The 72,089-nt window shown below is 39.7% G+C and overlaps 2 protein-coding genes and 1 long non-coding RNA gene across 3 annotated transcripts; 2 read left to right on the forward strand and 1 right to left on the reverse strand.

The window, feature by feature from the left end:
• The first annotated feature begins 35,760 nt into the window (after positions 1-35,760).
• On the forward strand, positions 35,761-37,420 carry LOC104098837 (peroxidase 3-like). Its single transcript, XM_009605667.4, has 4 exons — positions 35,761-36,188; positions 36,289-36,486; positions 36,575-36,737; positions 36,850-37,420. Exons 1-4 carry the CDS (start codon positions 35,973-35,975, stop codon positions 37,266-37,268), a joined length of 996 nt encoding a protein of 331 aa, XP_009603962.1. The 5' UTR covers positions 35,761-35,972; the 3' UTR covers positions 37,269-37,420.
• Positions 37,421-43,909: 6,489 nt separating this feature from the next.
• LOC138895293 (uncharacterized) lies at positions 43,910-45,647 on the forward strand. The gene is made up of 3 exons (XM_070179970.1): positions 43,910-43,976; positions 44,506-44,730; positions 44,812-45,647. The coding sequence occupies exons 1-3, from the start codon at positions 43,910-43,912 to the stop codon at positions 45,645-45,647; spliced, it is 1,128 nt and encodes a 375-aa protein (XP_070036071.1).
• A 3,141-nt stretch (positions 45,648-48,788) lies between these two features.
• On the reverse strand, positions 48,789-49,338 carry LOC117279897 (uncharacterized). The gene is made up of 3 exons (XR_011409301.1): positions 49,192-49,338; positions 48,935-49,023; positions 48,789-48,865 (listed from the first exon to the last, which is right to left on the reverse strand). It is a non-coding gene; the product is annotated as an uncharacterized lncRNA (long non-coding RNA).
• Positions 49,339-72,089: the final 22,751 nt, after the last annotated feature.

A 72,089-nucleotide genomic window follows, 5' to 3' on the forward strand; every position in this document is an offset into this window, starting at 1 on the left:
CGCAAACCAAGAGGCCAAATAGTAGTCACTGATACCGGCCACGACCCAACCGGATAAGCAGAGGACTTATGAAGATGATGATTACGGGGTTCCCCTATCTTTTATAATCCCCGACGACTCCGACGCAACCAAATCGAAGGTCGAAGAGCTAGAACATGTTATATTGATCGAACATCTTCTCGATCGGAAGGTATACCTGGGCACGGGATTAACTCCCGATCTGAGGAAAAAGTTTATTCAATTTCTTGTCGCTAATATAAATTGTTTCGCTTTGTCCCATATTGATATGACAGGGATCCCACCGGAGATAACCACTCACAAGCTAAGCATGAACCCAAAAATCAATCCGGTCAAGCAGAAGAGGAGGCCCCAGCCCGAGGTCAAACATGCTTTCATCAAGGACGATGTATCTAAACTCCTTTAAATAGGGTCCATTCGGGAGGTTAAATACCCGGATTGGTTAGCAAATATAGTGGTAGTCCCTAAAAGGGGGGAAAATTAAGAATGTGGGTAGATTATAAGGATCTGAACAAAGCATTTCCCAAGGACTCTTTCCCTCTGCCCAACATTGATCGCATGATCGATGTCACGATCGGCCACGAGACCCTTAGTTTTCTCGATGCTTATTCAGGATACAACCAGATACGGATGGACCCGGTTGATCAGGAAAAAACCTCCTTCATCATTAAGTACGACACACACTGCTATAACGTGATGCCATTCAGATTAAAAAAATGCCGGTGCCACTTATCAACGACTAGTAAACCGGATGTTTGAGGAACAAATAGGAAAATCGATAGAGGTTTACATTGATAATATGTTGGTTAAGTCCCTGCGAGCAGATGACCATTTAAAACATTTGCAGAAAACCTTCAGCATATTGAAGAAGTACAATATGAAGCTGAACCCGGAAAAATCTGAGTTCGGAGTCGGATCACGTAAATTCCTCGGGTTCATGGTATCCAACCGAGGAATCGATATCAATGCCGACAAGATCAAAGTCATCGAAAATATCACGTTCGTGGACAACATAAAGGTCGTGCAAAGGCTAACCGGGCGCATAGCCGCCCTAAGGCGATTTATTTCGAGGTCGTCCGATAAAAGCCGCTGATTCTTCGCACTATTGAAAAAGAAGAATAACTTTTTATGGACTTCAGAATGCCAACGATCTTTGGAGGAGCTAAAGAGGTACTTATCAAGCCCGCCGCTGCTTTACACACCAAAGACAGACGAACAGCTGTACTTGTATTTGGCGATCTCGGAGATAGCGGTAAGTGGAGTCCTGGTTTGGAAAGAAAGAGTGTGAGCACCTAATTTTTGACTATGTGTAAATTGTTTTCCACTCATCTCACCAATTTCTAACTTTTCGCTTCCCCCACTCTTACTCTTTAACATTTCACACTCCCACTCTCTCTTACTAATATAAACACATACAACAAAAAGTCAAAAAGGGGAGGAGAAAAATCAAAAAGGGAGGAGGAAAGTCAAAAAGGGGAGGAGGAAAGTCAGAAAAGAGGGGAAAATCAGCTCAAACTCCAGCTGAAAATCAGCAGCAAACCCAACAGCAAAAATACGCCAAAACTCATCCAAAACACCCCCAAATGCAGCTGAAAAGCACAGCCATTAAAACCCCATTGAAGCCAGTTCTTCTCCTCCAAAAAGAAAAATTCAGTGAAAAAATTCCATTAAAATGCTTCAAAATACCCCCAAACTTTATCTTTGAATCACCCCAAAATCACCTTTTACACAGCTGAAACGTCACCTTTGTAACATTATTTTTTCAGCTGTAAAAACCAGCTTTGAAGCACTGCTTTCTTAAACATTTTTAGCCATCGAAGTAGCCAAAAAAAATGACCCCAAAAGCTACAAAAATGCAGCATCTCCACCAACAAAAAAGCAGCTCTGACCCTACTGAGACGAGGCTCTTTTCGAGGCCGCTAGTGAGGTTTTCTGGTTAAGTCGAGATCGCCGGCGAGTTGCTTTTCCCTATTCGCGGTCCATGTTTCAGATTTTGTTCCTGCTCTTGGTCAACCATGGCTTGTGCATATATGCGATACTCGAAATTTCTTCTTAAATTGGAAGACGATTTGCTTTGCTTAAGGTTATACTCCAACTTTGTTCATTTTTATTTCAGATCTTATTTCTTATTGGTGTGTGAATAATATCTGTCTAGTTTAATTTACTCCATGCTAAAACGAGAATTTTTCTTTGTTTGGTATTATGAATATTAGCCCATGACCATTTTAATTTATTTATAACTTTTATGACTGTACGTGTTTGGTAGTACACATTGTTTGAGTTGCTTTATTTAAACTAGAATGATAGAATTTAGTTTGAGCATATTTGAAATGTTAAGGAAGTGTGGCAGTTTTATCTTTGCTAATTTTGGTGAGTGGTGGGGTTAATCACAATTGAAAGAAATTGGGCTTTACATGATGTCAGACTGAATTCTATTTTTTTTTTATTAGGCCTGAGCCAAATAATTTAACGTCGCCCAAGGTTTTAAGTAATATACATGTTGCTAGCCCATTTTCACGTCTTCCATACTTATCAATTCATACCATTTCTCCCACAATAATTTTATAATTCGTGATCTTACAATAATCTCAAAAGTAGTTTAGGGAAATAACTCACGAAACTTTTAATTAGTTTATCGCGATTATGTATACGTTCGCGTGACATAATTGTGATTTACAAAATTAAAATCGAAGTATGTGTTCGTGCAACTTTGGCCAAAACAATCTTAATATAATAAAATGCTTTTAATTGTGTACACGCATGCGTGACATAATTTTGGAACAATAAACAAAACGAATTCACACACGTGATTCGTTTCAAAGATAATTCCATATTTTAATAATTAAAAGCAGATAGATAAAACATGAAAACTAATAAATCACAGTTTATCCAAAATTAATTCAAGCCAAGTTGTAGTCAATAAAACGACCGTGCTAGAACCACAGGACTCGGGGAATGCCTTACACCTTCTCCCCAGTCAACAGAATTCCTTACCCGAACTTCATTTTTGCATACCAATAATAAAAGAGTCAAATCTTCTTTTGAATAGGGGCTCAAATAATAGGTGACTTGGAACACCAAAAATCAATTCCAAGTGACAACTCTGTAAATAAAGTAATCCCTACTCAAGTTTGTCACTTTAATTGGAAAAATATTTTAACCCACAATCCACAACGATACATAACATACATATCTTTTCGGGGTAAAAATGGGTGTGACTGCTCTGGAATTTATTTGGGCCTAATGTGCTATTTGCCCGTTTTTTACCGCTTTGATATTGTTGAACTGTACATATAAACGGTCTTCTCTCGCACCCCTCTGAGCCTTCTTGAATTTAAATTGGGCATTTGCTTGACATAGCCCGCTTTCTTTGAGATAGCCGAGGTGCTTGTCATCAGGTGAAGGATTTTAGTCATACATATTTTAGGCGAGGAGCACCACCAGCTAAACCGAAAAGTAATGCTACCGGTATGCTGACCCTCCTCGGCTTGGATTGTCTGCTCGAGTAAGCCAGTCTAAATACCTTCTCCACCAAGATTTAAACCTAGAATAACAAACCTCATGTCGGATCCCTAGTAGGTACGTTTATTTGCATCACGTGCATTTGACTTTGGGGGACTCAACACAGGGGTTGGGTCCGTCTATGATAGGTGTACCTAATTTAAAAGACCATGCTGATGCATTTAACGTGCTACTTGTGCACTTATTTGTTTCGGCTTGCATGTTGACCATATTCTAGAATAGGAAAAGAAAATCAACAAAAACAAAGAGTGGGGAGAGAGAAACTTACCCGGTTTTGAAAAATCCAAGTATTTAAAAAATCCTGAAACTCTGCCGAAATTTTGAAAAAAGAAGAAGAAGAAGAGTCATTTCAAAAATAAGCCAAATATCTTTTTAAAAAAATCATGTTTTTCTGTTATGTCAACACCGACTGAACTACGCGGGTCTGATTCTCACCGGATGTGAGATACGTAGGCAAACCTCATCGGTTTCGGCCCCCAATTTTCAAAAAATCCAAAAAGATATTTTTCTTTAATTCCTTCTTTAGAAGTTTTTCTTTGAGACGTCAAATCCAACAATCCAAAAATATTTTCTTTCTTTTTAAAAAAAAAAGTCTTTCTTCCAAAATTCAAAAAAAAATCAAAATACAAAAATATATTTTCTTTCTTGTGAAATTTACCAAAAAAAAATTCAAAATTCAAAAATATGTTCTTTCTTCTTTAGAAGTCTTTCTTTCACCAATTCCAAAAAAAAAAAATTTCTTCTTTAGAAGTTTTTGTGGGATTATTTGTATATAAGTAAAAAAAAGATTTAGTTTACTTTCTTTATTCCTGATCTTCCCGAACTATGCAAGATATAATTCATGTTCCCACATGATACGTAGGCAACCCATATCAGGTTCGATCGAATGGTTAAAAAAAACAAGAAAAAAAAAAGAGAAAAGAAAGAGAAAAAAGTGTTGTTTTGAAATAAAAGCTTGTCAAAGGTAGTCGACTTGTTGGTTTGCAATGGCGAGTCACAAAAACAATCCAAGATCCCTCGGAAATAAAAGCATCTTCTCAACCAATGGGACAAACACCACTGTTGTTGATCCAAAGTCACGAAAAAGCAAGTAGGCAAGTTGGCGATGAAAAATCAAAAGTGGAGGCAAATGTTGGTTGACTTTACCAGGTTTAAGCAATAGGACATGCGCTGCTCGGGATGGTTTGATGATGGGGAGACATGAAAATTCTTTCAAGTCCTTTGGGAAGTTAGTTGCTATGAAATTTCCCATGTCGTCAGTCCTGAAATCTGACAGCCAATATTGGGAATGTTTTGATCAAAAAGTCAAAATTTGAGTGTTGAATTAGAAGGAATAAAAGGGTTGAATGTTGTAGTAGTGTTGATTTGCAAATTTGTGGCTAAGATGTCGCTTAGTAACTGGAAAGCCACTGCTCTTTTAGCCATTAAGGAGACATGGTAGCTTATTTTATCGTCTTTTCTTCCTGTTTTTGTGTTATCGGACCCTGCTATCTTTTATTCAATAAAAAACAGTCAGTCATTTTGTGTCCATTTTGTGCATAGTTATTTTCATGCTAGTTCTAGTGACATGACATGCATGCAAAAGTTTTGGCAAGATCTTAGAAAACTGATTTAGTCTTGAATTGGATAAGTGAGAAAGAGACATTTTTGAAGTTGAATAAAGACATGAAACATTTGGAAAATAAGTATAAGCCAAGTATACGTGGAACCAAAGCAGTTATACCCATGGAGGTTAAGGATCTCTACCTATGAACTGTTGTGAAGATCGGGCTTAAGGATGATCAGATGGGTTGAAGTCTGTTTAGCACTAAAAGATAGAAAGTGTTTTTCAAAATAAGGTGCAATACATATAATTTGAAACGAATCAATCAGTATCGAAATGCACACTTCCATATCAAGAAAGAAAGATCACCCAAATTGACAAGGGTCATTCCTTACGAGGAAATTATTGCTCATACAGCTTTACGCTGGACAAGACCCAGAAGACAACATATTTATCAATGTCATGATCGTGAAGAGATAATATGTTTGGCGTTCTTGAGGCTAGGAGACCCTTTTTTCTGCTACCCAAATACTTTATACCATTTTGTTACCCCTTTTGAACTTTGTTATAATCTTTGACCCCCCCTCCCCTCTTGGAATCAAGTCTAGAGTCAAAAGTCCAAAAACAAAATAGTCTAAGTTCTATGCCCCTAGAACATAAGAGTTGGGGCATTTTGCAACCAAAAGAAAAAAGAAAAAAAAAGAAAAAAAAGAAAGAAAGATGAAAACAGAAATAGTTAGGTCGAATGTTTGAACTACGTTTGACCTGATTCCCTAAAGAAAGGATACGTAGGCAACCTTACACTGTTCGGTCCAACCAAATAAGTATTCCAAATATATATAAAAAAAAAATCCAGTATCTAAAACTAGGGCATTAGTTTGTTTTAGTTTTTTTTTTGAAAGAGTCGATTCCAAGAGTTGTAAGTGTAAAACCCATAATATTGAGTCTACTTTAAGACTTCTTGCCGTCCTTTCTTTCTAACCATATCCAAAAGCCTTTCAAACAAGACCTCCTGATCAGTTTTGAGAATGCCAAGAGAAATCCGCAATGAGCAATGGTTGTCATATGGAGGACATGGCCATGGTCCTCACTCAAGGGATCAAGAAAACAAAACAAAAAAAATATAAAAATGAGAGAGTCTTACTAGTGAAAACCCTCACAGGCACTGTAAGACGACGGTAAGTAGAGATAAATAAATGAGAGAGTCTTACTAGTGAAGACCCTCACAGGCACTGTAAGATGACGGTAAGTAGAGATAAATAAATGAGAGAGACTTGTTGGCGAAAATATCTCGGGGCACCACTAGTCGAAAGTAAGTCATGAAACTGATGCAAAGAATTAACACAAACCAACCCGACTTCAAGGCCCGAAGGAATAACAAAAGGAATGATTAGATCAGTTTGATAGATCAGGTCGTTGAGTCCAAAATGCATGTCATGATCATTATGGCTAGTTACCTCATTCAAAAAAAAAACAGAGCCTCTTCCTTCTTTATATATATATAATTAAAAAAAAAACCTTCCTTCTTTCCTTCCTGATGAAGGGATCTCTTGTAAATTTTGTTTCTTCGCATCATTATATCCTTTGCTTTGAGTCAGTCCTTGTCAAAACAAGTAAGAAAGGATTTCAAAATCTGCTACCAGCTTTTCAGTTGCACAAAACAAATACTGGCTAGAACATTCAAGATAACATTATCGGAGAATTAACATGCACACACAGTTGTTACAGTCGACAAGTCTTGAGGATTCGTACAATACAAAGGATCTCCCAAAAGATATTTTTGTCTGCCTACTTGTCAAAAACAAGCAAAGAAAAGATCGCAAGATTGATTACGGATTCCCTATAGTACTGAACAGAAACTATGAAGTGTGCACATCATCCAAAAGGTGCATACCCTGTTGCAATTCTACGTGACAAACAAATTGCTCGAAAAGCAAGAAGCCATTCAAGATATCAGAAAAGGTCACCTAAGCAAAGATCTCCAGTTGGGATAAGGCTGATTGAGCCACACACACAACCAGGGATGGTACAGAGAGCAAAAACCTCTTGAAAGCAACAACAGAGTCTACCAGCAGTGTAGCCAACTACCAATACAGTCGGTCTTCCTGAAGCGAATGCGCACAAAGCCAAGCTGCCAAAGACATCAAGGCCACAAACGGACCACCACTTTGAAAACTCACAATTTTTCTTTATTTGAAGCAGGAATAAAGCAGTGCAGAGTGGCGATTCTCAAAGGACGAATGTCACCAAAGGTAAGTTCCTCAAAATATCCATTTTTCTTTTATTTTCAGCATACGTCACTACTATTCATGCCTCTCATTTCTGTAGCTTAACCTAGGTAGAACCTTGTCGCCTAAGGGGATCCAACTCATATTTTCGGGTAGAAGTACTCTTCGCTCAGGCTATTTTACGTAGCTTAACTCAGGTAGAACCTTTTCGCCTAGGGGGATCCAGCTCATAGTTCCGGGTAGAAGTACTCTTCGCTCAGGTTATTTTACGTAGCTTAACCCAGGTAGAACCTTTTCGCCTAGGGGGATCCAGCTCATAGTTCCGGGTAGAAGTACTCTTTGCTCAGGATGTTTTACGTAGCTTAACCCAGGTAGAACTTTTTTGCCTAGGGGGATCCAGCTCATAGTTCCGGGTAGAAGTACTCTTCGCTCAGGATGTTTTACCTAGCTTAACTCGGGTAGAACCTTTTCGCCTAGGGGGATCCAGCTCATAGTTCCGGGTTGAAGTACTCTTTACTCAGGGTATTTTTATGAAGCTTAACTCAGGTAGAACCATTTCGTATAGGGGGATCCAGCTCATAGTTCCGAGGTGTAAGTACTCTTCGCTCATGATGTTTTACGTAGCTTAACCTAGGTAGAACCTTTTCGCCTAGGGGGATCCAACTCATAGTTCCGGGTAGAAGTACTCTTCGCTCAGGATGTTTTACGTAGCTTAACCCAGGTAGAACCTTTTTGCCTAGGGGGATCCAGCTCATATTTTCGAGGTAGAAATACTCTCTGCTCAGGATGTTTTACGTAGCTTAACCCAGGTAGAACCTGCTCATATTTTTGGGTAGAAGTACTTTTTGCTCAGGCTATTTTACGTAGCTTAACACAGGTAGAACCTTTTCGCCTAGGGGGATCCAGCTCTTATTTCCGGGTAGAAGTACTCTTCGCTCAGGATGTTTTACGTAGCTTAACCCAGGTAGAACCTTTTCGCCTAGGGGGATCCAACTCATAGTTCCGGGTAGAAGTACTCTTCGCTCAGGATGTTTTACGTAGCTTAACTCCGGTAGAACCTTTTCGCCTAGGGGGATCCAGCTCATAGTTCCGGGTAGAAGTACTTTTCGCTCAGGGTGCTTTACGTAGCTTAACCCAGGTAGAACCTTTTTGCCTACGGGGATCCAACTCATAGTTCCGGGTATAAGTACTCTTCGCTCAGGATGTTTTATTTAACTTAACCCAGATAGAACCTTTTCGCCTAGGGGATCCATCTCATATTTTCGGGTAGAAGTACTCTTCGCTCAGGCTATTTTACGTAGCTTAACTCAGGTAGAACCTTTTCGCCTAGGGGGATCCAGCTCATATTTTCGGGTAGAAATACTCTTTGCTTAGGATGTTTCACATAGCTTAACCTAGGTAGAACCTTTTCGTCTAGGGGATCCAGCTCATAGTTCTGTGTAGAAGTACTCTTCGCTCAGGATGTTTTACGTAGCTTAACTCGGGTAAAACCTTTTCGCCTAGGGGGATCCAGCTCATAGTTCCGGGTAGAAGTACTCTTTGCTCAGGATGTTTTACGTAGCTTTACCCAGGTAGAACCTTTTCGCCTAGGGGATCCAGCTCATAATTACGGGTAGAAGTACTCTTCGCTCAGGTTGTTTTACGTAGCCAAGTAGAACTTTTCTGCCTAGGGGGATCCAGCTCACAGTTCCGGGTAGAAGTACTCTTCGCTTGGGATGTTTTACGTAGCTTAACTCAGGTAGAATCTTTTCACATAGGAGGATCCAGCTCATAGTTCCGGGTAGAAGTACTCTTCGCTCAGGATGTTTTACGTAGCTTAACTCGGGTAGAACCTTTTCGCCTAGGGGGATCCAGCTCATAGTTCCAGGTAGAAGTACTCTTCGCTCATGATGTTTTACGTAGCTTAACTCGGGTAGAACCTTTTCGCCTAGGGGGGATCCAGCTCATAGTTCCAGGTAGAAGTACTCTTTGCTCAGGTTGTTTTACGTAACTTAACTCGGGTAGAACCTTTTCTCCTAGGGGGATCCAGCTCATTGTTCCGGGTAGAAGTACTCTTCACTCAGGATGTTTTATATAGCTTAACTCGGGTAGAACCTTTTCGCCTAGGGGGATCCAGCTCATAGTTCCGGGTAGAAGTATTCTTCGCTCAGGCTGTTTTACGTAGCTTAACCTAGGTATAACCTTTTCGCCTAAGGGGATCCAGCTCATAGTTCCGGGTAGAAGTACTCTTCACTTAGGATGTTTTACGTAGCTTAACCCAGCTAGAACCTTTTCGCTTAGGGGGATCCAGCTCATAGTTCCGGGTAGAAGTACTCTTTCTCAGGATGTTTTACGTAGCTTAACCCAGGTAGAACCTTTTCACCTAGGGGGATCCAGCTCATTGTTCCTGGTTGAAGTACTCTTCGCTCAGGATGTTTTACGTAGCTTAACCCAGTTAGAACCTTTTTGCCTAGGGAGATCCAGCTCATATTTTCGGGTAGAAGTACTTTTTGCTCAGGCTGTTTTACGTAGCTTAATACAGGTAGAACCTTTTCGCCTAGGGGGATCCAGCTCTTATTTTCGGGTAGAAGTAATTTTTTCCCAGGCTTGCTTTTGGTAGTTTACCCCAGGTAAAACCTTTTTGCCCAAGGGATCCGGCATTTTATCAGTGATAAAAGGTACCAACCCCTGGTTACATTTTCTTTTAGTAATACAGTGTACCAACCCCTAGTTACATTTTCCTTTTGAGTAATAGAGGGTACCAACCCCTTGTTACATTTCCCCTTCAATAATACAGGGCGCCAACCCCTGGTTATATTTTATTTCAATAATACATGGTACCAATCCCTGGTTACATTTCATTTCAGTAATACAGGGTACCAATCCCTGATTACATTCTTTTTCCGTAATACAGGGTACCAACCCCTGGTTACTTTTCCTCACCAGTATCAGGGTACACCAATCCCTAGCTGTATTTTATGACATAGGGTCTCCACTCCTTAGTTGGTTTTTATTTTTTAGACATAGGGTCTTCACTCCTTAGTCTCCTTACTAGTATCAGGGTACACTATTCCCATCGCATTTCCCCAACATAAGGTACACCAATCTTTAGTTGAGACACCATTTAGACAATCATGGTACACCATTCCCAAAGATTCATATTTTCCCATTGTACACCAATCCCGACCTTTTAATGCTTTCAATAATGAAGTAGTATAGAGTTTTATTACAAATAACTCACGAAATTTTCCTAGTAAAAACTGGGGCAGGAAAATTTTGTTCGTTTGTTTGTTTTGGTATCTGAGCAGGTTTTACCTCGAGGCACGGGTTCGAGATGAAAAATAGAAGAATTCTTAATGCAGAATAAAGAAAAGAAAAGAAAAAAAGTGAATCCAGAATGCAGAAGCGAATGAAAAGATGTGAACTGCTCAAGACATGACTAAAGTCACGAGAATTGTATTTCCCATCTTCATCAGAAGAGGCCATAGAAGAATGAACTGGCACCTGCAGCTAGCAAGCATCAAGGTTCGGATCAGAGTCTGCATGAAGAACCGGTCAAGATTCAAGATCAAGTTTTAGAAGACTTATAAATAGGAATCTTGTAACTCATAGCTGATATGCTTGTTTAGTTTCTTTTGATTTTGATGTAATAACATGACCACAGACCGAAGCCTCGACGAAATCTCACTCGACTCTCCAACTCAGAATTCCATCCTTTTCATTGAACTACACGCGACTTGATTCCCTTATAACCTGGGATATGTAGGCTGTCCAAAATCAGGACTCGGTTGCACTCTTTTCTCTTATCTTTTCCCTTTTGAATAATGGTATAGCCAATGATTAGTCATATCGCTCATCTTTTCTTTGCCTGAAAACTCTTCATGTTTTCAAGCAAAGAGGGGCATGCTGTGAGCACCTATTTTTTGACTATGTGTGAATTATTTTTCACTCATCTCACCAATACCTAACTTTCCACTTCCCTCACTCTTACTCTTTATCAATTCACACTCCCACCCTCTCTTACTAATATAAACACATACAACAAAAAGTCAAAAAGGGGAGGAGAAAAATCAAAAAGGGGGGAGGAAAGTCAAAAAGGGGAAGAGGAAAGTCAAAAAGGGAGGAGAAAAATTAAAAAGGGGAGGAGAAAAGTCAAAAAAGAGAGGAGATTCTTTGCAAAACAGAGAGAAATGGGGGAATATAGATAGAGAGAGACATTGAGAGGGGAGGGAGGACGAAGAAAAGAAGGCACAGATCTGCGGAAAAAAAAACGCAGCAACACCTCCTCTCTTCTATTTCATCTTTTTCCTACCACCTAACCACAAACCAGCCATTTTCTTTGATCCATTTTTAGCCATGTGAGATAATCTTTAGCCACTCAAACTCTAAACTGAAAATTAGCAGCAAACCCAACAGCAAAAACACACCAAAACCCATCCAAAACACCCCCAAAACAGCCCCAAATGCAGCTGAAAAAGCCATTAAAACCCCATTGAAGCCAGTTCTTCTCCTCAAAAAAAGAAATCCAGTGAAAAATCTCCATTAAAATGCTTCAAAACACCCCCAAACTTCAGCTTTGAATCACCCCAAAACCACCTTTCACACAGCTGAAACGTCACCTTTGTAACATCATTTTTTCAGATGTAAAAACTAGCTTTGAAGCACTGGTTTCTTAACCATTTTTAGCCATCGAAGTAGCCAAAAAAAAATGACCCCAAAAGCTGCAAAAACGCAGCATCTCCACCAACAAAAAAGCAGCTCCGACCCTACTGAGACGAGGCTTTTTTCGAGGCCGCTAATGAGATTTTCCGGTTAAGTCGAGATCGCCGGCGAGTTGCTTTTCCCGGTTCGCGGTCCATGTTTCAGATTTTGTTCCTGCTCTTGGTCAACCATGGCTTGTGCACATATGCGATACTCGAAATTTCTTCTTCAATTGAAAGACGATTTGCTTTGCTTAAGGTTATACTCCAACTTTGTTCATTTTTATTTCAGATCTTATTTCTTATTGGTATGTGAATAATATCTGTCTAGTTTAATTTACTCCATGCTAAATCAAGAATTTGTCTTTGTCTGGTATTATGAAGATTAGCTCATGACCATTTTAATTTATTTATAACTTTTACGACCGTACGTGTTTGGTAGTACACATTGTTTGAGTTGCTTTATTTAAACTAGAATGAGAGAATTTAATTTGAGCATATTTGAATGTTAAGGAAGTGTGGCAGTGTTATCTTTACTAATTTTGGTAAGTGGTGGGGTTAATCACAATTGAAAGAAATTGGGCTTTACATGATGTCGGACTGAATTCTAATTTTTTTTATTAGACCTGAGCCAAATAATGTAACGTCGCCCAAGTTTTTAAGTAATATACATGTTGCTAGCCCATTTTCATGTCTTCCATACTTATCAATTCATAGCATTTCTCCCACAATAATTTCATAATTCGTGACCTTACAATAATCTCAAAAGTAGTTTAGGAAAATAACTCACGAAACCTTTAATTAGTTTATCGCGATTATGTATACGTTCGCGTGACATAATTGTGATTTTCAAAATTAAAACCATAGTATGTGTTCGCGCAACTTTGGCCAAAATAATCTTAATATAATAAAATGCTATTAATTGTGTACACGTATGCGTGACATAATTTTGGCACAACAAACAAAACGGATTCACACACGTGATTCGTTTCAAAGATAATTCCATATTTTAATAATTAAAAGCAGATAGATAAAACATGGAAACTAATAAATCACAGTTTATTCAAAATTAATTCAAGCCAAGTTGTAGTCAATAAAGCGACCGTGCTAGAACCACGGGACTCGGGGGAATGCCTTACACCTTCTCCCCGGTCAACAGAATTTCTTACCCGGACTTTATTTTTGCATACCAATAATAAAAGAGTCAAATCTTCCTTTGAATAGGGGTTCAAATAATAGGTGACTTGGAACACCAAAAATCAATTCCAAGTGGCGACTCTGTAAATAAAGTAATCCCTACTCAAGTTTGTCACTTTAATTGGAAATACTCTTTAACCCACAATCCACAACGATACATAACATACATATCGTTTCGGGGTAAAACGGGGTGTGACAACGAGGTACGCAATTTTTGATTTATTATATTAGTAGGACCTTAGGTAAGGCCGAAACTAGGTACCCTCACATAGAAAAACTGATGCTCGCCTTGCTAAACGGCTCCAGGAAGCTAAAACCATACTTCCAATGTAACCCCATATGTGTTGTAATAACTTACCCATTAAGGAACATTATGCATAAGCCCGAACTCTCGGGCCGATTGGTCAAATGGGTCGTGGAAGTAAGTGGTTACGATATTGAGTACCGACCTCGGACCGCCATTAAGTCCCAAATTTTGGCAGACTTCGTGTCCGACTTTACCCCAACCCTAATATCCGAGGTCGAAAGAGAGTTATTGATTAACTCGGGGAATTCCTCGGGAATCAGGACCCTCTTTACGAATGACGCCTCAAACGCAAAAGGGTCCAGACTTGGCATCGTACTAAAGCCACCAACAGGTAATATAATTAGGCAATCTATTAAGACTGTGAAATTGACTAATAACGAGGCCGAATATGGGGCCATGATTGCAGGCCTTGAATTAGCCAAAAGCTTGGGGGCAGAGGTGATCGAAGCCAAGTGTGACTCACTCCTTGTGGTAAACCTAGTTAATGGGACATTCGAGGTCATGGAAGAACGAATGCAGAGATACTTGGAAAAGTTACAAGTGACATTATATCAGTTCAAAGAATGGACTTTCCAACATGTACCTCGGGATCAAAACAGCGAGGCCGATGCCCTTGCTAACTTGGGATCGTCGGTCGAAGACAACGAGATCAACTCGGGAGAAGTCATACAACTTATGAGATTGGTGGAAGAAGGCCATGCCGTGATCAACTCAACGAGCCTAACTTGGGAGTGAAGGAATAAGTATGTGGAATATCTCAGGACCGAAAAACTGTCCTCGGAACCGAAAAAATCGAGGGCCCTACGTACAAAGGCAGCCCGATTTTGCCTGTCCGAAGACGGAACCGTATTTAGAAGGACATTCGATAGCCCACTTGCAATATGTCTAGGGCCGGGGGATACTGAGTACGTTTTGAGGGAAATCCACAAAGGTACCTGTGGAAATCATTCGGGCGCCGAATCACTGGTTCGAAAAATAATCAGAGTCGGTTACTACTTGATAGACATGGAAAAAGACGCAAAGGGGTTCGTTCGAAAATGTGATGAATGCCAAAGACACGCTCAGATGATTCATTAACCTGGAGAGCTACTGTATTCAGTTTTGTCACCATGGTCGTTCATGAGGTGAGGAATGGACATCGTCGGCCACCTTCTATGGGCACCCGGTAAGGCTCGATTTATATTATTTCTGACTGACTACTTTTCTAAATGGGTGGAAGCCCAGGCATATGAAAAGGTCAGAGAGAAGGAAGTTATCGATTTCATTTGAGACCACATCATATGCCAATTCGGGATGCCGACCGAGATTGTATGCGATAATGGGAAACAAATCATCAGAAGCAAAGTAACCAAATTCCTCGAAGACCATAAGATCAAAAGGATTCTATCGACACCCTATCACTCTAGCGGGAATGGACAAGCTGAATCTACCAACAAAACCATACTCCAAAGCCTTAAAAAAGGTTAACCGACACCAAAGGAAAATGGAAGGAAATGCTACCTGAGGTCCTATGGGTGTACCGCACAACCTCGAAGTCCAGTACTGGAGCCATCCCATTTTATTTGGTTTATGGCACCAAAGCTTTAATATCAGTCAAGGTCGGAGAACCAAGCATCAGATTCTGATATGCAACAAAGGAATCGAACGATGATGCTATGAGTACGGGCCTGGAGCTATTAGATGAAAGGCACGAAGCCGCCCTCGTCCGGCTGGCCGCCCAAAAACAGAGGATTGAAAGATATTACAATTAAAGGGCCAACCTTCGACACTTCAATACAGGAGACTTGGTACTAAGAAAAGTTACACTGAGTACCTGAAACCCAAACGAATGGAAATTAGGGCCGAACTAGGAAGGACCATACCAAATTATCGAGATCATTGGAAAAGGGTCCTACAAGATCGGAACAATGAACGGCGAGCAATTACCGAACAAATGGAATATAACTCACTTAAAGCGATATTACTGCTAAGGTACGGCCCCGATTCTTTCTTTTATTTTTACATTTCAAATTAACACTAGCAGGTAACAAACAAGGGATGATACGAGATCCTAGGTCTGAAAGCACGCGTTGCACTATTTTTCCCTTGAACCGGCTTTGTCCCAAATGGGTTTTCCGGCAAGGTTTTAAACGAGGCAACAAGTAAATCATGCTAACTTAGAATTGAAGGCTGGCTACGAACCAGTGACAATGATCACAACATCATTCAAGGCCTCTCTTCGGTTAGCCCCGAACACTGGGGCCAATACCCTCGGATATCGACTTTAACAAGGAAAGAAAACTTCGTGATTGAAGGGTCTCGATCAACAAGATTTATTGTAAGGGCCAAATAGTCAAATGAACCGTACCCACATACACTGCTCGAGCCCTGGCACAAAATATGTATATATATACAACTATTGTGCACAAGAATAAAAAAGAAGACTCTTCCTTGCACATAAGCATCTTTTCCTTTAAAATGTTTCTTTCATTTTTCAAGGAATTTCCTAAAGCTATCGAGCCCAAGGGCCACCTTAATCCGAGTTCGAACATTCACTCTCACTCGGGGACTGCCAACCAAAAATAATCTCGGGCGGTCCGAGCTATCAGATCTCGGGGGCACAAGACCATTAGGCAATGCCCGAATTTCAAAGGCCACGACCACCCCCACTCGGGGATAGTTATATTAGGTATTCCCGGATAACTCGGAATAGCAAGCCCACTGGGCAACGCCTGAACTAAAAAGGATACGACCATATTAACACAGCTCGGAGACGTCCAAGACTCGTAACAAAAAAAAAGGCCTTCAAAAAATTCTTTTTTTATAACCGGGTCTAAAGGCTACCATCGGCAAACCATCAACCTAAACTATTTTGGGGAAAAGTTTTCGGTAACACCGAATCCCTCTGATGCCTAAACACAAAATAATGTTAAAGGCAAGGTTTGTTCGAACCTTAGAACACAACCTAATTATTTCATGCTAAGGCATTTTGACCTTTACGAATACAAATAAAAAAGCGAAGGAAAAATTCAAAAGCTGTGAAAGGGAAAAGCCTTAGATATATATCAAAATTTCTTTTTACAAGAGCTGAATAGCCCCGATACAAATTTTTACAAAGGCTGAACGACCTCAACAAAAAGATAGTACAAAAAACAAAAGGCAAAAATACCTAAAATGATCCTAAACGGCCTAATCTTCATCGGGGGCCACGTCATCACCTACGGGGTCTTCGCCACCATCGGACTCACCCGACTCTTTAGACCCCTCGGAATCTTCCTCGGGATAAGCCATCTTCCTGATCTTGGCTTCGTATATCTTGGCTATCTCGATTTCAGCCAATAAGTCAAAATTCTGAGCATGGACTCCCTCGAGGGCCTCCCTTCGGGATTGCCACTTCGCATGCTTCACCATGTTTCTCGCTTGGTTCTGAATCGCCTCGGTATCGGCCTTGTGCTAGGCCAACTTATCATCGGCCCCGGTCCTGACCATGGCAACCTCTGACATGGTTACCTCAAGCTCTTTGGCAAGATTCTGTTGACTGGAGACAACCGAGTTCAGCTGAGACTGAAGCCCCTTGATCGTTTTGGCCGGCACCAAGTTTTCCTCCTTTGCAGCCTGAAACTGAACCTCAGCCGAAGTCAACTGAGCTCGGCCAGTATCCTTCTTCGAGGCCATGCGATCCATGTTTTTCCTCCATTCTTTGGCCTCGGCTTTGACCGTATCCACCTTCCCTCAGAGCTGCTCGATCTGGTCAAGCTTATTTTGAACTTGCGGGTTTGGATCGTTAGCCACTGTGTCTGACTCATCATGACTAACTTCAAAAACTTTTCTCACCTGCTCGAGCAAGTCGGTATGCTCATTCCGAGCCGCTTCTAGATCAGCCTGGGATTTCTCACGAAGAAGATTGTAAGCATCCTTCTTCTCAGTAAGCTCCCAAGTCTTGACCTCGTGACATTTGAACTCTTCCCGGTATCAAAGAAATGCCTTGTGCTGAAGTACCGAGACCTGCAAGCACAAAGGAAAATGTTACAATTATTTACGACTAAATCTAAGTATATAATAAAGGGACATTCAAAGTTACCCGATTCAATGCATGTTGAGCTTCGTTGAACATGCAAGGCGCTTTTACCTCGTTCATTTTGGCCTGATCCTCTTCGGTCACCAATCACCGAAGGTAACTGGGAATACTCACGGGGGCAGAGAGAACCCGGACAAACTCCGGAATTGACATAAATATTGCTCGCTTCCGGGTAGGATCAACACTCGGAGATGGGAACCGATTCACTAATTTTGGGCTTGAAGAAGACCCGCCAACTCCCAGAGACGGTATCTTATTTGGTACCAGTAAGTCACCCAACCCGGTGATATCCTCCAAGGTGGTAGAATCCAAGCCATCGAAGAAGTTGTGAAAAGAATCTGTTGCTCCTTGGGGTCCCTCACTGAGGTGACATTTCAACGTCTGAGCCTCGTTTATCTTAAAATCAGTAAACGAAGGCGACCCGGAGAGATCTAACACCTTGAGTGCGTCATTCAGAACATTATCTTCCTACCGAGAAGTATCGTCCACGGTTTATTTGTCGGCCTCCCCATCTCGGGGCAAAACGACCTCAACCCTCCCTAGTTCGGGGGCCTCGGCCATTGCTTCTTCATCGACCTCCCTGGTTTGAGACAGTTCAGAACCGCTTCTCACGCGGGCCACCAATTCGGATTATTCTTCTTCGGACTCATCCCTCAACCGATGGACTGACTCCGATGGGAGTTCTCGGGCACTGGTATTTTCTTTAGGTTTGCGTGCAAGTCGCTTCCTCGGTTTCTTATTTTCGGGGCTCGAGGAGCTCGGAACTTTTCTTCTTTTCTTCTCTTTATCCTGCTTCGGACCAGGGGGATCGGTGAATATGTCATCATCGCCGGACGGAGGCCTCATTTCGACATCTTTTGGTAAACCTGCAACAGAGAAGTAAACAATTCAGAAATCGAGGGCGTAAAAGTAAGGTCGAATGTAACTTAAATAAACAAATCTCACCATGAGAATGGGCCTCCCATCGGCCCTTCGAAAGCTCATGCCATGAGCACTCGGAATAAGATCTCTGTGTTGCGATACCCTCGACCCACTCCTTGAGTCGAGGAACTGCATCCGGTATCTGAGCAACAACTGTACCATCACAAAATATCAATGAAAAGGCAGGAAAAATAAAACCAATAAAAAAAATCTTAAAGGCAAAGTTATACTTACGTTTCATGTTCCATTTCTCAGGAAATGGCATATCCTCGGCCGAGATTAAATCCTAGGTCTTCACTCGAAAAAATGGCCCAACCAGCCTCGGTCCCGATCCTCATCGATGCTCGAGAATTGGGCCTTATCGGCCTGACGTGCAAGCTTGATTAATCCCCTTCAATAGAGTCGGGGGCTATACAGGCGCATAAGGTGGTCGATGGTAAAGGGACACCCCTTGAGTTTGTTCACGAAGAATCGAAGAAGAATTACTATCCTCCAAAACGAAGGATGAATCTACCCAAGAGTCACCTCATACATTTTGCAAAAGGCTATGATAACTGGATCTAAAGGACCCAAGGTGAAAGGGTAAATGAAAACATTTTAAAAAAACCCTCCACGTGGGTGGTCATCGATTCCTCGGGGGCAGGGACCACTACAAGCTTATCGGCCCAGTTGCAGTCCTCCTTAACCTTCTCAAGGACACTGTCGGTGACCGAACATATGTACCTCGAGACCGGCTCGCACCGACCCGGTACCAAGGAGATTTTCTCGACTTGGAAATCAGCTCTGGTTGGACACCCCGCAGCGACGAACATCTTTAGAGGGGGTTCTGGTGTCGGTTCTTCAGTGACAGCAGGCGAAACGTTCTCAGACGATCTCGAGGAAGAAAGGTTTTCTTTTTGAGAAACGAATTTTGATGTACCATTGCTTCTAAATAGAGAAGAAAAGAAGGAGGCGTAATTAGAAGATAACTTATGAAAGCTTTCAGAAAACCAGAAGGGAAGAAGTTTTAAACTTAAGTTTTCAGAAAACCAGAAGATGAGAGTGATCAAGTTTTCTTAAAACACAAGAGCAAATGTTTGAATGTAAAAGTTCTAATGAATGGATGGAAAGGGTATTTATAGTTTTCTCAAACGGATGTTCGCATCCTGTAGCGCCGACTGTTAACTGACACACATTTAATGTCTTGAAGACCGGACCAACGAGACGTTTCAACTATTCTTATCACTTATGTCATGAGTTCATCATCGTGATTTATCGGAGTGAGAATCGGAAGCTCGTATCGTTTCTCGTCATTTACTCTTCAAAAAACAAGGGGATTTGACGTCATGTTTTTGTCACTTACATCATGATATATCCAAGTGATAATCTGAGGCTCATGTCGTTCCTCGTCATCTACTCTCCGAAAAATGAGGGGACTATCTGTAAACGGGTAAAACTGAGCTCGATATTCGATCGAGCTTCCGAACTCCCTGATTAGGCCAGGGTCGGAATATTTGTGATCGGGTGGAGTCGAGCTCGAAGATCGATTTGGCGTCTAACACCATCAACCAAGATCGGCACATGGTGGTTATGATCGAACCCAAAGCATTGTCAAAGTTAGCCATCGAAACCATCAGATTTGCCCTCGAGTTTACCGAAGGCGTAACCGGTCCTGTTTCTAACGGTCTCGAAGAAAGTTTTGCCAACTCATCCGACAGGGGTCCATAATTCTCGCCATTAACCAACTATTATGGAAGAAATCACGGAACGAGTCAAAAAGGGACCAACGGTCAGCAAATCATCGACTTTTGCCTTTTATAGAATAATAAGATAATATCTTAAAAGGTAGGTCTCTCCTAATATATTTATAAAGGGGATTTAAAAATTCATGAGACATATTGTAACATACACGGATAAGCAATACATTCTCTGAGTTCTTACTCTTTGGTATCTTTGTGTTAACAAAAGTGCATTCATTTCAAGGGTGGTTTGCTTACCTGTATACCCGAAAAAGGGATAGAGTTGAATTTATAGTAGTTCTAAGGATACGTGGTATAACTCGGCACAAATTGGAAAAATAAGTAGATATATATTGAATATTGACTGTAAAAAAGAATGAATACAAACCCTAATTGAGTAGAGAATGATTGATAAATGAACAAGATGAATCAATATCAAAAGCCCAAAAAAGGATAATATTTGCTAGATGTTATGTAAATCTCAATAATCTTTGAATGTAAGAATGTGTGAATGTATATCAATCTGCCCTTTACAAATGTTAGCCACTCCTAATATAGTGGAGGAATCCTACTTTGGATATAATTTAAAATATATAGTGGGGATCCCATGATAGATTAATTGGCTTTTCCTTGATTCAAGCCATGATTTCAGCCGAGATTCTCTCCCCAAATGCGGCTATAACGGCTTTGTTATTCCTTGGCTTGGTCTCGATCTTGGTCGGTCTCTGGATCTCGAGTTCGACCTTGACTCGATCTCGGTATTTTATCGGTTTCTGGGTCTCGAGCTCGACCTTGACTCGATCTAGGTACTGATCGGTCTATGGGTCTCGAGCTCAACCTTCCAATTTCACATCACAACTCGATATTATAATGACAAACCTCGGTCCATCATGCTCCAATCTTGATTAGTTGCAGAAAGGGCAAACTCGGTTTTGACCGTATACAGATAGTCCCCTCGTTTCTCGGAAAGAAGGTGGCAAGAAACGATATGATTTTTTAACCTCTGACTAGATACATACTGACGTCTGTGACGAGCCCGATTGTGACGTATGTGACAAATGTCCCGTCGGTCCAGTTGCCAAGGCATTAAATGTGCGTCAGTCGATGGTCGGCCACTGCCAATTTTGAACCATCACTATGAAATCTATAAATAGCCCCCTTCTTCATTATTTCAAACTTTTACCTTCAAATCTCTTTTCATTCTAATCTTCATAGTTCTTCGCCTTCCCCAAAGCTCTCTATTTTCAGGATTTGGAATTTCTTTGCTTGTTCTTCTCAAAACACCAAATACTTCACTCTCCCTTCTTTTTTGTTCATAAAATTTTAGATGGCAAAAATATCTAAAACTGTTCCGCAGAAAGAGGCTGCTTCCTCATCTTGGCCGGCCGGCGAGAAAACAGTGGTGGAGCCACGCCTTGAAGAGCTTGTTCCCGGGGGGATACGTTATTGATTCCGATTTTAAGGTCGAGAAATCCTCCTCAGTTGCTGGTCGATGCGAGCCAGTATAGAGATATATATGCTCGATACCAAAAGGTCTTTTTGACCTGGTGAAAAAGACTGCCATTGGGAAAATAAAGAGGTTGTGATACCAACACCGGAGGAGGCAATCACTACCCAAGTAGAAGGGTACCTGAGTGTTTACACTTATCCTTTCATGCTGGGTCCCCTCGATTCAGTCATCGTTAATTTTTGCAAGAAATACCAGGTGACCCTCGGTCAAATTCACCCTTCTTTCTGGAGGATTGTGATACTGCTTCATTTTTTTGTGAGCAAAATCGATGGGCTTCCCTTCACCCTCGACCACCTCGTAAGATTATATAGCCATCGACTTTAACAAGGTGGGCTGATAAAGCTTTAACGCCGGGCCACCAAGGCGTTCGCCTCGAGCATAGCTGAAGACAAAGATCGAGGTTGGATGGGCCGGTTCGTTTGAGTGAAGACCTCGGACCTAATCCCGACTGAGAGTATGCCATTTCATGAGAAATAGAATATGAACCGTAAGTGTGATCCCGTTTTTAGTTTTTATTGTTTTTACTTCTTCATCCTTTCTTATCAGTGTTTTTCTTAACGTAGTCATTTCTTGGATGTCGGGTGCGGTTCCCCATCTCGAGAACTGGGTCAGGAGCCTGGGTTCGATGTCAACATACGCCGAGCGCGCATGGCACGATTTGTCAAAGGGCCGGTGGGAGGCTCGTACTCATGGTAAACCTTCTTCTTGGCTCACCGATTTGCTTACCGTTCAAGCATTTTTTCAGGCATAAGTTTTACTTCTATGAGACCCCCATCAGGTGATGAAGAAGCTTTACCGCCTATCTCAAAATCGGAGAAGGTGATTAATAGAAAAAGGGCCTCGAACTCCGAGGGTCAAAAACCAAAGAAGAGAGTGGCTCATAAACCCAAGGTGAACATAATCCCTTTGACTATGGAGTCGGTCCTGAGTCTAAGGGATGAAGAAGAAGTAGAAGAAAGTGATTCTGGGCTGGTGGCCCGTGTACGGGCTGGCCCCGATACTCAAAATACTTCGATATCGGTGGGAGTTGATACTGCTCCGTCCAGGCTTGATGAGGTCGAGGAGGAGACTTTGACAAAAGTTCCCGAGCTGAGAGGGACCGAGGATGTTTTTATCTTGGGGAAAAGAGACCGTCGAAGAAGCTGTGGATGCTGGTGTGCAAACCGAGCTTGAGGCTCCCCAAGACGGAGGCGGTGTCCAAAAATACCTACTCGGGGCAATAGAGATCGGGGATTCCCCCTCTTTCCCTTAATTTTCCCAATCGATGATACGTGGCGCTCAAGCTGTGGAGACTTGTCACGGGGAGGGAGCCCATGGAGAGGAGGACCCTTTCCGTGGTTATTTTATTGGGGTAGAAGATGTCACCGGTCCGAGTGACTTGGAGACTCTGAAGAAGAGCTCGAGCGAGGTGGGAGCGCCTTGACTTTTCAACGAAGCCCAACATGCCCTGAATCGGGTAAGTTCATACTTTCTTTGCCAATTTTCATACTTGTGTTTTTCTTTCCTTGTATAATCCCTTCTTTTTATTTTTTTAGGCTTTTGTGCTTCATTACGAAGCATTTTTCCAATCCCGAGGGGAACTGAGCTCGTATGAAGCTGAAGTTCGAAGGCTTACTGAGGAGAGAGATGCCTTAAAGCTTCTCAATGAGCAGAGAGAAGGAGAAGTAAAAGGAATTCGGCCTGAGCTAGAAGCATCTCGAAAAGAACAAGCTAAGCTTGCCGAGCAGGTAAAAAGAATCTTTGAATTTAATGATATTGACTTGGGAGTGATGGCTAATAGTTCGGTCCCGCAGGTCGAGCAAAAGTTCGATGTGATCAGGTAGCTTCGTGTTGAAGTGTATGTAGTGAAATCCGAGGCCGAGGAATGGAAGAAGAACATGGACCGCCTCGCCTCAGAAAAGGAGACTGCCCAAACTCAACTGGCTTCGGCTGAGGCCCAATTCCGAAGCTTGAAAGAGAAAGCCTTGGTGCAAGCCAAGAAAATAGTGGAGTTCCAGTCTCGGTTAAGCTCAGCAAATTCTGATCGAGAGAGACTGGCCACAGAACTTCCAGTGGCCAAATCGGAGGTCGAGAAAGCCATGGCCAATGTTGATGCAATGGTGGCCGTTTATCGATCTGATGCCGAAGCTGCTCAGGTTCGAGCAAAGGAGGTTGCCGAGGTTGCTCAGGCTCAAGAAAACTAGGTTGCCGAGCATGCTAAATGCTAGTCTCGAAGGGAGACTCTCGAAGAGATCCATGCTCGTGGCTTCGATCTTATAGCCGAGATCGAGAAAGCTAAGGAGCTTGAAGCCAAAACCAGAATGTTGGTCTTTCCTGATGATGATGATACCGGTAGTACGAGCGGATCTGAAAGTGAAGGGGGCCTCGAGGTCGAAGATGCTGCTCCCGGAGAGGACTAAGTCCTTTAGTATTTTTTGTGTTTCTTATAAGATCGTTTTGGTCTTTTGTAGAGAAATTTGATCGGGCCATGCTGCCCTTGTAAATGATTTTTGACATGTATAAAAAAACTTTCTTCCTTTATGCTTTATAGAATTGTGAAGTTGTATTCTAAGGTCGGGGTTCAGATAATTTGATCAAAACCGAACTAGTGTAGCCCTAAGCCTTTTGATCGAGTGAGTGCTTGCTCGAACTCGGAGTAAAGTAACCCTTGGTTTTTTAGTTGAGTGAGGACGGTCTCTCACACTCAAAGAAGAAAACAGCCCTTAGGTTTTATGGTCGAGTGAGTGTTTGCTTGAACTCGAAGTAAAAAATAGCCCTTAGGCTTTATGGTCGAGTGAGTGTTTGCTCGAACTTAGGGCTTTATGGTCGAGTGAGTGTTTGCTCGAACTCGAAGTAAAAAATAACACTTAGGCCTTATGGTCGAGTGAGTGCTTGCACGAATTCGAAGTAAAGTAACCCTTAGGTTTTTGTAAAAAGGATTGTTTATGGCCTTGTCCCCTTTCCGATTTGAAAGAGTTTCTTATCATTCGTATTTGTGAAACTTGTAATGCCTTAGCATGAAATAGGGACTTGTTCGAGAGTTCGATCAATTTTGTACTCATTAGAGTTTTCGAGGCTTGATATTATCGAAGCCTTTTATGATTTTGTCGAGGGGTAGCCTTGATGACCCTGTTTTGTTACGGAATTCGGATGTCTCCAATTCATGTTAATTTGGCCGTAGCCTCTTTAGTCTGGGATTTGAGTCTTGGGATTATTTTCTCGTTTTACTTCGAGCTTGCCCGAAGTATCAGTCCCCGAGTGGGGTGGCCTTGGACGATAAAAATCCTTCTTTACTTTGGGATTTACTTCTTGGGCTTATGATCTTCGGAGTTTATATAATTTGATCTCGTCGATTTTTCGGATGGCAGTCCCCGATTTATGGGGGTAATCATTCGAACTCCGGTCATGGTCGACCCTTAAGCCTGTTTGCATAACACAAATAGAAGAACCTTTCTGAGGTATGAGATATCAGTAAAGAAGGAATTTCTCTTTATAAGTCATTATACATGCGTACATGTTTTGAGCCAAGGCTCGAGCAAACTATGCGGGCATGGTTCGTTTTGACCATTTGGCCCTTACAAACTTTTCCTATCGAGACCCTGTTGCCATGAAGTAATTTCCGTGCATCGAACTTGATATATTCTAAGGCAATGCCCTCGAGTATTCGAGGTTGATTGTAAAGAGGCCTCAGATACTGTTGAATTATTCTAAGTTAGCACGATTAATGGTTGCCTCATTAAAAACCTCGCCGGAAAACCCATTTGGGACAAAATCGGTCCAAGGGAAAAAGAGTGCAACGCGTGCTTTCAGATCTAAAGGCTTCGTGTTGAAGAATCCATCCTTGTTTCTGATCGAACACCTACAAGGGTTAGTTTCAAAATACAAATGAACATGGGAGGGTCGTACCTTAGCAGTAGTATCATTTTAGGTGCGATACATTCCAATTGCTCAGTAGTCGTTTGCCGTTTATCATACCGAGCTTGTAGGATCCTTTTCTGATGATTCCGAGAACCTGATATGGTCCTTCCCAGTTCGGACCCAGTTTCCCTTCATTTAGATTTCAGGTGTTGAGGGTGACTTTTCTTAGCACCAAGTCCCCGATTTTAAAATGTCGAAGATTGGTTCTTCGATTGTAGTACCTCTCGATTCGCTATTTTTGGGCGGCTAATCGGACAAGAGTGGCTTCTCGTCTTTCGTCCAATAATTCTAGGATCGTATTCATTGTCTCGTTATTCGACTCCTCTATTGCATATCGAAACCTGATACTAGGTTCTCCGACCTCGGCCAGGATCAGGGCTTCGGTGCCATAAATCAACGAGAATGGTGTTGCTCCGGTACTGGATTTTGATGTTGTGCGGTATGCCCATAGGACCTCGGGTAGTATTTCTCTCCATTTTCCTTTGGCGTTGGTCAATATCTTCTTAAGATTTTGGATGATGGTTTTGTTGGTCGATTCGGCTTGTCCGTTCCCGCTGGGCTGATACGGTGTTGATAGGATCCTTTTGATTTTGTAATCCTCGAGAAATTTAGTTATTTTGCTGCCGATGAATTGTTTTCCCTTATCACATACAATCTCGGATGGCATCCCGAATCGACATATGATGTGGTCCCAAATGAAGTCTATCACTTCTTTTTCTCTGACTTTCTCGAAAGCCTGTGCTTCAACCCATTTAGAGAAATAATCAGTCATAAACAAAATAAACTGAGCCTTACCTGGGGCCGATGGGAGGGGGCCGACGATGTCCATTCCCCATTTCATGAAAGGCCATGGAGATAGGACTGAGTGTAGTAGCTCCCCGGGATGGTGAATCATGGGTGCATGTCTTTGGCATTTGTCGCATTTTCGAACGAACTCCCTTGCATCCTTGCCCATATCGGTCCAATAATACCCTGATCTGATTACTTTGTGGACTAGCGAATCGGCAACGGAATGGTTTCCACAAGTGCCCTCGTGAATTTCCTGTAGAATGTAATCGGTATCTCCTGGTCCCAAACATATTGCCAATGGTCTATCGAACTTCCTTCTAAACAGCGTTCTGTCTTCGGACAAGGTGAACTGTGATGCCTTCATGCGCAGAGCTCTCGATTCCTTTGGATCTGATGGAAGCTTCCCATTCTTGAAGTACTCTATATATTTGTTTCTCCAATCCCAGGTTAAACTTGTGGAGTTTATCTCTGCGTGACCTTCTTCGATTATTGTTCTCATGAGTTGTACGACAGTCCCCGAGTTGAGTTTGTCATCTTCGACCGACGAACCTAAGTTTGCAAGAGCATCAGCCTCGCTGTTCTATTCTCGGGGTACATGTTGCAAAGTCCATTCCTTAAATTGATGTAGAGTCACCTGTAGTTTATCCAAGTACCTCTGCATTTGATTTTCTCGGACTTCGAAAGTCCCGTTAACTTGGTTTACCACGAGGAGGGAATCACACTTAGCCTCTACGACTTCCGCTCCCAAGCTCCTAGCTAGTTCGAGACCTGCAATCATGACCTCATACTCGGCCTCATTGTTATTCAATTTTGTAGTTCTGATAGACTATCTAACTACATTAACCTGTGGGTGATTTTAGTACGATGCCTAGTCCGGACCCCTTCGTATTCGAGGCACCGTCCGTAGAGAGGGTCCAGACTCCCGAAGAGGTACCCGATTTTATCATTAGTTCTTTTTCAATCTCGGGTACGAAGGCCGGCGTGAAGTCAACCACGAAGTCCGCAAAGATTTGAGATTTGATAGCGGTTCGGGGTCGATACTCAATATCGTACCCGCCGATTTCTATGGCCTATTTGCCCAGTCGACCCGAAACCTCGGGTTTGTGCAAAATATTTCAAAGAGGATAAGTTGTTACAACATGCATCGGATGACACTGAAAATATGGTTTTAGTTTCCTAGAGGCGCTTATTAAAGCAAGCACTAATTTTTCTAAGTGTGGATATCTAGTTTCGGCCTCGCCTAAGGTCCGACTGACATAATAAATAGGGAATTGCGTACCTCGTTCTTCTCGAACCAGAACTCTACTTACCGCTATCTCCGAGACAGCTAAGTACAGGTAAAGCTGTCCGTCCACTTTCGGGGTATGAAGCAGCGGCGGGCTCGATAAATACCGCTTTAGTTCTTCTGGAGTCCATGCAAAGTTGCTTTTCTTCTTAAGTAGTGAGAAATATCGGTGGCTCCTATCTGAGGATCTCGAAATGAATCATCCTAGGGCGGCTATCCATCCCGTTAGCCTTTGCACGACCTTTACATTATCTACTACCATGATGTCCTCGATAGCTTTGATTTTATCGGGGTTGATCTCGATTCCTCGATTGGACACCATGAAACCAAGAAACTTGCCTGAGCCAACCCCAAATGCATATTTTTTGGGGTTGAGCTTCATATTGTACTCCCTCAGTATGTCGAAAATTTCCTGCAAATGCTTTAAATGGTCCTCTACTCGCAGGGACTTAACTAACATGTCATCAATATAAACTTCCATTGATTTTCCTATTTGTTTTTTGAACATTCGATTTATTAGGCGTTGATAAGTTGCACCAGCATTTTTTAGACCGAATGACATTACGTTATAACAGTAGGTACCGTACTTAGTGATAAACGAGGTCTTTTCCTGATCCTCCGGGTTTATCTGTATCTGGTTGTACCCGAAGTAGGCATCAAGAAAACTGAGAGTCTCGTGGCCGGCCGTGGCATCGATCATACGATCGATATTAGGCAAAGGAAAAGAATCCTTAGGGCATGCATTGTTCAGGTCTTTATAATCTATACACATTCTAAGTTTGTTTCCCTTCTTAGGGACTACCACCACATTTACTAGCCATTCGGGGTATTTTACTTCTCGAATGGATCCTATTTTAAGAAGTTTGGTTACCTCGTCCTTGATGAAGGCATGTTTGACCTCGGACTGGGGCCTTCTTTTTTGCTTTACCGGATGGAATTTCGGATCCAAACTCACTCTATGAGTGGTTATTTCTGGTGGGATCCCTGTCATGTCAATATGGGACCAAGCGAAACATTTCATGTTAGCTATAAGAAATTGAATAAGCTTTTTCCTGAGCTCGGGATCTAATCCCGTACCCAGGTATACCTTTTGCTCGGGCAGATGTTCTATTAGCGTGATTTGCTCCAGTTCTTTGACCGTTGATTTGGTAGCGTCAGAATCATCGGGGACCACGAAGGATCAAGGGATCCCATAGTCATCATCTTTATTAGTTTTCTGATTCTCTAGTTGGGTCAAGGCTGACATTTGTGATTACTATTTGGTATCCCATTCCTTCTTCGAATCTGATCCCTTTGTCGATGATAGTGAAGATATCAGAATCACTTCATCGACGACAAACATTTGCTTTGCGGCTGGTTGCTCCCCGTAGACCGTTTTGATTCCTTCCGATGTTGGGAATTTCAGAACCTGGTGAAGGGTCGAGGGCACTGCTCTCATGTTGTGGATCCATGGCCTCCCGAACAGGGCGTTATATCACATATCACCCTTGATCACGTGGAACTTCGTTTCTTGGATGGTCCCAGCCACGTTTACTAGCAAAATTATCTCGCCCTTAGTAGTTTCACATGCCATATTGAATCCGTTTAGTACCAGGGTTGTGGGCACGACCTGGTCCTACAGACCGAGTTGCTCTACGACCCTTGATAGAATGATGTTGGCCGAACTACCTAGATCAATTAACACACGCTTAACTTAAGTTTTATTCATAAGTACAGATATTACCAGTGCATCGTTATGGGGTTGCATGATTCCTTCCGCGTCTTCGTCACTAAAGGACAAGGTTCCTTTTGGTATGTAATCCCGAGTTCGAGATCGCTTCTCTCTTATAATTGATATCTTATTGCGTTCAAGCACCTCCCCCTGGGGGACATCGATCCCTCCGATGATCATGTGGATGATGTGTTGTGGCTCTTCTTGTTCGTTTTGTCTATTGAAATCTCTGTTTTTGAAATGGTATTTGGCCCGGTCACTTAAAAATTTTCGAAGGTGCCCTTCATTGAATAACCAGGCTACCTCCTCTCTCAACTGCCTGCAGTCTTCAGTTCTGTGGCCCTGGGTGCCATGATACTTGCACATTTGATTGGGATTTCTTTGGGCTGGATCGGACTGCAGAGGTCGAGGCCACTTAGTATCTTTGATGCGTCCGATAGCCGACACGATGGCGGATGCATCGATGTTGAAGTTATATTCTGATAACCGTGGTGCTTCCTTAGGTCCGGTATGCCTATCGTACCCATTCTTGTTCATCAGCTCCCGAGACCCTTGGCCTCGATCACTTCTCCTTTTGCCTCCTATGGAGTTGCGTGCAGGTTCGCTACCCTACGATCTCCGTTATACGACCGATATAGGTTCTTGCTCGACCTTGGTTCTCGGTCGATGTCCCTTTTAATAACAGACCTAGAACCCAACTGGTCATCTTCGACTCGAATCTTCGATTGATATCGATTGTGTACATCGGCCCAGGTAACAGCCGGGTACTCGATCAAGTTCTGCTTCAACTGTCGTGAAGCCATCGAGCTTCATTCGTTCAGTCCTTAAGTGAAAGCTAGAACAGCCCAATCGTCCGTGACCGGTGGTAGATCCATTCGTTCTATTTGGAAACGAGATACGAACTCTCTTAGCATCTCGTTATCTTTTTGCCTTACCTTGAAAATGTCCGACTTCCTGGTCTCGACCTTTATGGCTCCGGCATGTGTTTTTACGAAAGAATCTGCAAGCATAGCAAAAGAATCGATAGAGTTAGGCGGTAAATTATGATACCATATCATTGCCCCCTTTGACAGAGTTTCCCCAAACTTCTTCAATAATACGGATTCGATCTCGTCGTCTTCTAGATCGTTCCCTTTAATGGCACATGTGTAAGAGGTGACATGTTCGTTAGGGTCAGTCGTCCCATTATATTTAGGAATTTCGGCCATGCAAAACTTCTTGGAGATCGGTTTGGGAGCCGCGCTCGGGGGAAAGGCTTTTGTACGAATTTTTTGGAATCCAAGCCCTTCAATACCGGTGGTGCCCCCGAGATCTGATCAACCCTGGAGTTATAAGTTTCCACTTTTTTGTCGTTCGCTTCAATCCTCTTTTCTCCTGACTCAATTCGTTTTGTCAGTTCCTCGAGCATCCTAATAATTTTGGGATTAGTCCCCGATTCTTGTTCATTTTATCTTACTACAGCTGGCCCTATTTTGTGGGTGACTTCTCGGGTTGGACCGGGCTCGGCCCTACTCGGTGCCTGGGTTTGGCTCTGTAACTGAGCTATTGCAACCTGTTGTGCTTGCAACATTTTGAAAATCATACGCAGGCTGATCCCGTCTTCTGTAACATTTTGGGTATTTCGAACTGCATATCGAGTTCCACCATGAATGCTGTTTTCGGGGTCGAAACGTTGGTTTGCCTCGATGTCCACATGTGAATTAACGTCAATTGGATCTACGGCCCGAGATCCAACGGGATTGACGAGTGGCCTTTCATCCCCGGTCGTCAGGTTGTTGTTCTCATCTTGAAGGCCAGCTTCGTTGTCGATAGGTAGGGCCATTAATTGAGAGTTCGTCGTTTTTAACCCGAAATCAAAGACACTTCCAAGAGCAAGTGTAAAATGGTGTGTTTTACAGAGATTCGTACCAAATAACCACTGTTATCCTTAGCCCCACGGTGGGCGCTAAGTTATTTACTCGAAAAAGGGATAGAGTTGAATTTATACGTAGTTCTAAGGATACGTGGTATAACTCGGCACAAATTGGAAAAATAAGTAGGGATATATTGAATATTGACTGTAAAAAGGAATGAATACAAACCCTAATTGAGTAGAGAATGATTGATAAATAAACAAGATGAATCAATATTAAAAGCCCAAAAAAGGATAATATTTGCTAGATGTTATGTAAATCTCAATAATCTCTGAATGTGAGAATGTGTGAATGCATATCAACCTGCCCTTTACAAATGTTAGCCATTCCTAATATAGTGGAGGAATCCTACTTTGGATATAATTAAAAATACATAGTGAGGATCCCATGATAGATTAATTAATTGGCTTTTCCTTGATTAAAGCCGTGATTTCAGCCGAGATTCTCTCCCCAAATACGGCTATAACGGCTTTGTTGTTCCTTGGCTCGGTCTCGATCTTGGTCGGTCTCTGGATCTCGAGCTCGACCTTGACTCGATCTCGGTATTTGATCGATCTCTGGGTCTCGAGTTCGACCTTGACTCGATCTCGGTACTGATCGGTCTCTGGGTCTCAAGCTCGACCTTCCAACTTCACATCACAGCTCGATATTATAATGACGTACCTCGGTCCATCATGCTCCAATCTTGATTAGTCGCACGAAGGGCAAACTCAGTTTTGACCGTATACATTACCTAAGCTGAAATCATCCAATTCATGTGGTTTACGGTTAATTTATCATTATTTATTTCAATTGCAATCTAATTTATCGCTTTGTATCAAGTTAATCCGCATATCCTTTAAACCACTAACAAATTCAATTGTTATCCGATTTTGAGGGTAAACACATATTAAAAAAAAGGATAGTATAACACTTTTTATGACCAAGCAAAAGGTTAGTATAATATCCTAATGTCCATATTCTCGTAAGAGAAATTTTCTCTGCCCTCTTCTATATATTTTCATGATTTTATTATCAGAAAAGTACATTGAAATTGAAAATAACTATTTGCAAAAAAACATGATCAAAGAAAATCTTATTTGGAAGCTAGAAAATAAAGGGTAATAAGATCACACATAAAGTTTAGATGTTAACCGACTTTTTAAAATGAGTTGAAAAGGTAATTTGTGTATTTTCCCCATAATATTTAGAAAATTACTAGGGTCATGGTGAAATTTGGACTGCGTTCTTCACGTCTTCAACTTCAATATCTACCATTTTCCATTCTTTAATGAAATAGTTGAACATTCCTTTTCATCGCGAGTTGTCTATTCCATGGAACAAACAGTTTAAGTTCCTTTAACAAAAATGTCTACCAGTATCCCTGGCTTAATTTCTAAACTAGTTAACCTCCTCCTCGCGCTTCGCGCGAGGTATAAACTTCTTCTAAATGCACAAGCGGTTAAGAATTAGAAATAAACAAACATATAAGGCATGATGTATGCAAAAAAAAAAAAAAAAGAAGAAGAAAGTAATATATAGTAATATATATATATATATATATGAAAAAACTAAAACAAAAAACTAATTACGAGATAGCAATCATCTTAATTGGAAAAGAAAAATCTTTCTAATTCTCATAATTATATAAAGAACAAAATACATAAGTCATCTCTCAACTGACTGTTAAAATTATTTTATGAGGAGGCTATCCTTGACTGAAAAGTCTCAAGCAAATGAGAGGTTGACTCACAAGAAAGCCGTTCATAGCACTCACATCGTGTTTATAACGGAAGCTTAATTTTTAATGGATTTCTCTTGAATTTGTGGGAATGAAATCGTAGACATGTATAGCTAAGGGTCCAACTTTTTTGTCTTGTTGGTGATAATACAATATACCCATTAATAACATTAATATTAATATATATTAATAAACATCAATTGTGGCAAGGGGAAGAAAATCAAAATATTAAGACATTATAATGGAAAAATTTATGGAAGTGATTCGCGCATGATTGTCACGGGGAAAAAATAGGAATTGTTTCTAAATCCTGATTTACCTTTATCCCAAAGTCCATTACTCCTTAAATATATGTTCAGATCTATAAGCACGTATCCGTCGATTTAATATAATGTTATTTCTTCTTTCCTCTATCAAATTAAAAAGAACACATTCTGTACACCACCACCAAAATCTATCAAGAAAGTCTTCCTACACGCCAGAAGATTCAAAATATTATTAAAAAAAAAAAAATCACTGACATACTATCTTTGGTGCACGAATTGGCATTTCATATATGAGCCTTTTTGTCTTTAATATAGGGTGTTTCTTCTGCATTAACAATGAGAAAGTTTCACTAATAATTATGAATACCCCTAAATAACGTTACTGTCTTAGATTAGATAAAAAGCATCTATTTTTCAAGGATAGAAGGAAAATGATGTGCAGGCAACAAATTTCATTCCAAGAACGTTTTATTTTAAAAAGAAAATAAAATGAAAATCTTCACTAACCAGGTTATTCTACCTAATTGTACTTTATTGAAGGAAGATTCTCAAAGAGGAAAAAAAAAGGAAGATTCTCCAACGCCATGAGGTTTCTTGCGATTAACTAAAAAATCGACCGAAATAACGAACCTTGGCACATCTGAATATTATCATATTTCTTGCACAGACGAAAATATTTTCTATTTTTAAAAAAATATTTTTTAATTTTTTCATGTTTAGTTGCTTAGATGTTTTGGTAAACAATTTACTCATAAACTCACGATCCACCAATGTTTTCCAACCTTTCCCCATTCCCCATCCCCACCAACCCCTACCAACCCACTTATTCACCCCTACGCCACCCCCAACTCCACCCACCCCACTTCCGCCCCTACCTAAAGAAAAATATTATTAATAGTATTTTCTTTTCATGTTATAAATAGAGTATTTTTTTTATTTCAACAAATGAGTATTTTTTTTTCACGATATAAAAAAGTTTTTTTTTTCATGACGTAGAAAAAATATTTTCTTTCATTTCAACATAATGAGTACTTTATTTTCATGTGGTTGTAGAAATAGTATTTTTTTTTATAGTTATGGAGCATAAATTTCAACGTTGTTTTTGCGTAAAAAAAAAATAAAGCACACTATTAAAAAATCGCGTTTTTCCGACCGAAAATTTCCGACGGAACACTGTTGTTTGAAATTTCCGACCGAAACGGTAAAAAAATTAAAAACAATTAGTTACATTTTTATTATATAACTTCGACTATGTTTCCGACAAAAGTGGTCGCACAGCTTGGCGTACAAAATTGAGTTGCTTCATTTTGCTTTTTGAGTCGGAGGCAATTATCTTTTACCTTATACGTTCATAGGCTGAAAAGTTATGAAAATAGAGTCATTAAAATATTAGGTATTGGGGGGAGGGGCACAGGAAACATAGGGACTTTGGGGAAGAGGAGTGAGGAGAGTAACATAAAAAATTATTTTTGTAAAATATATTTTTTACTCTCTAACCAAACACTAGAAAATATTTTGCGGAAAAAGAATTTCACTCACCAACCAAACAAGAGAAAATAAGTGATAAAACCATTGATTTTTCATAATTTTCTAATATTTTCCATGAAAAACATTTTCGTTCGTACCAAAAACACCCTCAGTCTCTCTCTCTCATCCTCCCTTTCGGCAGTTTAAGAGTATTTTAATAGTATAAAATTACTCAGTCTTTGATTGTATTTATTACAAAAATGCTTGGCCCCTTATTAAAATGGAAGAAGAAATCGTTAGGCTTCTAAAATAAGTGGGCATGCCTTTTGAATGAAACATTTAGCTCAGTAATTCAGTTAATGGGTGTGCCTTTTGAATGAAAGGCTTGGCTCAGTTAATGAGCGTATTTTTTCTATCAAACATTTGATTTAAATGGTTAAAAAAAAAAAAAGAGGAACCCCCCTCCCCCCCCCCCAAAAAAAAGGAGAAAAAAAATAGATGAAATTTCTAGCTTTCGAGAGATGCCACATCAACTTTTTCATTCCCTAAATTATATATATATAGAGAGAAATTAATGTAATGCCTACTTTAATTTTTTCCTCCACCAATCAATTAGACGTGTTAAACTTCAATTATTCTGGAATTAATCTCTCCATTCTTTGTAATCTGGAACCTAAATCAAGCCACTTTGCAAGCAGAAACATATATTTGTATAAAGAACATGTGGGAAATGTTTCAGGTGCCTAATATTATTTTTCACGTATATATAAATTAAACGTTATTTTTGTAGAATGAAATGTTTCAAGCACCTAACATTCAATATTAGATCAAATGAAACTGCTAACATGAAATTGAAAATTAGTTGGCTGATGAACAAACTATGCTAAAATATTATCCCCAAGTACATTAAGAGGTTGGTGGTTTAATTTCTGGTGAAGTTGTTAGCTACTAATACCAAATGCCTTATATCTCTTAATACACAGAACAAAAACAATATGCAGATGTCCTCTACCTCGATTAATTTAACAAGATTATCCAAAGCTCATCAGCTTGTATATATGTCAACTAATATAGCAGGTATTTTATAACAGACTAACGCAAGATAGCTAAAGCAATGCATGTGCCTATAAATGCTCTCTGATTTCTTTGGAGTTGATATGTGTAGTAACTCAAACAAAGAAAGAGACCTCTTTCAAAAGTTGCAAAAAGAAGTACTTAATTAAAATGGCTAAATTTGGCTGTTTGGGTAATTTTCTAGTGTTGTGCATTCTACTAGGAGTATTGAGTTCTAGCCATGCTCAGTTACAGCTCAACTTTTATGCAAAGAGCTGTCCAAAAGCAGAGAAGATAATTCAAGATTATGTCCAAAAGCATATCCCAAATGCTCCATCTCTTGCAGCAGCCTTGCTCAGACTGCATTTCCACGATTGCTTTGTCAGGGTATATAAGTGTGTCACATATTTGCAGCTATATATTCACTTAGTGCCATTCTTGAAGTATTATAACTTAATTTTCTCATTTTTCTTCTGAGTATTTGTAGGGTTGTGATGGTTCTGTACTTCTGAATTTCACGTCGAGCACAAAAAATCAAACGGAAAAAGTGGCTGTCCCTAATCAAACATTGAGAGGCTTCTCATTCATTGATGGTGTAAAGAAAATAGTTGAAGCTGAATGCCCTGGTGTAGTCTCTTGTGCAGATATTGTTGCATTGGTTGCTAGAGACTCTGTTGTGGTGACTGTAAGTATAAAACTTGAACTAACAATTGTAAACTAGTTGGTATTTTCTAATTATCTTATTGTCCATTTTTATCTTCTTTGTATGATAGGGAGCCCCTTTCTGGAATGTACCAACTGGTAGAAGAGATGGAACAATATCAAATGCCTCTGAAGCCTCGGAAAACATCCCTCCTCCAACTAGTAACTTTTCCAGTCTTCAGACATCTTTTGCTAGCAAAGGTCTTGACCTAAAAGACTTGGTCCTATTGACTGGTAAGTTTAAAATAGTACAAATTTCTACTTAGTTCTTCTATATTGAGATTTTCCATAAATTTAGTTTTTCTACAAAAAAAAAACATTATTACTATGAATAATATGTTATTAGGTGCACATACTATTGGAATCTCTCATTGCTCGTCATTTTCAACACGTTTATACAATTTTACTGGAGTTTTGGGAACACAAGATCCATCTCTAGACAGTGAATATGCAGCTAATCTTAAGGTGAAGAAATGCAAATCAATCAATGACAATACCACAATTGTTGAAATGGATCCTGGCAGTTTCAGGACATTTGATCTTAGCTACTTTAAGCTTCTGCTCAAGAGAAGAGGGCTATTCCAATCTGATGCAGCCTTGACTACAAGTGCGACAACAAAGTTATACATCAACCAGCTAGTACAAGGATCGCTCAAACAATTCTATGCTGAATTTGCTCAGGCAATGGAGAAAATGAGCAGAATTGAAGTCAAGACTGGCTCTGCTGGTGAAATTAGGAAGCAATGTGCAGTTGTGAATAGTTAAGAGCAATGGTGTTGTGTTTGTATGTGTGGGTACCTTGGTATGAATGATTTGCTAACATGAATATCATGTTCTTTTTTGTAGTTATTCCAATTGATTTTGTATATTGATGGTTTTCTTGAAATAAAACTAAGATCAAATCTGGTGCTTTTGAATTTTCTTTAGAGCATAGACATTATTTTGCTAGAAATGAACCTTTGTCTTTATATTCTTTCATAATGCAGCTGAGATTCAAAACTGTAAAATAGTCTTCAATACTGATTGGATGCTGTTGTCATGAGTGATAGGATATATGTATATCCCTGTTATGTTTTGATGATCTAACAAACTTACTGTCAAGAACCAGATAAGCAACTTGTTACACATTCTTAAGACCTTAAGATCCAAAGGTTCCAGCTTGAGATATGATTCAACTCTTCAGAGTCAAAAGAACAACAGAGGGAACAGATAGCTACCGTTTCCCGAGGAAACTGCACAAGTCAACTGCCCCAGCTGTAAAGCTGCTGCTTGCACACGCTATAGTACAGAAACAGTGCAGCAGTCAACTTTATGGGGAGTGTCTTTTACCTACCTTACTTACATCATACTAGTGATTTCACAAATGCATTATTAACATCAAGGAAGGTAAAACAAGTTACTTGTTCACTTAGAGAATTCATTCAAGCTCTCACACGGTCATTGGTCATACATCAAGCAATCAATTCTCAAGTGCATCAAGAACAAAGAATAATACTACTACGGACCAGTTCCCCACATCAAGTCATTGAATGTCCTTAGTTGAGTTATAACTTTATAATAGTTCTTCAATTGTAATTCCTACTTAGCTTGTTTAGAAGTATTCTGTAGAAAACCCTTTGTAAACCTTAAACTTTTGTTTTTGAGTCTTGGCTAGAGTTAGTCGAGTTGTAAAGTGTTTGTAATAGAGTTATTACAAAGTGACTTGTAATAGAGTATTACAAGTTAATGAGGGATTAAGAGGTTAATTCCTAGGTTGTAGATGTTATAATTCCTAGGTTAATTCCTAGGTCGTGGTTTTTAATCCCGTTGAGCTGGAAATTTTCCACGTAAAAATTCTCTTATCATTTACTTACTGCAGTGTGCGTGTGTTCTAGTGGAACTGATAGAGAACCTGGTTCTCTATAGAGTTTGGTGGACCCTTATATTCTATCAATTGGTATCAGAGCGGGTTCTTTATATCAGGTTAATACCTAGAAAGGATCCTCATGGCTACTCCTCCAAACTTCGAAGAAGGCCAGTTACTTACAGACCACCTAGGTTCAATGGACAGTATTATGTATGGTGAAAAACTAGGATGCACTACTTCATCATGGCTGAAGATTCTGAGCTATGGGATGTCATATGTGATGGACCCTTTGTTCCCACCAAGAATCTTGGCGACCCAGCTGTAGCCATTCCCAAGACGAGGAAGGAATTCAATGACGCTGATCGAAAGGCCATAGAAAAGAACTTTCGTGCAAAGAAAATTCTTATTTGTGGCATTGGTAATATAACAGGATATCGGCATGCCAATCAGCAAAAGAAATCTGGGAGGCTCTTCAGACAGCTCACGAAGGAACAACACAGGTTAAGCAATCCAAGATCGACATGCTCACAACTGAATACGAGCTCTTCAGGATGAAAGATGATTAATCCATCCAAGATATGCATACTCACTTCACCTACATCATTAATGAGCTTCACTCTCTTAGTGAAACCATTCCAAGAAACAAGCTTGTTAGGAAAATCCTTAGTGTACTGCCCAGTTCTTAGGAAAGCAAAGTGAACGCCATTACAGAGGCGAAGTACTTGCAGACATTGACCATAGATGAACTTGTTGGCAATCTAAAAATATATGAAATGAAGAAGAAGAAGAAGAAGAAGAAGAAGAAGAAGAAGAAGAAGAAGAAGAAGAAGAAGAAGAAGGACAATGAAAGAAGAGAACCCAAAAGATAGAAGAACCTGGTCCTCAAGACAGACAACAACGATTCAAGTGATGAGGATGGTGATATGGCTTACTTGACAAGAAGATTCCAGAAGATGGTTCGCATGAATGGATGCATTCCAAAAAGGGAAAGTTCTAGCAAGCCAAAAAATTATGACCTCTGTCATAAATGTGGCAAGCCAGGACACTTCATCAAGGAGTCCCCTCTCCTAAAGCAAGATCAGTACAAAAACAACTTTGACAAAGCAGCCAAGAGGAACTCAGTTCCTTACAAACGCTTCAAGAAAAAGTAGGCCGCTGACAATGTTGTAAAGCAAGCTCTTGCTGCATGGGGAGACTCTTCTAGCGAATCTGAAGAAGAAAATGATCATGGTGATATTCAATGATGGAAGTGGAAAGTGAAGTAACTAAATATGACTCAATCTTTGCCTTGATGGCTCAGTCTGATGATTATGAAGATGACGACGATGATGAGGTAAATTTTCTAGATGTTCAGAGAAATCTGAAATCTTATTCTCCTAAAATACTTATGTCTTTGGCAAATGTGTTAATTGATGCTTATCACAGCCTTATAAATGATAAAGATGCTTTAACTGTGGTGGTAGGAGAAGCAGAACAAACCAGAGATGACTTAGTAATCGTTGTTATTGATTTAAAGGAGACAATTCAGAACCTGAAGAAAGAGAAGGATGCCTTAGATGAAAAAATTGCACATGTAGAACATGAAAGAGATGATCTAATAGTCGCTGTGGTAAACCTAAAAGAGACCCTTGAGTGTGTAAGAAAGGAAAAAGAAGTCTTAACTGAGAGAGTTGCTAACATTGAGCATGAGAGAGATGACCTATTAGTGGTGGTAGTGGACTTGAAGGAAAAAATTAGGGAACCTAAAATAGAAAGTAAGACTGAAAATTCTCAAAAGGGAAAGGAAGTTGCAAGTGAGGCACACATTAAGCTTGAAAGTGAGTTAAATTCAGTGAAGTCTAGTTCGTGTGCTGAGCTTGAGAAAAACAAACAACTTCATGAAGAACTAGGAAGAGTGAAGAGTGACCTTGAAAAATCACTCAAGTGGATGTGGTCCTCTGATGCTATCACTGCCATGTACACCAACGATGGGGGAAACATGCAGGGGATTGAGTTCCAAAGGGAAAAGATTCCCTACAACCCTCATAGCAAGTACGTTACTGTACCTGATAACTGGCTTTGCATTCACCGTGGCAACACTGGGCACTTTAAAGAAAACTGTAAGGCCAGATTTCAGTCACAGCAGAAAAATAAAGTTTTCGCTGAAAAAGTAACTACTGGTAGAGAACCTGGTCCCTCATATAAAAAATGCAGGGAATAGTGAAAAGAAGCAGCCTACAATAGTACATGGACAGTGGCTACTCAAAGCATATGACTGGAAGTACAAATGATTTCCTTTCATTTAAAGCCCTGCAAGGAAGGAGTGTATCCTTTGGAAATGGCAAGAAAAGATACATTCTGGGAGTTGAAAGGATTGGGAAGTCTCTCTCACACTCAATCAAAAATGTGTACTACGTGAACGGGTTGAAGTACAGCTTGCTAAGTATTTCCCAGATCTGTGATAAGGGAAACAAGGTGGAATTTGTGTCAAAAATATGTACAATCACAAACCTAGTGACTAGTGAGGTGATGCTAGTAGCAAAAAGATACAAAAATATCTATGTTGCTGATTTTGAGTCTATGCAGAATGGTGATCTCAACTGTCTAAGTGCTATTGATAATGATGCTGAATTATGGCATAGGAGGCTGGGTCATGCAAGCTTCACGTTGCTGAACAAATTGGTCAGGAAGGACCTGGTTCGTGGTCTGCCCAAGTCAAGTTTCAAGGATCACAAAGTGTGTGATGCATATGTAAAAGGCAAGAAAGTCAAATCCTCATTCAAGCCTAAGAAGGAAGTCAGTACCTCAAGGCCACTTGATCTTCTTCACATGGATCTATGTGGATCCATGAGGGTGGCAAGCAGGGGAGGAAAGAAATATATCTTCGTTATAGTTGATGATTACTCCAGATTCACCTGGACTCTGTTTCTCAGAACCAAGTATGAAACCTTTGAAGTGTTTGTTGCCTTCATCAAAAGGATTCAAGTAAAGATAGGTAATAATGTAGCTTGAGGTCTGATCACGGGACAGAGTTAGACAATGCCAAATTTGATGAGTTCTGTACTGAAAATGGTATCACTCACAATATTTTAGCTCCAAGAACACCTCAACAAAATAGTGTTACGGAGAGGAAGAATAGAACTCTTGAAGACATGGCAAGGACAATGTTGATTGATAGTGGGATCACAAGAAATTTCTGGGCAGAAGCTATCAATACTGCTTGCTACTTGGTGAACATGTGCATGATCAGGTCCCTTCTGAACAAGACTCCATATGAACTGCTGAATGGAAGGAAGCCTAAGCTGACACATCTAAGGACTTTTGGGTGTAAATGTTTTGTCCTCAACAATGGAAAGGAAGCTCTTGGAACTTCGATGCCAAAAGTGATGAAGGAATCTTTCTGGGATACTCATCCCAAAGAAAAGCTTACAAAGTATATAACAAAAGGACTCCATGTGTTGAAGAGAGTATACATGTAATCTTTGATGAATCTCACCTCTTGTGTGAGAAGGACAGACGTGTTGACCAAGATGGAAAACCTTTATCTGTTCTAGGTAAAGTTATTGACATGGAAAATGGAAAGGCAGACATGATGAGTCATGTAAAGGAATCCATTGAAGATGATGCGAGTACACCTCCATCTATTGGAGAGGAACCTGGTCCTCTGATCACACCAACTGAAGCTGAAAATAGAGTTATTAATGCAGTCCAAGGTACTCTACTTGCTGAAGTAAGAAGCGCCCAAGAACCTCAGTCAGACATACCTGGGTCCTCTACCAATGAGATTCAGGAACCAAATTGGAAGCACAAAAGCTCACATCCTCTTGGCAACATAATCACCCCTCTTGACTCAGGAATTCAAACCAGATCAAAAGCAAGAAACTCACTTGCCTTTTCAGCCTTTCTTTCCCAAATAGAGCCCAAAAATATCAAAGAAGCGTTGAAATATGCAGACTGGATCACAGCCATGCAAGAGGAGCTGCATCAATTTGAAAGAAACAAGGTATGGTACCTAGTTCCTCAACCTGCAAATCGAACTATCATAGGGACCAGGTGGGTATTCAGGAACAAACTTGATGAGTTTGGAAATACAACAAGGAACAAGGCAAGGCTTGTAGTTCAAGGCTACAATCAGGAAGAAGGGATTGATTATGATGAAACATTTGCTCCAGTTACTGGAATGGAAGCTATTAGAATTCTTATTGCCTTTGCATCTCATATGGAGTTCACATTATTCCAAATGGATGTCAAAAGTGCATTTCTAAATGGCTACCAGAAAGAAGAAGTTTACGTCAAGCAGCCTCTTGGATTTGAGTGTCACGAGCATCCTCAGCATGTATTCATGTTGGACAAGGCATTGTATGGGCTAAAGCAGGCTCCCCGGGCTTGGTATGAAAGGTTATCAAAGTGTTTTCTAGAAAATGGCTTTACAAGAGGGAAAATTGACAACACTCTTTTTCTAAAGAAACGAGGGAGGAACCTGCTCAGTGTTCAGGTATATTTGATGATATCATTTTTGGAGCCACAACTGACTCTCTTTGTGAAGAGTTTGCAAAACTCATGGGGAGTGAGTTTGAGATGAGTATGATGGGAGAATTAAATTTCTTCCTGGGACTTCAAGTGAAGCAATCTCAAAAAGGAACAATGATAAGTCAGCAGAAGTACATCAAGGAGCTGCTAAAATAGTTTGACATGGAAACATCAAAAGTTATTGACACTCCTATTGCCACAGCTACTCGTCTAGACATGAATGAACCTGGTTCTCCTGTAAATCAAACCATGTATAGAGGGATCATAGGGTCACTCTTGTATCTCACTGCAAGCAGACCATATATTATGTTCAGCGTGGGCCTTTGTGCAAGGTTTCAATCCAATCCAAAGGAATCTCATCTGAAGGCTGCCAAGAGAATATTGAGATATCTCAAAGGAACATAGGACCTGGTTCTCTACTATCCCTCAGGTGATAGCTTTGATCTTATTGGGTATGCTGACGCTGATTATGCAGGATATCTGGGGGACAGGAAAAGCACGTATGGAATGGCACATTTCCTGGGTTCTTGCCTAATCTCATAGGGTACAAGGAAGCAAAACTCGATGGCACTCTCAACTGCAGAAGCAGAATGTGTAGCAGCTGCCTCTTGTTATGCTCAATTGCTGTGGATCAAACAACAGTTGGAAGACTTTGGAGTATTATTTGATTGTGTGTCTCTCCTGTGCGACAATACAAGTGCACTCAATATGGCCAAAATACAGTCCAACATAAGAGGACCAAGCACATTGATGTACGTCATCACTTCCTCAGAGACAATGTTGGAAAAGGGCTTATATGTATGAAGTTTTGCAGCTCTGAAGATCAGATTGTAGACATCTTCACCAAAGCTCTGAGCAGAGAACATTTTGAAAGAAATCGTCTAGCACTGGGGTTGATAAAACACAACTGAGAACCTGGTCCCTCGATAATTGGTTATGAAAGAAATGTAGAGGTAAAATTAGCTAAAAATGTTTTCTGGGAAAGTCTAACTTATTTTTATACCGTTACAGGTAAACACACATGATGATTACAGAGCAGCTGATGTAGTGCATGTCGGTAAAAGGGGTTAAGCTTACATTTGCAAGACCTGTCAGGGAACCTGGTTCTCTTGACACAGGTTAGTAGCTTCTTTGTTCTCTCATGCACAATTTTAAACGGGTAAAACAAGTGCCACATCATCAGTATGTCAACTACATTTTCTTTGCGTCCTTTGAACCCAAACGTCTCACCCATTGAGAACCGACCCAACTACCAAAACTGCCGCCCTTTCTTAACCGGTACCTCATCCATCATAAATACATCTATCACTTTCACAACTCCTCCCATCAAATTTCAAAACCCCATTCTTCTGCCTCTCTTCAAACTGCCAAATCCCTTCTCTTCTTCTCACCATGGCTGAAAATCAAACAACTTTGAGTGTTCCAAGTGACATCCCTATTGAATCCTCACATGTTGAAACACCGATATTAGACTCCTCACCCCACACCACTGTTAACCAAAATCCTAGGACAGAGTCACCCCCACATTCCATCTTCTCTCCTACCTACTCGAGTTCTATTTCTCACAGGAGTCGCAAAATCTCGACTCCCAAAAGATTTGTAGCCTAGAGCCCTTCTCCTACTTTGCCGGAAAAAGGGGATGAACAGAGTACAAAGAAGAAAATCAGGAAATTTCAAGTTCGCCTATGAAAAAGGAGTCAAAGGTAGATCAGACTGATAGTTCTGAGAAGTTTGACTCAACAAAGACTGCTCCTGATCTTGTGTCCATAGGCAACACTCCTTCCTCTACTGAGTTTTTCATGGATGTACAAGAGAAAGAAGCCATAGAGAACATGCTATCTATAGCTAATGAAGGGGTTGTTATAGAAAGAAGTGCGGATGGGTCTGAGGCTTAGGGGGAAGAGTCTAAAACTGTGGTAGAGGGTAGAGGGCTTGTGCCTGTTGAACAATCAGCACAGGACAATACTACTGGGGTACCAACTGAGGGATCTGATCCCTCCTCAGAGGATCCAACTCAGGGATCCTCTCAAGATCCCCAGGTCAGTATTGATCCTGCTCCCTCCCCTCATTTCGATGCTGAGCCTTTGTCTGTGATTGTGTCTGAGATGAGATCTGATTCCGAAGAAGTAGTTTGGGAAAGTGAAAAGGATTCTGATGACATGCCAATTGCTAACTTGACTAGGCATAGACCAATGGTTGCTCAAGAGTCTACTCCTAAGCGACCTAGTACAAGGTTGCAAAGGAAGGAGGCTCTTGAGTCTACGCTTAAGAACATCCAAGCTAAGTCAAGGAGAAGAAAATTAGTGAAAGATGGGAAATTTGTGAGCGAGAAGACAGTGCCAGTTATGTATGTGAATGATGAAATAGAAGAGGAACCTGGTTCCTTGACTAGAAAGCGCTCACAGAAGCATGGTCTCCCCAATCCTAAAAGGGGATCTTCTGTGTCTGCTGAAAGTCTGAACAAGTTTGATGATGCTGTCGCTAGTGAAAATGTGGTGAAAGAATCTGGTGATAAGTTTGTAGAAGAGTCTGCTGCCAGGGTGATGGAAGAATTGGGTGAAAAGTCTGTGAAGTCTGATGAAAAAGAAAAGAATGTTTGCAAGTCTGCTAAGAGAAAAGCTGATACAGATGAGGAACCTGGTTCCTCAAAGAAGGCCAGAGTGGGTAATCCAAGGAGTGCTGGGAAAGAGAGGTTAAGAAGTCAAAAGGTGCTATGGGGCCGCACATTTGCCCATGATATCTTGGAGGAGGCTGGTATGAGACAACTAGTTGAGATCTGTGAGTTCTAACAGTGGATACATTTGTTCACAAGTAATGCTTCAAAGGTGTATGAGTAGGAAGTTCAAAGTTTCTATACCGACCTCTTCAAAGTTGAGGATGATCACATCTGCGTGCTGGTGAATGGAGTTAACATGGTAATGGACTCTGCTTTGTTGAGATCTATTCTAGGTGTGCCTGCTGAAGGGCTGTCTAGTGTTCAGGGATCTTGTTCTCAAAGTTTCAGAAATGCTACCCTGAAGAACAGAGCAATTCAGCAAGGGGAACGGGTACAGAAGAAGGCCCTCCTTCCAGTGTTCCAACTGTTATTTGAGATGGTGAAAAAGGTCTTTCTCCCTCGTGCTGAGAGAAGATCTATCACTTCTCGTGCAGACCTGTTCCTCATGGAAGCACTGGACAACTTCACTACCATCAACCTGCCTGGGATCATGATAGAGCACATGCAGAAAATGACAGATTTTAAAGATGGTAACCATGGGCTGCCTTATGGGTTCCTTCTCACCAAGGTCTTTGAGTACTTTAAGGTTCCTATGGGACAAGCTAAAGTGGGCACTAAGAAGCAAACTTTCTCCAAGTCCACTCTGGAAGAATGTGAGTGCATTGATAGGGCTGGAGGAGTTGGAAGCACTTCTACCATTTCTCAGTTAATCAACGCTCAGAACAGTGCTACTGTTGAGATAAGGCAGTTAAAAGCAAGGAATGCTATTCTTGAGAGTCAGTTGAGTCAGCTTCAGGAGGTACCTGGTTCCAGTATCTCTCAAACTGAAGAGGTTGCCCGTCTGACCAAGGAGAATGCTAAGCTCAAGAAACAGGCGGAGGACCTGAAAGAGAAATTTTTCAATGAGAAAATGTCGGTGAGTGCTCGAATGGATCTCGTCCTCCAAACCCTTGCCTCTGCCTCTAAGACCTCTCCTTCCAGTGCTCCCTAAACAGTGTCCCCTCAGTGTCAAGTCTTAAGTATTAGTTTCCCTATGATTAGTTTTTTTTATGATGTTTGTGGTATTTGTTTTTATTGTTCTGAATTGTGGATGGTTGTCAGTAACATTGACTCTGCTCCTTGTTTTCAAATCCAAATTGTTTAATGGACGCTTTTCCATTTTTGTTGTGTATGTCTTGCTCTTTATGCTCTATTTTTAGTCATGTTGTGTGTACATAAGTGGCATGAGTTAACTCAAGCTAGACTTTTGTCTGCTATAAGGCTATTACTAATCTTTTTATGATGTCAAAAGGCGGAAAAATAATTCAGGGGGAACAGGATGGGAAATAGATTAAGGGGGAATTCAGGAAATGCTGGTTCTTATGGGGAACTTGAATTATAAGTTTGTCATCATCAAAAAGGGAGAAATTGATAGGCTATATGTATATCCCTGTTATGTTTTGATGATCTAACAAACTTACTGTCAAGAACCAGATAAGGAACCTGTTACATATTCTTAAGACCTTAAGATCAAAAGGTTCCAACTTGGGATATGGTTCAATTCTTCAGAGTCAAAGAAACAACAGAGGGAACAGATAGCTACCGTTTCCCGAGGAAACTACACAATTCAACTGCCCCAGCTGTAAAGCTGCTGCCTGTACATGCTACAGTGCAAAAACAGTACAACAATCAACTTTATGGGGAGTGTCTTTTACCTACCTTGCTTACATCATACTAGTGATGTCACAAATGCATTATTAACATCAAGGAAGGTAAAACAAATTACTTGTTCACTTAGAGAATTCATTAAAGCTATCACACGGGCATTGATCATCAAGCAATGAATTCTCAAGTGCATCAAGAACAAAGAACAACACTACTACAGACTAGTTCCCCACAACAAGTCATTGTATGTCCTTAGTTGAGTTATAACTTTATAATAGTTCTTCAATTGTAATTCCCACTTAGCTTGTTTAGAAGTATTCTGTAGGAAACCCTTTGTAAACCTTAAACCTTTGTGTTTGAGTCTTGGCTAGAGTTAGTCGAGTTGTAAAGTCTTTGTAATAGAGTTATTACAAAGTGGCTTGTAATAGAATATTACAAGTTAGTGAGGGATTAAGAGGTTAGTTCCTAGGTTGCAGAGGTTGTAATCTAAAAGTTGCTCAGTAGTGAAGTTGAAATCCTACAAGGGTAGGTCGTAGTTTTTAATCCCGTTGAGCTGAGAATTTTCCACGTAAAAATCCTCTTATCATTTACTTACTGTAGTATGTGTGTGTGTTCTAGTGGAACTGATAGAGAACTTGGTTCTCTATAGATTTTGGTGGAAAGTAACTCAAGAATTCCATCAAAACCTTAGCAGATACATAAGTTGTTTCCACGTTGGACTACTGAACGACAGGTTCAAGCATCGCATCCTTCATTTGCATGTAAATCTTTCTTTCATCCGGGAGTTTCAAGAAAAGGTCAGTAACGATTATTTATAGTATGAGAAATAGATGAGAAGTCGAAGATTCTAACAAAGAATAGGCTTATCTGCACCAAATTTGTGAAAGAATTGAAAGGGGCCTAAAGTTGGAAACTATCATTGTATATGTAATAGTAACACACCAAACGAAAATAGAGATGCACATTTCCATGACCTTGCCTTGAGGTATGCATTCAGATACACTTTTTATCATGCACGAAGTTAAAATGGTTAAATGGAAGGCCATCTTTGGAAATAACTAGAACAATTTACAATTGATAAAGCTAATCACTGTGATTCAGAAGCAACATAAACTCGCTCTGGATAGATCAAACGCCAGACAGCCTAAGGGAAAATGTTAGAACACTAGGTATAAATGTTTTGCTAGAAGCTATGCAAGCATATGAGAATTTGTTTGCCAAACTGAAGAAAAAAAACATTTAAAAGTGACGATAAAACAAGAAAACCAAGTCTGACTTTGTTAGCTTTTCCAATGCATCTGAAGAACCACCTACTGTCCTGCAATCAAAAAACTTGGGAATTTCAGTTTGTCAGAGGAAAAACAAACAGTTATGGAAAAATGGTTTTTGAAAAGAAAACAAGCGGAGAAGGGAGAGTATAGGATCAAAGAAGTGAACTAGAAAGAAAAATGCAACAAAAAGGTTGTCAATAACAAAATTTCAGCGGAAAAATCATCAAATGCTTTATCCTTTAGTCAAATACATATGCAACCATATAAACGACTGTAAGAAAAAGACAGTACTTGCCCTTCAAAAAATAGTTTCCTCTTCTCTTGTAACTCTAAGATCGTTTCTTCAATTGTATCCTCAATTACAAATCTCACAATCCTGCAAAATTGGAAGACAACAATCAACTCCATTTAATGGCATCCAGAGTAGATGTAATGCAAAACACACCAGACTGGTTTATGTTGCCCTATTCGATGGATTCTATCTTGGGCTTGCTGCTCCACTGCAGGATTCCACCAAGGATCCATCAAGAAAACCTAGCATAGATCAAGAGATGAGCCACCTAACATGACATGTATCATCTTCTTGTTCAACAGATAATATGAACAGTAATAGGAATGCAACACTAGATATGCACAAGCCTTTTAGAATTTGGAATGGTTACCAGAGACGGCGTACACAAAGTACGAAAGTAGACCCCTTACATGTGATGCAACTATAAGATCGAGGGTAACACCTCCATCTTTCAAGCTTATAAGAAGTATCCTGCATTCTGGATCCTTAGTAAATGTAGTAACTATAGCATGTCTTTCAGCCATTGACATGGATCCAACTAATGGAACACAATTGATGCCCGACTACAAATACATACAAGACAAGCATTTTTTTGTTACAGATAGAAAAAAAGGAGCTAGGGGAAAGTAGGAAGGGAGAAAAGTATCTTTATATCTTACCTTCTGAAGAGAATAGTGTATCAAGTCCAAAAACGATGTGAACTCGCTAAAAACTATTCCTTTTACAGAATCGTCTCTTTCAACCATGAACCTAATTTCTTCCCTCTACATTCAATAAAAGTAGAAATGAACATCAAACTTGTATTGTACAGACCCCCTCAGTTTGCGAAGAAGAAAAGCAAACTAAGGAGCATATGATGATAAAGTATAAGGTAATTGCATACCAAAGCTTCTATTTTAGTGCTTGTCTGGAATTCATCGAGCTGGATTTTGTTCAATATACTTGAGGACCTAAACCCTTTGACAGTAGGCTTAAAAATAAAAAAGCTGAAAATGTGGCACTTAGATAATGGTTCAGATCCAAAACTTTTAGATTCACTCGCCTCTTTTATGTGTAAAACAGGTGCACGCCATGTGTCAAAAGTGGTGTGTTTCAGCTATGTTGGCCCAAGTGAAGGTTAGTTTTGAAGATTGACAAAGGAAGCTCAGGCATGAACCAGGTCCATCCCTTGTGTACATAGACACAGGCAGATTCAAGCATGTGGGATGCACATGAAGGAGATAAGATTAACTTGGTATAATTGATATCTCCTAATCGAAAAGGTTGCATAATTGATAAGGAGAAGGACTTCTTACTCAAAGAGAACACTATCCAAGATAAGGGAGGAGTTAGAAGTTGAGATCAACGAGAACTCTTCCACCAAGGAAGAGTAGCATTAGAACTCTAGTTATTTCTTCATCTACTAACTCTATATATTGCAGGACGTTCTCATTATACAACGATGAACAAAAGCAGAAGTTAAACGTGAATTGAGATCAAAATAGCAAGGCATTTTGCATGTAATTCGTGTGTGATTCAAGTGTGCAAACCTGAAGCTACATAAACCAGATAGAAGAATCAGTTCCGAGTGTCTGTCTTTTATTCTAGTTCAATTGTAGTAGGTGTTTTCATATTGTACCTTTCAGCTTTTTCTAGAGACAATTGTAATAGGTACTCAGAGTATTCAAGTTAGAGCTAACTTGAAGTTATCGCAGCAGTTAGAGGCTGGTTGCCATAACGGGGTTAGAGTTAATCCTAGGTTTACAAAAGTATTTTGTAAATACAGTTTTTGGCTTAGTGATTTAGTGAAGAGTTTGGAAAAATCCTAGTGAGAAGTAGGTCGTGGTTTTTTCACCTTTTGAGCTAGGTGTTTTCCACGTAAAATACTTGTGTTCTTTACTTTTCGCATTTACTATTTCAGCAATAGTAGGTTAAGGAACACTTAGAAGAACCATGTCCTTCCATAATCAGTTGGACACCACACATATTACCCCCCCCCCCCCGCCATGTGGTATTGAAGTTAAAACATCAATTGGTATCAGAGCAGGTTATCCTTGAAGAGGCTAACACCTTAGGAAAAGATCAAGATGAGTGCACCACCTGGAAACTGGGAAGAGCAATCCACTTCTAGGCCACCACTCTTCAACGACTAGTATTACTCTTGGTGGAAAAACAGGATGAGAGATCACATCATAGGAGAAGACTATGAACTATGGGACATTGTCACAGATGGCCAACTGGCTACCATGAAGATAAATGCTGAAGGAGAAGAGGTGGCAAAGACAAGAGCTGACTGCACTGCTGACGACTTGAGAAAATGGGAGAAGAATGCTAAAGCCAAGAAATGGCTTGTTTGTGGACTCGGTCCAGATTAGTACAGTATAATCTAAAGTTGTACCACTGCTAAGGAAATCTGGGACACTTTGCAAGTGGCCCATGAAGGAACACCTCAAGTGAAGAGGTCAAGAGGAACACTACTATATTCTCAATATGAGAATTTCACCATGAAGGAAGGGAAAACCATTCAAGAGATGTATACAAGGTTCACCACACTGACAAATGAACTTAAGTCTCTTGGAAGGATTATTTCTGAAGAAGACAGAGTTGAGAAGATTTTGACAAGGGTTCTGCCAGTTACTTGGGAGAGCAAAATCACTGCCATTCAGGAATCAAAGAACATTGCCACTCTTAATTTGGATGAGCTAATTGGAAATCTCACTGCTTATGAACTTAGAAGGCGAACCATGAATATGGACGTACCCAAGTAGGAAAGGAGCCTGGTACTCAAAATCACTGAAGGTTCTGATCTAGAAGATGATGAAATTGCTATGATCACAAAGGACTTCATGAAGTACCTAAAGAGAGGAAATGGTCCTTCAAGAAGTAGAAGCTACAACAAACCAAAAGCTCCTGAAAGGCAAACTAATGAGGGATGCTACAAGTGTGGTAAGACTGATCATCACATCAAGAACTGCCCTCAATGGGAAATTGAATGGAAGAAGGAAAGAGCTGAATGAAGAAACAGGAAGAAGGAACAAGTTCAACCCAAGAAGAACAAAGGATCAACAAAGGCTATGGTTGCTGCTTGGAGAGAAAGCGCAGATGATGAAGATGGAGATGAACAAGCACTTATGGCCATTGGAGAATCTGATGAGGAATCTGAGGTAAGTGTAATTCATCTCAAAGACAAGATTAAATTTTTGTCTAAAGAAAGGCTATCTGAATTACTTCTAGATTTCATTCATGAATCTGAGGATGTAAATAATGAAAACGAACAACTGTCTAAGGAATGTGTGATTTTGAAAGCAAAGTGTAAGAACCTGAAACTTAGGGTTAGTGAGACTATAAGTGAAAATACTGCATTAAAGAACCAGGTTCATGAATTTGAATCAAATGTCCTAGAACTTAGATCTAAAAACCTAAAACTGAAATTAGGAACAAGTAAGAAGACAGCTGATTGAACACAACTCACTCTAGAAGAAAATGTAGGTAAACTAAAAGATGAGTTGTATAAGAAGGATGAGCAGGTTAGAATTTTGAAAGAGGATCTAGGCAAAGTCAAGCATGAACTAGAAAGAACATGTAAATGGAACAGGTCCTCCGATGCACTTTCATGGCTACAGGAATATCATAGTAGCAATAGAAGAAGACTTGGCTTTGGGAATATGCCACCTAAATGGGATCCCAAAAGCAAGTACCTTACACTTTCTGAGAACAAGATTTGTACTCACTATGGTAAAACAGGTCACTATAAAAGTGAATGCAATGCAAAAGAAAAGGAAAGCCAAAAGAACAAAGAATTTGCTCAATGGAAGAATAGGCTACCAAGTTGGGCTAAAAAGAATATAATTCATTCTTTTGCCTACAGAAAGGGACCCAAACTAGTTTGGGTTCCTAAGTCTAACCCCTGATTTCCTTTTGCAGGTCCAAGTGAAGAGGAGCAACCAAATATGGTACATGGATAGTGGTTGCTCAAAGAATATGACAGGAAGCAAGAACCAGTTCCTTTCACTTGAGGACCTCAAAGGAGGTAATGTCTCCTTTGGAAATGGGAAGAAAGGTGAGATCATTAGGGTTGGAAAGGTAGGTAAGACTCATTCTCAATCTATTGAGAATGTCTACTTGATAGATGGCCTAAATACAGTCTAATCAGTGTATCACAACTGTGTGATAGAGGTAACTTGGTAGAATTCACCTCTACCAAATGCTTTGTGATTAATCTTACCACTGACAAGATTGTTTTGCAGGGAAAAAGAGTGATATATATATATATATATATATATATATATATATATATATATATATATATATATATATATATATATATATATATATATTATAGATCTATCCACACTTTCAGAAAATGAACTCACTTGCTTAAGTGTGTTGGACAATGATTCCCTCCTTTGGCACAAGAGACTTGGACATGCAAGTCTGAGTCAACTCAACAAATTAGTCTCTAAGGACCTGGTGTTAGGGTTGCCTAACATCAAGTTCAAGGAAGACAAAGTGTGTGAGGCTTGTTCAAGGGGAAAGCAGGTAAGATCCTCTTTTAAATGCATAAAAGTGGTAAGCACCACCAGGATGATGGAACTGATCCATATGGATCTCTGTGGTCCAATGAGAACATTAAGAAGAGGTGGTAAAAGATATGTAATGGTTCTTGTTGATGATTACTCTAGGTTTACTTGGACATTATTTTTAACATCTAAAGATGAAGCATTTGACATGTTCACTTATTTTGTTAGAAAAACTCAGAAACAACTAGGTAATCAATTTGCATCAATTAGGTCTGATCATGGCACTGAATTTGAGTATGCTAAATTTGCTGAATTTTGTGATGAGCATGGCATAGATCATAATTTCTCTGCTCCTAGGACTCCACAACAAAATGGAGTAGTTGAAAGAAAGAAGAGGACACTTGAAGATATGGCTAGGACTATGCTTCTTTCTAGTAAACCGCCCCATAGCTTCTGGGCAGAAGCTGTAAATACTGTATGCTACATCATAAATAGGTGCATGACTAGACCTATTGTAGAGAAGACTCCCTATGAGTTACTTAAAGGGAGAAAACCAAATACATCCCATCGTAGGGCATATGGATGCAAGTGCTTTGTGCATAACAATGGTAAAGACTCCCTAGGCAAGTTTGATACCAGAAGTGATGAGGGAGTATTCTTGGGATATTCTTCTCATAGCAAAGCTTACAAGGTCTATAACAAAAGAACTATGTGTGTTGAAGAAAGTGTTCATATGATTTTTGATGAAACTAATATTTTTTCTGAGAGACAGGAACATGATGATGAGGCAGTTGGGCTGGTAAGAAACTTAAATGAAACCACAGCCCAGACTGAAGCTGCACTGGAAGAAGGAACAGGTGATGGAACAGGTTCTTCCACCCAGAGCAACATGACAGGGGGAAGAGAACAAAGAGGAAATGATCCCCAAACCTCAATGGAACCTGTCCATGAACATGTTCCACAACAACAAAACACTGAAGGAACATCAAGGGGAAACCAGTTGGTTGTAAAATCTTAGAAGTATCACAGTTCTTATCCCATTAAGAACATAATTACTGATCCAACCTCTGGAATCAAAACCAGATCTTCATTAAAGAATCTTTGTGCTTTTGATGCTTTCTTATCTCTTATTAAACCTAAAAATGTTGCCTAGGCTTTGCAGGATGCAGACTGGGTAAATGCAATGCAAGTTGAACTCAACCAATTTGAAAGGAGTCAAGTTTGGCATATGGTATCAAGGCCTAAGGACAGATCAGTAATTAGCACAAAATGGGTCTTCAGAAACAAACTTGATGAAGATGGAACAGTTACAAGGAACAAGGCAAGATTGATGGTTCAAGGATATAGCCAAGAGGAGGGCATAGACTATGATGAAACTTTTTCTCCAGTTGCAAGGTTGGAAGCAATAAGACTCCTCATAGCCTTTGCTGCTTACATGGAATTCACCCTTCACCAGATGGATGTCAAGAGTGCATTCCTCAATGGCTATCTAAAGGAAGAAGTGTTTGTCAAGCAACCTCTGGGGTTTGAAAGCAAGGAGAGTCCTGATCATGTGTACAAACTTGACAAAGCACTTTATGGGCTCAAGAGGATCCAAGAGCATGGTATGAACGATTATCAAAGTTTTTGCTTGAGCATGACTACAAGAGAGGTAAAATTGACAATACCTTATTCTTAAAAGAAAAAGGTAAAGATCTCTTGGTAGTTCAGATATATGTTGATGATATAATCTTTGAAGCAACTATTGATAAGTTAAGTAAATAATTTGCTAAACTAATGGGGAGTGAATTTGAAATGAGCATGATGGGTTAGCTTAATTTCTTTTTAGGCTTACAAATTAAATAAAATTTAAATGGAACTATGATCCATCAGCAGAAGTATGTAAAAGCGTTGCTTAAAAGGTTTAAAATGGAAGATTCCAAAGAAATTGACACTCCTATTGCAACAGCTACAAAGTTGGATATAGATGAGCCTGGCTCATCTGTTGATCAGAAGTTGTATAGGGGAATGATTGGCTCATTGTTGTATCTCACTGCTAGTAGACCTGACATTGTTTTCAGTGTAGCCATTTGTGCAAGATTTCAAGCAAATCCAAAGGAGTCTCACTTGACTGCTGTCAAGAGAATTTTGAGATATCTAAAAAGCACCACTGATCTTTGTCTATGGAATCCAAAAGGTAGTAATTTCAATCTAGTGGGATATGCTGATGCTGATTATGTAGGTTTTCTTGTGGATAGAAAGAGCACCTCAGGTATGGCACACTTTCTTGGCTCATGTCTTGTGTCTTGGGCTACCAAAAAGCAAAATTCAGTGTCCTTATCTGCTGCTGAAGCTGAGTATGTTGTTGCTGCTTCATATTGTGCTCAATTGTTGTGGATCAAATAACAATTAATGGACTTTAGAATTGATGTTGGTTATATCCCCATTTTTTGTGATAACACTAGTGCTATTAGTATGACCAAGAACCCGGTTTATCACAAGAGAACTAAGCACATAGATGTTAGGCATCACTCTTTTAGGGATAACTATGAAAAGGGTTTGATAACTGTGGAATTTTGTACTACTGACAAGAAAATAGCTGACATCTTCACAAAAGCTCTAAGTAGAGATCACTTCGAAAGGAATAGGTTAGAATTAGGGATGATTAATATCACCTAAAAGGACCAGTTCAAAAATTCACAATGAAAAAAAAATTGGTTAGAAAATCTGTAAATTTTGTATATAATTAGATTAGATTTTGCTCAGTCTCATACTTTCAATAGTATACTCTTGTTCCATGTGCTAAAATGATTCATTAATCTCTAATGATATTTTTTCTATTTTGGAAAATTTAGACTTGCACAAGATAATTATCAGTGAAGAACTTGGTTCATCAAGATTACTCAGTATGTTTTCTACACTCTACATAATTTGAAATAATAATATTTGGATCATGAGCAGAGTCCTACTTAATTCCAAACTCTTTTGGACTTATCCGTTACAAGTGAACCAGTTCCGTTCAAAAGACTCCTAACCGAATTGAAGTACCTAGATTCTAGGGATACACTCCAAAGTCTTTTCAAAGCTGAAATTCAGTTTGATTAAACTTCTAAAAGTTTGAAAAGCTACTGTTACCCCATTAATTACTCCTCTTTAAATTGATCAGCATTATTGTTTTCTTTACTCCATCTTTTTCAGGCCGTCAAATACTCTCCATCTTCTCTCATCTTCCAAATACAATCCAATTCTCTTCTCGCCCATACCCAAGCACATAAATGGCTAACACTCCTGAAAATCCTTCATCCCCACCGAAGGAAATCACACCCACACCATCTATCACACCCTCAACTACACCTCTGTCTAAGAAAGGAAAAACTAAGATGCTTGCTTGCAAGACTGTAGCAGGGAGCGCATTATCCAAGAAATTAGATAAACAATTGAAGGATAGCCAGTTCCAAGAATCTTAGAAATCTGATGACTCATTTAAATCTGCTACTGAGGGGGAAGAAATAGTTTCTTCTGAAACTGAACATGTATCTTCTGGCCCTAAATCTACTTCTGAGATAATTTCTGAAGTTGATACAAATTTGAAAAATAGGTTTATGCTGGTAGGGTCTATAGCAGGTGTTAAAACTACAGAGTCTGGAGAAGTTGGTGGTAAAAATAAAAAGGGAAAATAAAAAAAGAGCAAGGGAGTTAGGAGTGCTGTAAGGGGAAAGGGTAAATGAGTGGTTGATTCTTCACACACTCATGTTAGTTTAACCAAAGATACAGGTGCAATGGTTGTTTGGGGAGAAATATCTGCTAGAGTAGAGTAGAGTGTAAAGAAAACAGGAGGAAGTGGGTCTGGCGAAGCTGCTGAAGGGCTGGTTCAACTTGGGAAAAATAGAGATAAATCTATTTCATCTGAACAGGAAACCCTCGCAGACCTACTGAGAAGAGTGATTGAGAGTTATAATCCAAAGAAGAAAGGAAGTTCAAAGGCTAAAACCCCTAGCACTGCTAGCGCTAACAAGAAAAGTAAGGCTGCCCCTTCTGTTACTATTGAAATTCCTCCCACAAGAGGAAGAGCCACAAGAAGTCAGCTAAAGCAGAATGAGGCAGAACTACAGAAAGCCTTAGGAGAAAGTAGAAGAAAAACAGTTGCTAAGGGAAAGAAGAAGGTGGATGAGCCTGTTGAGGCTATTGACATTGATGAGATGGACCTGGTCCTTCGAGATGAAGATGAGACTGAAGAAGTGGAGGTTCTGACTCCCAAAGCCAAGAAATCCAAGACTTCCACTAAGAAGTTTGTTTCAGAGTCAAATTTTGTTGAACCATCCACATTGGTAAAAAGAACAAGGTCTGCTGTGAAGTCAAAACAAGTGAAAAATGTTGAAGAAAAGGAATGGAGTGGAGAGGAAGAAAATTATTCTGACACTGAGAAAGACAATATGGCCAAGTTTGGCAAGAGGACAATTTTGAAGGGCAGACTCCTCAGGACTTGGAGGAGCAAGGAATGGTGTTGCTTTTGAGAAGTTAGAGTTGCAAGGCTGGAATGACATGGTCCTTCAGATGAATGACAAGTTGGTCAGGAATGAAATTGTTGAGTTTATGGCAAATGGTGAGGTGAAAGATGGAAAGGTTACCAGTATAGTGAAAGGAGTGCAAGTCTCCTTCGATGTGAAAGAGTTGAGAGAAATTCTGGGTGTACCTGCTGAGGGGTACAATGACTATACAAAGCTTAAGTGGCCAAGCCTAGAAAAGCTTCCTACTGCCCTTTACCATTACCAGAAAATTTAGTGACAATGAGGAGGAAGTTGAGCCCAAGACTGTGTACAAGAGTGAGATGAAGCCACCCCACAAGGTGTTATTCGAATTTGTCAACAAATGTGTTCTGCCAAGGCAGGAAAGGAGGCACATTGCAAACTTCATGGACTTGGTCCATATGGAGTGTTTAGACAGTGGGAGACAGATTAATTCGCCTGGATTTATAATCCAACTTCTTGATAGGGTTCTAAATGGCACCAAGACTCATGCCATTCCCTATGGCTTCATTCTCATAGTTATGCTTGCACATTTCAAGGTACTTATGAAGAAGTGGGAGTTTGGTACAAGTAGGGATCATTTTGGGGAAAATACTCTGATTGCTTGTGACTATGAAGTCCATGCCACTCCTAAAAAACCTAGTTCATCCAAGAATGTACTAGTGAATAGCAAGGTGCGAGCCTTGATGCAAGAAAGTGGGGCTAAGCATGCTGAATTTAGAGGCTGAAGAAGAGGTTGGCAGAGGTGGAGACTGAGAGAGATGATCTCAGAATTGAGCTGGCAAGAAAAAAGGAGAAGAATGATGGCATTCTTCAAGATGTGCTGAAACTCCTCAAAGCAAAAAACCAAGCACCTAGTTCTTCCCAGCCTTAAGCCTCCTAGCCTAGTGTAGATCAACCAGTGACCCAGTTCGGGATTTTTTGTTTCTTTTGCTCATGTTCCAGTGTTTTTATTTTTTCTTATGCTTTGTGGTAGAATCTTATCAATCATCAAAGAAATTCACTGTCTTTTGCTCTAACTGTTTGTTTATATTTCTTTGATGGTTAAAATTCGTAGCTTGATCTATGATTATAAACCCATGATTGCATTTGAAGTAGCCCCAGTGGTCATGAGTAAGTTTTAAAATCTAGTTATCTACTTATTTATGCAACTTTTCGATGATGCCAAAAGGGAAAAAAAGGTTGTGCTTTACACTTTGAACAGTTATATTTATAACCTAATGTACCCGGTCCTTGATAATAAGGAAAAATATTTCTAACATTGTGTTGATGTTGAGCTAAGTTGAAACAGGGCCTAAGCTTATAAAAAGCAAAGGGTTTGTCATCATCAAAAAGGGGGAATTTGTTGGCCCAAGTGAAGGTTAGTTTTGAAGATTGACAAAGGAAGCTAAAGCATGAACCATGTCCATCCCTTGTGTATATAGACACAGGTAGATTCAAGCATGTGGGATGCACATGAAGGAGATAAGCTTAACTTGGTATAATTGATATCTCCTAATCGAAAAGGTTGCATAATTGATAAGGAGAAGGACTCCTTACTCAAAGAGAACACTATCCAAGATAAGGGAGGAGTTAGATATTGAGATCAACGAGAACTCTTCCACCAAGGAAGAGTAGCATTAGAACTCTAGTTATTTCTTCATCTACTAACTCTATATATTGCAGGACGTTCTCATTCTACAGCGATGCACAAAAGCAGAAGTTAAACGTGAATTGAGAGCAAAATAGCAAGGCATTTTGCAAGCAATTCGTGTGTGATTCAAGTGTACAAACCTGAAGCTACATGAACCAGATAGAAGAATCAGTTCCAAGTGTCTGTTTTTTATTCTAGTTCAATTGTAGTAGGTGTTTTCATATTGTACCTTTCAGCTTTTTCTAGAGACAATTGTAATAGGTACTCAGAGTATTCAAGTTAGAGCTAACTTGAAGTTATCGCAGCAGTTAGAGGCTGGTTGCCACAACGGGGTTAGAGTTAATCCTAGGTTTACAAAAATATTTTGTAAATACAGTTTTTGGCTTAGTGATTTAGTGGAGAGTTTGAAAAAATCCTAGTGAGAAGTAGGTCTTGGTTTTTTCATCTTTTGAGCCAGGTATTTTCAACGTAAAATACTTGTATTCTTTACTTTTCGCATTTACTATTTCAACAATAGTAGGTTAAGGAACACTTAGAAGAACCAGGTCCTTTCATAATCAGTTTAAGCGAAAAATTGGACACCACACAAATAAACCCCCCCTCCCCCCCCTGTGTGGTATTGAAGTTAAAACATCAAGCTACACTTTAAAAAGGTTGAGTGTGTAAGGTAATTTTCGTTAGCAAAAATTGTGTAACAGGGATTTGGTCCATAGTTTAGGGGTAACTTATGTATTTAAATTAGATACTACCATCATTTGACCTTGAAAGTCAATTAAGTTGTGACAAAGGTGATGAACTAATAGTGACGGTTCCTCTTTTTCATTAGAACCAGCTACTAAACTACTACAACTACTGAAATAGGAAAAACATGTATACTTTAATCGTGAATATCTCTTGGAGGTACGTGTAAGAGTAATATCTACGAGATATACATGGCCTCAAAAATCAATTTTAATAATTAAAGAATGAAAATTTTCACAAGAGATAAGCTGGAATTGATCTTGAGTAGTCTTCTTCATTTGATATATATATATATATAGTGATGGTCGTAGTTGATTTTAGTTTTCTCCAGTGGGAGTGACAATAGTTGAACGTCTCTTGAAATGGGTAGGTGCAGGCTTTAACCAACTTCGCCCTCCGATCATATTCTTGGTCAGAAATGGTGCAGCTTCCTCGCTCGATAAGCTACGTGACCAGCCCACCCTCTTTGATCTATTAGCCCCTGCTCCTTAACACTTGTATTCACCATAGTATGCAGTGCTGCCACAAAGCAAAATAGACCATAGAAATTTGATAAGGGTATGAATACTTCTAAAGTATAACGGATGGTAAAATTAAGAGCGACAAATTTGAACCTTTTATTCAATGTGACTAAGTTTCTATGAATGTTACCTTTGCTTGCTAGAATCTCCCGTCATTCCATCCCTCAGGCTGTATGATAGAGGACAGAAATGTGTAAGAAGGACATTGGTCAAACACATGTATGTCGTAACAAGTCAAATTGCATATTTCAATTGTTTAAACTGTTACTTTCTCCTAAGCATATCATTTCGAGAGGCAAGATGACATGAAGTAAAAGAAAAGTCAACGTTTGTATTTGAGCTCATGTAATAGAGGACCAAATATTGCATAATACTTTGGTCAAGCATTAGAAGGACAAGAAAACTGAAAGCAGTCACTTCAAAAAAGACTAACACAAAAGATTTAGCTTTGACATGAGAACAATTTAGGCAAACAACCATGTTTAATAAACTTTAGCAGTCATTTGATAAGCTGGACTGCACATCAAATAAGCCTTCCATAGTCCAATATTTCCACCGATTTTTCATATTTTCTCCATACCATATTAATTGATGTGGTCTCATTATTCCCTTGGCCAAACTCTTGATAAATCCCTTGATCAAACTGTGGTAACTATCCGTTATTATCTTCCAAATACCTAACCATCCATGTTATGAATCCAAGACTTTAATAAAACAAAAATAATGTCATACTATAGTGATGAAATTATAAGGGGAAAATATTTGTATAAAAACTACAGCAGAAAATGGGATGTGAAATAGAAGATGAAAATATAAGAAGCTGTTGAACATTATATTTCTATGCACACATAAGAAATGTATTGACGTTCAACCAAAGGACTATGGCGAAGAGGCAGATAATGAATCTCTAATGCTCATTCATATAATAACTCTTATCAGGCCCCGTTTGAAAGTTTAATTCTGTTATTAACTCTGTATTACTGTAATAAACAATAAAAATCATTAAACTTTCCCAGAAAGTTAGTAGAACCAGTTACACGAAATAAATTCTGGAAAAATAATATTGGAATAAATCGAGTCCACTGAATGCACAGTGTGTCCTTAAGGAAATTATTCCCCTCAAGTACCCGAGGTGTTGGAATATTATCCTCCCAGGATAGAACGATTTAACTGTTAGTCCCGCCAATATTGTTGTATTTGTAAATAATAATTCTGGAAAATATAAGTTATCGTAATGAAACGGTAATTAATTCAAGCCCACTGAATTCACAGTGATTCCTTAAGGAATTTAATCCCCTCCTAGTACCCAAGGTTATGGATTATTTCCTCCCAGGATAGAACGAATCACACACTGGTGTAGCGGTATTTCAAACCCCAGTGTTTCAGCGAACACAAAGTTCGGTAGCAAATCACACTTACAGTTGCTTTGTTTGAAGTTAAAACAATGCAGAACAAAGGAGTAGAAACTCAGAAAATCATATGGAAATACTGAGAAGGAAGGAGTGCAATGTATAGCCAAATCTGTTGAGCGTTTTCAGTTTTGTGTCTTGTGTATTGTGTGTGTCTTTCTTCAACAGCTGCTGTACATATATATAGCAGCCAGTGTTGAAGAAGAACGACCGTACACCCTCCATGATGGAGCATGCATTAGCTTGTTTGTGGAGTAAGCACTTGGCCATGGTGGGAAGAGCATTAGGCGGCTTGTTGTCGCAGCTGGTGGTCAGTACACGGATTGGAACATATCCGTTACAAATGCGGATAATCTTACGTTAATATTTACTATTAACAAATAAAATTAGCTTGTTTGTGGAGCAAGCACTTGGCCATGGTGGGAAGAGCATTAGGCGGCTTGTTGTCGCAGCTGGTGGTCAGTACACGGATTGGAACATATCCGTTACAAATGCGGATAATCTTACGTTAATATTTACTATTAGCAAATAAATTTGGTCCAAAAAATTAATCAATCAATCGATCATTTGACCAAATCCGAATCCGTAGCCGTAGCCGAGCCGAGCGAGCGACGACGACGACGGCGCGAGGCTTGCTTTCTTCTTAACTCTTTAAGAGCTACAGGAAGAGCAATTATATATATACCCACAAAAAATCTTTTCCTCTTCCAATGTGGGACAATGTCTCATTGTCAAGAGGGGGAAACTTAAAATTTTACTCAAAAATTTCATTTTCCCTCCATTTTCCATTCACCCTCATTTTAAGACTATTTCATCTTAAAAACAAAACCTCAACAATCCCCCACATGAATGGGGAATGGCTATATCACGGAAGTATGCATGGAAAAACTGTGTGATTTGCAAGCAAGGATTAATCGCATCTGGATAAGTAGGTTTCCCTTTGAACTTTCCGTAGTAAACTTATGTCGGATATACTCGGCCAATCGGTAGATTTGATATCTTTGAACCGTCGATCTTTGGTGTATACCTAGACAACCATAAGTTACACAATCAACCCTTAACCGTCTTTGGTTCTCATTGTTGTGTTCGTTTCAGCCATGAACACCGCCTGGTTTCATAAGTGCGTAGAGAACTGGCCTTACAAAGTTCTCCTTGAAGCGGCTAACACTTCACACTTACATAGGTAATTCCTAAACGTGTCATCCTGTAGATACACTATTTGATATACCCCGTATCAAATTTAGAAATTATTAAAAAGCCTTAATGCTTTATCCTTGGTACTGAACATTGTCTCATCACGAGAACGGACTAAAATTTTATTTGACAATGTTGAACCGTCATTAATGACTTTGTTTGATCTCCTTGAACCTAGATCTTGGGATCTCCAGTCTTCTAGGTAGAGTTACCGCCACAATGACTTGTTCTCGGCCATAGCCCCATTCCCCTTGATGATTTCTCAACTACCTCTCTAGTTAGTCCTTTTGTAAGTGGATCCGACACATTATCACTTGACTTTACATAGTCAATCGTGATAATTCCTCTAGAGAGTAATTGCCTAACGGTTTTATCTCTTCGTCGTATATGACGAGATTTACCGTTATACATAACGCTCCCAGCCCTTCCAATTACCGCTTGACTATCACAATGTATGCATATTGGTGCCAACGGTTTGGGCCAAAATGGAATGTCTTCCAAGAAATTCCGGAGCCATTCAGCTTCTTCACCGGCTTTATCTAAGGCTATGAATTCAACCTCCATTGTAGAGCGGGCAATACATGTTTGTTTGGACGACTTCCAAGATACCGCTCCTCCACCAATAGTGAATACATATCCACTCGTGGACTTAGAATCAGTTGAACCGATGATCCAATTTCAATCACAGTATCCCTCAATCACCGCAGGGAATTTACGGTAGTGCAAGTCAAAGTTCTGTGTATGTTCTATATATCCCAAAACTCGTTTCATTTCCATCCAATGAGATTGGCCTGGATTGCTCGTATATCGACTCAGTTTACTTATAGCACAAGCTATATCTGGTCGTGTACAATTCATGATATACATTAAGCATCCCAACACACGAGCATAATCCAATTGTGATATGCTTTGGCCTTTATTCTTTGCTAATGCAAGATTCACGTCAATTGGAGTCTTTGCAACTTTAAAGCCCAAGTGCTTGAATTTTTCAAGTACTGTCTTAATATAATGAGATTGTGACAATGCCAGACCTTGAAGAGTCTTATGGATCTTAATTCCCAGAATTAAATTAGCAACTCCCAAGTCTTTCATATCAAACTTGCTATTGAGCATACGCTTAGTAGCATTTATGTTGGCAATGTCATTACTCATTATCAGCATATCATCCACATATAGGCAAACAATGACTATGTGATTTGGAACATTTTTAATGTACACATATTTATCACATTCATTTATCTTAAAACTATTTGACAACATTGTTTGGTCAAATTTTGCATGCCATTGTTTGGGTGCTTGTTTTAGTCCGTAAAGAGACTTAACAAGTCTACATACCTTCTTTTCTTTACCTGGAACTACAAACCCTTCAGGTTGTTCCATGTAAATTTCTTCCTCCAACTCTCCATTTAAGAAGGTCGTCTTAACATCCATTTGATGAATTTCAAGACCATACACTGTAGCTAATGCTACTAACATCCGTATGGACGTAATTCTTGTAACTGGAGAGTATGTATCAAAGTAGTCTAGACCTTCTCGTTGTCTATACCCTTTGACTACGAGTCTTGCCTTGAATTTATCAATAGTGCCATCATCTTTGATTTTTCTCTTAAAAATCTATTTAGAACCCAAAGGTTTATTTCCAGGAGGAAGATCAACCAATTCCCATGTATGGTTGTTTAATATGGATTCTATTTCACTATTGACTGCCTCTTTCCAAAATAATGATTCCGAAGAAGTCATAGCTTCTTTAAATGTTTGAGGCTCATTTTCCAACAAGAAAGTCACAAAATCTGGTCCAAATGAAGTAGACGTTCTTTGACGTTTACTACGTCTTGGATCCTCCTGATTACATATACTTTCTTTTGTTTCTTCCCGAGGTCGTTTAGATCCTTCACCAAACGACTCACATTCCTTTTTATACGGATATATATTTTCAAAGAACTCAGCATTATCTGATTCTATAACCGTATTATTATGAATGTCGGGATTTTCTGATTTATGAACCAGAAATCGATATGCTTTACTATTTGTCGCATATCCTATGAAAACACAAACAACGGTTTTTGGTCCTATCTTTACCCTTTTGGGTTTAGGAACTTGCACTTTTGCCAAACACCCCCACACTTTAAAATAATTCAACTTGGGCTTCCTTCCTTTCCATTTTTCATATGGAATGGATTGTGTTTTGCTATGGGGCACTCGATTTAATATTCGATTAGCCGTAAGAATGGCTTCCTCCCACAAGTTCTGTGGCAAACCAGAACTTATCAACAACGCATTCATCATCTCCTTTAATGTGCGATTCTTTCTTTCCGCAATCCCATTAGATTGGGGCGTGTAAGGAGCTGTTGTTTGATGAATAATTCCATATTCTAAACATATTTCTTCAAAAGGAGATTCATATTCACCACCCCTATCACTTCTTATCATTTTTACTTTCTTGTTAAGTTGCGTTTCAACTTCATTTTTGTATTGCCTGAATGCGTCTATTGCTTCATCTTTACTATTCAGTAAGTAAACATAGCAATATCGAGTACCATCGTCAATAAAAGTTATGAAATACTTCTTTCCACCGCGAGATGGTATTGACTTCATGTCACAAATATCTGTGTGAATTAAGTCTAAAGGATTTGAATTCCTTTCAACTAACTTATAAGGATGTTTAACATACTTAGATTCCACACATGTTTGGCATTTTGATTTTTCGCATTCAAACTTAGGCAGTACTTCCAAGTTAATCATTTTCCGCAAGGTTTTATAATTGACATGACCCAAACGTATATGCCATAAATCATTTGACTCAAGTAAGTAAGAGGAAGCTGAAATATTATTATTATTTTCCACAACCATTACATTCAGATTGAAAAGGCCCTCGGTGAGGTAACCTTTTCCTACAAATATTTCATTCTTACTTATGACAACCTTGTTGGACACAAAAACGCACTTAAAACCGTGCTTAACAAGAAGTCCAGTAGAGACTAAATTCTTTCTCATTTCGGGAACATGAAGGATATTGTTCAAAGTCATGACCTTGCCAGAAGTCATTTTCAAAAATATCTTCCCATATCCTTCAACTTTTGCTGTTGAAGCTTTTCCCATATAAACTGTCTCTTCGGGTCCAGCAGGAGCATAAGTAGCAAAAGCTTCTCTAACTGCACAAACATGGCGAGTGGCTCCTGAATCAAACCACCACAGTTTAGGATTTCCCACCAAGTTACATTCAGAAAGCATGGCACACAAGTTATTAACATCATCATGGTTTAATACCATGTTTGCTTGACCCCTTTTCTTGTCTTTCTTCGGAGCATGACACTCCGTAGATTTGTGTCCGGTTTTCCCATAGTTGTAGCAGTTTCCACTGAACCGCTTCTTGCTTGGGTTGTATTTCGGACTAGAAGCCTTCTTCCTCTTTTTGTTATCTTCAACAATATTTGCTCCCATTATTGTTGAATTTCCACGGCCTCTCCTTTCAGCAGCTTTATTGTCCTCTTCGATTCTTAACCGAACAATGAGATCTTCAAGGGACATTTTCTTTCGTTTGTGTTTCAAATAATTTTTGAAGTCCTTCCACAATGGAGGCAACTTCTCAATCATTGCTGCTACTTGGAATGCTTCATTGATGACAAGACCTTCAGCAAGTAGATCATGAATAATCACTTGCAATTCCTGGACTTGGGTAATAACAGACTTGCTATCTACCATTTTTAGTCCAAAAATTTTGCGGCAACAAATTTCTTCATCCCGGCATCTTCAGTTATATATTTCTTTTCAAGCGCATTCCACAATTCTTTTGACGTCTCCACGCCACTATATATATTATACAGATTATCATCCAGTCCGCTAAGAATATAATTCTTGCATAAAAAATCAGAATGCTTCCACGCTTCAATCACGACAAAGCGTTCATTCTCTGGAGTTTTATCTGGCAGAGTAGGAACATCTTCCTTGATGAACTTCTGTAGACATAACGTAGTTAAGTAGAAGAACATCTTCTGCTCCCAGCGCTTGAAATCAATCCCGGGTTTTTCTGCCGGTGCCAACGCCGGTGTTCGGTTTGTCGATGCATTGGCAGTCACCGTCGGAACAGCTTGGTTTTCGCTTTCAGTCGTCATTTTTTTCTGTAAAAGAATGACACAAACAAACGTTTAATAAACGTTTTCAAATTGGAGTAAAAATTACGTAGATTTTAATCTCCAACAAAATGCCACGAAGGCTTTACTCTCCAAAATGGGAGTACACAAAACCACAAAGGTTTTAGTTTGCAGAATAATAAGAATAACACAAATACAGAAATAAATAATTAAATTCCTTAAGCTTGTTAGTCCCGCCAATATTGCTGTATTTGTAAATAATAATTTTGGAAAATATAAGTTATCGTAATGAAACAGTAATTAATTCGAGCCCACTGAATTCATAGTGTTTCCTTAAGGGATTTAATCCCCTCCTAGTACCCAAGGTTATGTATTATTTCCTCCCAGGATAGAACGAATCACACACTGGTGTAGCGGTACTTCAAACCCCAGTGTTTCAGCGAACACAAAGTTCGGTAGCAAATCACACTTACAGTTGCTTTGTTTGAAGTTAAAACAATGCAGAACAAATGAGTAGAAACTCAGAAAATCGTATGGAAATGCTGAGAAGGAAGGAGTGCAATGTATAGCCAAATCTGTTGAGCGTTTTCAGTTTTGTGTCTTGTGTATTGTGTGTGGCTTTCTTCAACAGCTGCTGCACATATATATAGCAGCCAGTGTTGAAGAAGAACGACTGTCCACCCTTCATGGTGGAGCATGCATTAGCTTGTTTGTGGAGCAAGCACTTGGCCATGGTGGGAAGAGCATTAGGCGGCTTGTTGTCGCAGCTGGTGGTCAGTACACGGATTGGAACATATCCGTTACAAATGCAGATAATCTTACGTTAATATTTACTATTAACAAATAAATTTGGTCCAAAAAATTAATCAATCAATCATCTGACCAAATCCGAAGCCGAAGCCGAAGCCGTAGCCGAAGCCGAGCCGAGCGAGCGACGACGACGACGGCGCGAGGCTTGCTTTCTTCTTAACTCTTTAAGTGCTACAAGAAGAACAATTATATATATACCCACCAAAAATCTTTTCCTCTTCCAATATGGGACAATGTCTCATTGTCAAGAGGGGAAAACTTAAAATTTTACTCAAAAATTTCATTTTCCCTCCATTTCCCATTCACCCTCATTTTAAGACTATTTCATCTTAAAAACAAAACCTCAACAATAACTCACCAGCGTATTGGTACCAAAAACTCCGGTGAACTTCGAACCACTCAATGGTCGCAAAACACACTGGAAAATATTGTGCAGAAGAAGAAGATAATCAAAAAAGTTAGTTAGTAAAGATCCTGGGATTCAAGGCATATTTATAGACCATTTGGCACTGTTTCTGAAAAGTTTTGCAATCTTTCAGAAGCAGCCATAGCTGTTGGAACAAGAACATGTGAGAATATTTCTGTTGAAATATTGAGGGAAAAATAGAAAAACGGATTTAAAATAATTCGAAAAAGAAAACGGGCCGGACCGGACCGGGTCGCGGGTCATGAGTTATTCCGGATTGAATTTTTGTTAATTAATTAATTAATTAACGAAAAGATTAATCAATTGAAAGGAATTTTGTCTAAAAAGATTAATCAATCAATCGATCTTTGACCAAATCCGAATCCAAATCCAAATCCAACTCCAAATCCGAAATCGAAGCCGAGCCGAGCGAGTGACGATAACGACGGCGTGAGGCTTGCCTTCTTCTTAACTCTTTAAGAGCTAGAAGAAGAGCAATTATATATATACCCATCAAAAGTCTTTTCTTCCTCCAATATAGGACAATGTCCCTTTGCCAAGGAGAAAAATTCAAATATTTCATTTTCCCTCTATTTCCCATTCACCCTCTTTAAGCTACACCAAGCTTAAAATTAAGCTAAAACAAGCTTAAAAGCCCAACAATCCCCCACATGAATGGGATATGGCTAGAAAATTAAGGAATGCACGGGCGCGTGTGTATTTTACATGCAAGAATTAATTGCATCTGGATAAGTAGGTTTCCCTTTGAACTTTCCATAGTGAACTTATATCGGATATACTCGGTCAATCAGTAGATTTGATATCGTTGAACCGTCGAGTTTTATTGTATACCTAGACAACATAAGTCACACAATTAACCCTTAACTATCTATGGTTCTCACGGTTGTGTTCGTTGCAGCCATGAACACCGCCTGGTTTCATGAGTGCTTAGAGAATGGGCCTTTACTTTCATTCCCCTTGAAGCAGCTTACACTTCACACTCACATAGGTGATTTCTAAACGTGTAATCCTATAGACACACTATCTGTTCATATCCTACTAGACTTAGCAAATCATTAAAAAACTTTAAGCTTTATTGACTCATCAAAAAACCTTAATGCTTTACCTCGATTTCTGAACATTGTCTTCATCGCGAGAATGGGTTGAGTTATTTGACAATGTTGAACCGTCATTCATAACTTTGTTTGATCTCTTTGAACCTAGCTCTTGGGATCTCCAGTTTACTAGGTAGAGTTACCGCCATGATGACTTGTCCTAGGCCTTAACCCCATTCCCTTTGATGATCTTTCAACTGCCTCTCTAGATAGGACTTTTATAAGTGGATCTGACACGTTATCTCTTGACTTTATGTAGTCAATCGTGATAACACCACTAGAGAGTAGTTGTCTAACGGTATTGTTTCTCCATCGTATATGACGATATTTTTTGTTATACATAACGCTCCCTTCCATGCTTATTGTTGCTTGACTATTATAATTTATAAATATTGGTGCCAAAGGTTTGGGCCAAATAGGAATATCTTCCAAGAAATTCCGGGGCCATTCAGCTTCTTCACCGGCCTTATATAAAGCTATGAATTCAGATTCCATTGTAGAATGGGCGATGCACGTTTGTTTGGATGATTTCCAAAACACTGCTCCACCCCCAATTGTGAAAACATATCCACTAGTGGATTTAACTTCAGATGATCCGGTGATCCAATTTGCATCACTATATCCCTCGATCACGAGGGATATTTGTTATGATGCAAAGCATAATTTTGGATATGTTTCAGATACCCCAAATCTCGTTTCATTGCCATCCAATGTATTTGATTGGGATTACTTGTAAATAGACTCAGTTAACTAATAGCACATGTTATATCTGATCGCGTACAATTCATGATATACATCAAACTTCCCAATACTCTTGCATAGTCCAGTTGTGAGTCACTTTCACCTTCATTCTTTTGAAGTGCATAACTCACGTCAATTGGAGTCTTGGCAATTTTGAAATCCAAATATTTGAACTTGTCAAGTACTTTTTCAATGTAGTGACACTGTGATAATGCTAGACCTTGTGGAATCTTATGAATTCTGATTCCTAAGATCACATCAGCAACTCCTAAGTCTTTCATGTTGAATTTGCTAGCCAACATACGCTTAGTAGCATTTATATCTGTCATATTTTTGCTCATTATAAACATGTCATCAACATATAAACAAACAATGACTTAATGACTTGGAGTATTTTAATGTAAACACATTTGTCACACTCGTTAATTTTAAAGCCACTTGCCAATATTGTTCGGTCAAATTTAGCATGCCATTGTTTGGGTGCTTGTTTACGTCCATAAAGCGACTTAACAAGTTTGCACACTTTCTTTTCTCTACCAGGAACCACAAAACCTTCAGGTTGTTCCATGTAAATCTCTTCCTCCAATTCTCCATTTAAGAAAGCCGTTTTAACATCCATTTGATGGATTTCAAGACCATACACGGCCGCTAGTGCCACTAACACCCTAATAGTTGTTATCCTCATTACTGGCGAGTAAGTGTCAAAGTAATCAAGGCCTTCCTTTTGTCTATAACCTTTGACAACAAATCTTGCCTTATATTTGTCAATAGTGCCATCAGCTTTCATTTTCCGTTTAAAGATCCATTTCGAACCTAAAGGCTTATTTTCTGGAGGAAGATCAACCAATTCCCATGTATGGTTATCCAAAACTGATTGAATCTCATTATTGACTGCCTCTTTCCAAAACGCTGAAACAGAAGATGACATAGCTGTTTTAAAAGTTTGAGGCTCATTTTCAAGCAAGAATGTCACAAAATCTGGTCCAAACGAAGTAGATGTTCTTTGACGTTTGCTACGCCTTGGATCTTCTACACTTGGAGTATTTTCCTTTGGTTCTTCCCCAGGTCGTTTAGGTCTTTCACTTAACGACTCGCATTCAGTTTTATACGGATAGATGCTTTCAAAGAATTCAACACTATCTGATTCCATTACCGTATTAACATGAATTTCGGGATTATCGGATTTATGAACCAAAAACCGACATGCTTTACTGTTTGTAGCATATCCAATGAAAATGCAATCTACAGTTTTTGGTCCGATTTTAACCCTTTTAGGTAAAGGAACTTGTAGCTTTGCTAGACACCCCCACACTTTGAATTATTTCAAGTTGGGTTTTCTTCCTTTCCATTTTTCATATGGAATAGATTACGTTTTTTTGTATGGTACTCTATTGAGTATTCGGTAAGCTGTAAGGATAGCTTCCCCCCACAAACTCTGCGGTAATCCGGAACTTATTAATAAAGAATTCATCATTTTTTTAATGTCCGATATTTCCTTTCCGCAATTCCATTGGATTGAGGTGTGTAAGGTGCAGTAGTTTGATAGATAATTCTATATTCCGAACATATTTCTGTAAACGGAGATTCATATTCTCCACCCCTATCACTTCTAATCATTTTGATCTTTTAATTCAATTGATTCT

Source organism: Nicotiana tomentosiformis, chromosome 7 (genome assembly GCF_000390325.3).
Source record: "Nicotiana tomentosiformis chromosome 7, ASM39032v3, whole genome shotgun sequence".
Classification (NCBI taxonomy): domain Eukaryota; kingdom Viridiplantae; phylum Streptophyta; class Magnoliopsida; order Solanales; family Solanaceae; genus Nicotiana; species Nicotiana tomentosiformis.

What these genes read in the sequence shown, in the direction of transcription:
- LOC104098837 (XM_009605667.4), top strand. Translation starts at nt 35,973, where the DNA reads ATGGCTAAATTTGGCTGTTTGGGTAATTTTCTAGTGTTGTGCATTCTA. An exon ending in TCCACGATTGCTTTGTCAGG is followed by an intron (nt 36,189 to 36,288) that starts GTATATAAGTGT and finishes GAGTATTTGTAG; the next exon opens with GGTTGTGATGGTTCTGTACT. An exon ending in AGACTTGGTCCTATTGACTG is followed by an intron (nt 36,738 to 36,849) that starts GTAAGTTTAAAA and finishes ATATGTTATTAG; the next exon opens with GTGCACATACTATTGGAATC.
- LOC138895293 (XM_070179970.1), top strand. Translation starts at nt 43,910, where the DNA reads ATGTCGGTAAAAGGGGTTAAGCTTACATTTGCAAGACCTGTCAGGGAA. An exon ending in ACCTGGTTCTCTTGACACAG is followed by an intron (nt 43,977 to 44,505) that starts GTTAGTAGCTTC and finishes GGGGATGAACAG; the next exon opens with AGTACAAAGAAGAAAATCAG. An exon ending in AGGGGTTGTTATAGAAAGAA is followed by an intron (nt 44,731 to 44,811) that starts GTGCGGATGGGT and finishes TTGAACAATCAG; the next exon opens with CACAGGACAATACTACTGGG.